General features: G+C 41.7%; 2 long non-coding RNA genes across 2 annotated transcripts; both read right to left on the reverse strand.

Annotated features, from left to right (window-relative positions):
- Positions 1 to 1,393: 1,393 nt before the first annotated feature.
- LOC115149666 (uncharacterized) lies at positions 1,394 to 27,368 on the reverse strand. Its single transcript, XR_003866921.1, has 4 exons — positions 27,330 to 27,368; positions 26,508 to 26,624; positions 5,255 to 5,365; positions 1,394 to 1,441 (listed from the first exon to the last, which is right to left on the reverse strand). It is a non-coding gene; the product is annotated as an uncharacterized LOC115149666 (long non-coding RNA).
- A 178-nt stretch (positions 27,369 to 27,546) lies between these two features.
- Positions 27,547 to 38,314, reverse strand: LOC115149662 (uncharacterized). The gene is made up of 3 exons (XR_003866917.1): positions 38,175 to 38,314; positions 30,008 to 30,112; positions 27,547 to 27,563 (listed from the first exon to the last, which is right to left on the reverse strand). It is a non-coding gene; the product is annotated as an uncharacterized LOC115149662 (long non-coding RNA).
- Between the last annotated feature and the right edge of the window lie 33,775 nt (positions 38,315 to 72,089).

Raw genomic sequence — 72,089 nt, forward strand, 5'->3', positions numbered from 1 at the left:
CGAAGACCGACGAAACATCCATTCTATAACGACATTAATGAATGTCGCTTTGAAAGATCCATTCTAACCGAGTGAGAGAGAGAACGGGACAAAAACTCTCCAACAGGACAAGAACTCTCCAACAAGGATCCCGACGACACACTGAGTGTAAATATATATTGATTGCGATTGTTCCCGAATTAGTGAGCGTTCATGTACAAAGGATTAGCATATCAATTGTTAATATTAATGAACTCTGTGTGCCTCCTCAGCTGCCCTTTATGACCCTTTGTTTAACAAGACACCAGCCATGCCTGTTTAGCCCACTAGGGCACCTTACTCTACCAATTCTTTGTGACGATAATTACTGTTTGTATGCTTTCTGTGAATTACTTAGTTTAGTAAATAAATGATTTTAAGACAATTGATGTATGGATGACTTAGTAAAGGCTGGATTCGTGCAGATACAACAATTTACGACGTTTGGAATGAGACTTCGCGCGAGGTAAAATACATCATTTAAACCAGAAGATAATCGGCCTATGCTATAATATAATATATAATGTTATAATATAGGAAAGTTATATTAGGAAAATTATAGCTTTGTAATCTGAATATTTTCCTTGGTGCCCCGACCTCCTAGTTAATTACAATTAAACGATTAATCAGTTTAATCGCGTGATAATAATTACAGGGAGTTAATTGATAAACATGTCTTCAAGTTAATGGTGCCCAAAGACACGACAGTGTAAATGTGTAAATGTTTTCATAATGCATTACAGAATGGTGTGACTGATTATATTATTATTGGTATTATTGATGGTATAATTAATGTTGTCTCTCTCTCTCTCTCTAAATTAATCAACACAACACATCCCTGCTGCTACTTGATGAGGCCACTAGGTGTTGTGTTAAGGCTGCTACAATATCATTGAGTTACACAGCTACTTTAGCTGTACTTTAGCTACAGCTTTTAAATGTTATAAAACAGCATTCAACATGAGGCAGACAGATCTTACTTTTCTCCAGTGTGTCAGCGAGCTCCTTCTGGTTCATTTTCCTCAGGACGTGCAGTGTGATCTTCAGAGCCCCCTCTCTGGCACTGCTCTCCTGCTTCTCATCTTCAGCATCCACCACTTCCTCATCCTGCTTCTGACTCTCAAAGCCTTCTGGTAGTTCTGGACTAAGAATCCTCTTGAACATCTTCAGCTCGTTCTTCACAAATGTCATCATTTTCTCTTCAAGCAACTGAAATAAATCAAGTAAATAAGTTAAGCAAGAGAAGAAATGCTTTCTCATTGACACAATAATGAATGATTGACAGATCAACTTTACTTGAGGTAAACAAAAACAAATGTACACAACAGGACCACATACACTGAATATAGAGTCCAGGTCTGTTTGATGACTCTGGGAAGACTGACCACTGAGAATCTCTGACTCTGATCTCTCCTGTTGGTTTCTGTGGACAAAACATGACATTACATCTCCTCATCCAGGGAGTGAGTGAGTGAGTACGGACAGACAGAGACAGACAGACAGAGACAGAGACAGACAGAGAGACAGACAGAGATACAAGAAATGCAGATGATGATGTAGTGGTATCTAGGATAACTAGGATGCTGCTGGTAGAGTAGCTAGCTAGCTTACCGAGCTGTACCGACTAGCTAGGATAACTAGGATGCTGCTGGTAGAGTAGCTAGCTAGCTTACCTAGATGTACCGACTAGCTAGGATAACTAGGATGCTGCTGGTAGAGTAGCTAGCTAGCTTACCGAGCTATACTGACTAGCTAGGATAACTAGGATGCTGCTGGTAGAGTCGCTAGCTAGCTTACCTAGCTGTACCGACTAGCTAGGATAACTAGGATGCTGCTGGTAGAGTAGCTAGCTAGCTTACCGAGCTGTACCGACTAGCTTGGCTAGCTAGCAGGTCGTTTGTCTGTCCCTCGTCTCGAGGATGATGACGAATCTGGTGAACCACAAATTGAAACGAGGATAGAGAGTGAAAAGGATCTGACTACACTTGTACTGTCCCTGACCGTAAAGCAAAAAGCAAATTGAACAACAAACTTTGGTGTTACAACACTGTAGTGAACTCTATCGTTGTTCCGCAAGATCACCTCAGCCAACTCTGCGCGTAACCGGACAATATGCTTGGCGCCACACCGTACGTGGATGCGGACAGTTCCAGAAGGCGGACATGAGCAGTGCAACACAACACTAAACCCAGTCTATACAGTGGGTTACATTAGTAATATTCATTTTTTATTATTATGTAAACAAAAATTCTACTTTTTTTATAACAATATTTTGAGATCTGGGCCCATATTCACAAAGCGTCTCAGAGTAGAAAATTGGTCGTATAAGTGCTGAGAATAAAGACATTTTACAGTTATGGGCATAAATTAAAACAATGCATGAAGTCTCTAGTCCCACCTAGTCGGCAGATATTTAGGACACCTGGTGAGCTGTCCTAAGTAGTTAAGAGTTAACAGCAGGTGTCTTGATAATACTATAGAATAATGCAGCGAGTCAGTGGTTCCTGCTCCACATGTAAATGCTTTGGAGTAGTTAAAAATAATGTTTTATATTTCTATATAATCAATCCATAAATAATATAGACCTACATGCAACAGTATGTCTTGTGCATTTGACAATGATTTATGTATAATATTTATGTATAATAATTATGTATAACATGTAATACCATGTATGTCTGTGGTGGCAGGTAACCTCGTGGTTAAAGCGCTGGGCCAGTAACCAAATGATTGCTAGATGGGATCCCTGAGTTGACAAGGTAAAAATCTGCCCCTGAACAAGGCAGTTAACCCACTGTTCCTAGGCTGTCATTGTAAATAACATCTGCTAACCATGTGTATGTGACCAATACAATTTTATTTGATTTATATCTGGGACTAAGTTTGTTTATGTGTTGGTCTTATGTTCTGTGTTCGTAAACTCTAGCTCAGATGATTGAGCTAAAAACCTTCAAAGTAACTGTTCAGTGTTTCCATATTTATATGAAATCTGTATTAAAATATGAGTGAAATAGTTTTCCTTCTGGTATTAAGTTTTAATTTTTAATTTTATTTCACCTTTCTTTAACCAGGTTGGCCAGTTGAGAACAAGTTCTCATTTACAACTGCGACCTGGCCAAGATAAAGCAAAGCAGTGCGACAAAAACAACAACACAGACTTACACATGGGATTAGCAAACGTATAGTCAATAACACAATAGAAAAATCTACGTACAGTGTGTGCAAATGTAGTAAGATTAGGGAGGTAGGCAATAAATAGGCCATAGTGGAGAAATAATTACAATTTAGCATTAACACTGGAGTGATAGATGTGCAGATGATGATGTGGAAGTAGAGATACTGGGGTGCAAAAAAAAACAATATGGGGATGAGGTAGTTGGGTGGGCTATTTACAGATGGGCTGTGTACAGGTTCAGTGATCGGTAAGCTGCTCTGACAGCTGATGCTTAAAGTTAGTGAGGGAGATATATGTCTCCAGCTTTAGTGATTTTTTTAATTCGTTCCGGTCATTGGCTGGCAGCAGGGAACTGGAAGGAAAGGTGGCCAAAGGAAGTGTTGACTTTGGGGATGACCAGTGAAATATACCTGCTGGAGCGCATTGTTCGGGTGAGTGTTGCTATGGTGACCAGTGCGCTGAGATAAGGCGTGGCTTTACCTAGCAAAGACTTACAGATGACCTGGAGCCAATGGGTTTGTCGGCAAATATGTAGTGAGGGCCAGCCTACAACAGCATACAGGTCGCAGTGGTGGGTAGTATATGGGGCTTTGGTGACAAAAATGGATGGCACTGTGATAAACTGCATCCAATTTGTTGAGTAGAGTGTTGGAGGCTATTTTATAGATGACATCGCCAAAGTCGAAGATTGGTAGGATGGTCAGTTTTACGAGGGTATGTTTGGCAGCATGAGTGAAGGATGCTTTGTTGTGAAATTGGATTGGAGATGCTTAATGTGAGTCTGGAAGGAGAGTTTACAGTCTAACCAGACACCTAGGTATTTGTTGTTGTCCACATATTCTAAGTCAGAACTGTCCAGAGTAGTGATGCTTGTCATCTGGAGGTTAGTTAACACAGTGTCCAAGGAAGGGCCAGATGTATACAGAATGGTGTCATCTGCGTAGAGGTGGATCAGAGAATCACCAGCAGCAAGAGCGACATCATTGATGTACACAGAGAAAAGAGTCGGCCAGAGAATTGAACCCTGTGGCACCCCCATAGAGACTGCCAGAGGTCCGGACAGTATGCTGAATGGGAATGGTGTGGGCGTACCCCAACAACAGAATGCTGTGGGCGTATAACGATCATTACAAATATTCTCATAAATAGACCGCTGATTGGTCAGCTCTGCCAAAGAGCCAACACGACATCATGTTCTACGAGGAAATAGCAACGTTTTTTAAACGGTCAGATTGAGGTTCAAGTTTGAGGTGGGGTTTTTGAAGTATTTTTCTCCAATCTATGCAATGGCCATAAATATGAGTAAAGGACGTGTCAACAACATTATGTGGGTATGAGTTAACAGAATATAAACTTTTAAAAGTTAGATTTTTAAAACCTTGTCTGTTTTGTGGCCTGGGATTTGTAGAACATGTGTTTAACATTTTGAACACAAACACGCTATTTGTATCAATACCATGAGTATTTACTCTGTGTTAGATACCTGGTATATACCAGGAGTATTTACTCTGTGATAGGGTACCTGGTATATACCAGGAGTATTTACTCTGTGATTAGGTACCTGGTATATACCATGAGTATTTACTCTGTGTTTAGATACCTGGTATATACCATGAGTATTTACTCTGTGTTTAGATACCTGGTATATACCATGAGTATTTACTCTGTGTTTAGATACCTGGTATATACCAGGAGTATTTACTCTGTGATTAGGTACCTGGTATATACCATGAGTATTTACTCTGTGTTTAGATACCTGGTATATACCATGAGTATTTACTCTGTGTTTAGATACCTGGTATATACCATGAGTATTTACTCTGTGTTTAGATACCTGGTATATACCATGAGTATTTACTCTGTGTTTAGATACCTGGTATATACCAGGAGTATTTACTCTGTGATTAGGTACCTGGTATATACCATGAGTATTTACTCTGTGATTGAAGATATGTCTCCCTTGGTGCATGTAATTGGCAGTATCATAGAGTGGAGTCATAATGGCCAGACTGCTGTCGCTCTGTGAATAGATACCTGGTATGTACCATGAGTACTACTTACCCTGTAAATGCAGAAAAGTCTCCATCTTCGCAATCATAAAACATGTCCATAGACCCATCACTATTCATGGACAGAGAGCTGGGTGAGTCTGGTCTCTCCTGATGGATTGGGCTTCAACACAACAGAAACAGACCTTCAGTCTCTGGTTTAATCTAGACTATAGATGATGATGTCATGTCACTGATATTAGGTCAGAGATAGTTAATAAAACATGGCAAAAGATTTATGTCTGTCCCCACAGTGTCCCCACAGTGCATTGCTGAAAATCCTAAAGGCTTTAGATCAGTGTTTTCCAGCCTATGCTCTGCATTTTGCAGGTGTTCCGCATTTTATGACCTATTTTTTAAATTAAAATACAACATTGCAACTGTTGGAGTACTAATGGTATTATAAGCAAAACGCTATATATCCATTTTCAGAAATGTTGGTAAATTAGCTTTTATTGTTTAAAGAAATTATGAAAAAGATTGGTGTTTATTTCCACTATCTAATCACGGCATGGGATTCAGAGAGACAAATAATCATGTTTTTTTCTTAAATGCTACATATCTTTATTTTATTTTATTTCACCTTTATTTAACCAGGTAGGCAAGTTGAGAACAAGTTCTCATTTACAATTGCGACCTGGCCAAGATAAAGCAAAGCAGTTCGACAACATACAAAAACACAGAGTTACACATGGAGTAAAACAACATACAATCAATGATGCAGTAGAAAAAAATAAGACTATATACAATGTGAGCAAATGATGTGAGATAATGGAGGTAAAGTCAAAAAATGCCATGGTGGCAAAGTAAATAAAGTATGGCAAGAAAAACACTGGAATGGTAGATTTGTAGTTTGAAGAAAGTTCAAAGTTAAAATATAAATAATATGGTGCAAAGGAGCAAAATAAATAAAATAAATAAATACAGTAGGGGAAGAGGTAATAGTTTGGGCTAAATTAAAGATGGGCTATGTACAGGTGCAGAGATCTGTGAGCTGCTCTGACAGCTGGTGCTTAAAGCTAGTGAGGGAGATAAGTGTTTCCAGTTTCAGAGATTTTTGTAGTTCGTTCCAGTCATTGGCAGCTGAGAACTGGAAGGAGAGACGACCAAAGGAGGAGTTGGCTTTAGGGGTGACCAGAGAGATATACCTGCTGGAGTGCGTGCTACAGGTGGGTGCTGCTATGGTGAAGAGTGAGCGGAGATAAGGGGGGACTTTACCTAGCAGGGTCTTGTAGATGACCTGGAACCAGTGGGTTTGGCGATGATTATGAAGCGAAGGCCAGCCAACGAGAGCGTACAGGTTGCAGTGGTGGGTAGTATATGGGGCTTTGGTGACAAAACGGATGGCACTGCAATAGGCTGCATCCAGTTTGTTGAGTAGGGCATTGGAGGCTATTTTGTAAATGACATCGCCGAAGTCGAGGATTGGTAGGATGGTCAGTTTTACGAGGGTATGTTTGGCAGCATGAGTGAAGGATGCTTTGTTGCGAAATAGGAAGCCAATTCTAGATTTCACTTTGGATTGGAGATGATTGATGTGAGCCTGGAAGGAGAGTTTACAGTCTAACCAGACACCTAGGTATTTGTAGTTGTCCACAAATTCTAAGTTAGAACCGTCCAGAGAAGTGATGCTGGACAGGTGGGCAGGTGCAGGCAGCGATCGGTTGAAGAGCATGCATTTAGTTTTACTTGTATTTAAGAGCAGTTGGAGGCCACGGAAGGAGAGCTGTATGGCATTGAAGCTCGTCTGGAGGGTTGTTAACACAGTGTCCAAAGAAGGGCCAGAAGTATACAGAATGGTGTTGTCTGCGTAGAGGTGGATCAGAGATTCACCAGCAGCAAGAGCGACATCATTTATGTATACAGAGAAAAGAGTTGGCCCAAGAATTGAACTCTGTGGTACCCCCATAGAGACTGCCAGAGGTCCAGACAGTAGGCCCTCCTATTTGACACACTGAACTCTGTCAGAGAAGTAGTTGGTGAACCAGGCGATCGTTTGAGAAACCAAGGCTACTGAGTCTGCCTCACTCTCAGAGAAATCAGTAGTACTGCTAGGTATAATACAGTAATAATATATATCTGCCTCTCAGAGAAATCAGTAGTACTGCTAGGTTTAACACAGTAATAATATATATCTGCCTCACTCTCAGAGAAATCAGTAGTACTGTTAGGTTTTACACAGTAATAATATATATCTGCCTCACTCTCAGAGAAATCAGTAGTACTGCTAGGTTTAACACAGTAATAATATATATCTGCCTCTCAGAGAAATCAGTGGTACTGCTAGGTTTAACACAGTAATAATATATATCTGCCTCTCAGAGAAATCAGTAGTACTGCTAGGTTTAATACAGTAATAATATATATCTGCCTCACTCTCAGAGAAATCAGCAGTACTGCTAGGTTTTACACAGTAATAATAAGTATCTGCCTTTGTCACATCCTGACCAGTAAAGGGGTTATTTATTATTGTAGTTTGGTCAGGATGTGGCAGGGGGGTGTTTGTTTTATGTGGTTTGGGGTTTATTAGGATATGTGTTTATGTAGAGGGGTGTTTGTTTAGAGTATTCCGGGGTTTTGGTTATGTTCTATGTTGTGTATTTCTATGATCTATCTATGTTGTGTATTTCTTTGTGTTGGCTTGGTATGGCTCTCAATCAGGAACAGCTGTACATCATTGTTGCTGATTGAGAGTCATACTTAGGTTGCCCTGTTTTCACATCCCTTGTGGGAAGTTTTTGTTGCACTGCTGTGTTAGCCTGCAATACTGTTCGTTCGTACGTTTTCTTGTTTTGTTTATTAAGTGTTCTAAATAAAATATAAAAATGAGCACTCAACCCCCTGCGCCTTGGTCTACTACATACGATGACCGTTACAGAACTTCCCACCACAAATGGACCAAGCAGCGGGGTAAGGAGCAACAGAGGAATTATGTGGACTATCTGGAAACTTGGACATAGGAGGAGATCCTGGACGGGGCTGGACCATGGCACCAGGCTGGTGAATATCGTCGCCCACCGGAGGAGATAGAGGCAGCCAAGGCAGCGCCGGTATGAGGCTCGATACGTGCCGATTGGGGAAGCACGAGAGGTACCCCCAATAATTTTTTTTGGGGGGGGCACACGGGTAGTTTGGCTGGGCCAAGGGTGAGCCCTAAGCCAACTCCCCGTGCTTATTATGGGGAGCAGAGGATCAGAAGTGTGCACGATCTCGCCCATGCGCACGAACAGTCCGGTGAGAGTGATTCCAGCCCCTCACAAGTGCCTTGCTCGATTGAGTACGCAGTCAGTAGGGGTTGTGTGCTCCAGACCTCCAGTACGGATTCAGGGCCCAGTATATCCAGTTCCTGCTCCTCGCACTAGCCTTGGGGTGCATGTCTCCAGTCTGATACCTCCAGTACCAGCCCCACGCACCAGGCTTCCAGTGAGTCAGCCCAGTACGTCCTGTTCCTGCTCCTTGTTTATTAAGTGTTCTAAATAAAATATAAAAATGAGCACTCAACCCGCTGCGCCTTGGTCTACTACATACGATGACCGTTACAGCCTTTCTCAGAGAAATCAGTAATACTGCTAGGTTTTATACAGTAATAATATATATCTGCCTTTCTCAGAGAAATCAATATATTGAGTTCTATTTTGCTACTTGTAGGCTACTGTCTGTAGTTTGTCTCAATATGTTTTATAACATGTGCCCAATGATGTGCTAAATCTGTGATTTTGTGAATTTTTTATGTGTAAACATTAGAATAAGCCACCTCAATATTTGCAGCCATAGGTGTTTATAGAAGCTGATCTGTGGTCAGTATTGTGAACTAATTAATGTTAACAACTTATGTTATTCCTCAATAACATAAGGTGAATGCACCAATTTGTAAGTCGCTCTGGATAAGAGCGTCTGCTAAATGACTTAAATGTAAATGTAAATGTAAATAACAAAAACTCCAAAGCAAATCAGGGGAGAAAAATAGGTTTATTCAGAGAGGACGAATCAAGATGTTAAGCTGGGAGGTAGATGTTCAGTCTCCCCAGCAGCGATCCCCTTCTTTAGATCCTATCAGTATCGATATATGTTCCAACAGAAGTCTAAATTTCTCTCTCTCTCTCTCTCTCTCTCTCTCTCTCTCTCTCTCTCTCTCCTCTCTCTCTCTCTGCCAACTGACATTTACTCCTGAGGTGCTGACCTGTTGCACCCTCTACAACCACTGTAAATATTATTAGACCCTGCTGGTCATCTATGAATGTTTGAACATCTTGGCCATGTTCTGTTATAATCTCAACCAGCACAGCCAGAAGAGGACTGGCCACCCCTCAGAGCCTGGTTCCTCTCTTGGTTTCTTCCTAGGCTCCTGCCTTTCTAGGGAGTTTTTCCTAGCCACCGGGCTTCAACATCCGAACATGCACGAGACGTGTTTCTGCCAAGGAGCATCAAATTGTATTTCTCACATGCGCCGAATACAACAGGTGTAAACTTTACCATGAAATGCTTACTCATAGAGCACTTTCCCAACAATGCAGTTAAAAAGTACAAGAAATTTGCTCAAAAAAGAGGTAATAGTAACACAAGAAAATAATAATAATGAGACTATAAGGAGTACCAGTAGTGAGTCAATGTGCAGGGGTACCAGGTAGTTGAGGTAATAATGAGACTATAAGGAGAACCAGTACTGAGTCAATGTGCAGGGGTACCAGGTAGTTGAGGTAATAATGAGACTATAAGGAGAACCAGTACTGAGTCAATGTGCAGGGGTACCAGGTAGTTGAGGTAATAATGAGACTATAAGGAGTACCAGTACTGAGTCAATGTGCAGGGGTACCAGGTAGTTGAGGTAATAATGAGACTATAAGGAGTACCAGTACTGAGTCAATGTGCAGGGGTACCAGGTAGTTGAGGTAATAATGAGGCTATAAGGAGTACCAGTACTGAGTCAATGTGCAGGGGTACCAGGTAGTTGAGGTAATAATGAGACTATAAGGAGTACCAGTACTGAGTCAATGTGCAGGGGTACCAGGTAGTTGAGGTAATAGTGAGACTATAAGGAGTACCAGTACTGAGTCAATGTGCAGGGGTACCAGGTAGTTGAGGTAATCATGAGACTATAAGGAGTACCAGTACTGAGTCAATGTGCAGGGGTACCAGGTAGTTGAGGTAATCATGAGACTATAAGGAGTACCAGTACTGAGTCAATATGCAGGGGTACCAGGTAGTTGAGGTAATAATGAGGCTATAAGGAGAACCAGTACTGAGTCAATGTGCAGGGGTACCAGGTAGTTGAGGTAATAATGAGACTATAAGGAGTACCAGTACTGAGTCAATGTGCAGGGGTACCAGTTAGTTGAGGTAATAATGCGACTATAAGGTGAACCAGTACTGAGTCAATGTGCAGGGGTACCAGGTAGTTGAGGTAATAATGAGACTATAAGGAGTACCAGTACTGAGTCAATGTGCAGGGGTACCAGGTAGTTGAGGTAATAATGAGACTATAAGGAGTACCAGTACTGAGTCAATGTGCAGGGGTACCAGGTAGTTGAGGTAATCATGAGACTATAAGGAGAACCAGTACTGAGTCAATGTGCAGGGGTACCAGGTAGTTGAGGTAATAATGAGACTATAAGGAGTACCAGTACTGAGTCAATGTGCAGGGGTACCAGGTAGTTGAGGTAATAATGAGACTATAAGGAGTACCAGTACTGAGTCAATGTGCAGGGGTACCAGGTAGTTGAGGTAATAATGAGACTATAAGGAGTACCAGTACTGAGTCAATGTGCAGGGGTACCAGGTAGTTGAGGTAATAATGAGACTATAAGGAGTACCAGTACTGAGTCAATGTGCAGGGGTACCAGGTAGTTGAGGTAATAATGAGACTATAAGGAGAACCAGTACTGAGTCAATGTGCAGGGGTACCAGGTAGTTGAGGTAATAATGAGACTATAAGGAGTACCAGTACTGAGTCAATGTGCAGGGATACCAGGTAGTTGAGGTAATAATGAGACTATAAGGAGAACCAGTACTGAGTCAATGTGCAGGGGTACCAGGTAGTTGAGGTAATAATGAGACTATAAGGAGTACCAGTACTGAGTCAATGTGCAGGGGTACCAGGTAGTTGAGGTAATAATGAGACTATAAGGAGAACCAGTACTGAGTCAATGTGCAGGGGTACCAGGTAGTTGAGGTAATAATGAGACTATAAGGAGTACCAGTACTGAGTCAATGTGCAGGGGTACCAGGTAGTTGAGGTAATAATGAGACTATTAGGAGTACCAGTACTGAGTCAATGTGCAGGGGTACCAGGTAGTTGAGGTAATAATGAGACTATGGAGAACCAGTACTGAGTCAATGTGCAGGGGTACCAGGTAGTTGAGGTAATAATGAGACTATAAGGAGTACCAGTACTGAGTCAATGTGCAGGGATACGAGGTAGTTGAGGTAATAATGAGACTATAAGGAGAACCAGTACTGAGTCAATGTGCAGGGGTACCAGGTAGTTGAGGTAATAATGAGACTATAAGGAGTACCAGTACTGAGTCAATGTGCAGGGGTACCAGGTAGTGGAGGTAATAATGAGACTATAAGGAGTACCAGTACTGAGTCAATGTGCAGGGGTACCAGGTAGTTGAGGTAATAATGAGACTATAAGGAGTACCAGTACTGAGTCAATGTGCAGGGGTACCAGGTAGTTGAGGTAATAATGAGACTATAAGGAGTACCAGTACTGAGTCAATGTGCAGGGGTACCAGGTAGTTGAGGTAATAATGAGACTATAAGGAGAACCAGTACTGAGTCAATGTGCAGGGGGTACCAGGTAGTTGAGGTAATAATGAGACTATAAGGAGTACCAGTACTGAGTCAATGTGCAGGGGTACCAGGTAGTTGAGGTATAATGAGACTATAAGGAGTACCAGTACTGAGTCAATGTGCAGGGGTACCAGGTAGTTGAGGTAATAATGAGACTATAAGGAGTACCAGTACTGAGTCAATAGCAGGGGTACCAGGTAGTTGAGGTAATAATGAGGCTATAAGGAGTACCAGTACTGAGTCAATGTGCAGGGGTACCAGGTAGTTGAGGTAATAATGAGACTATAAGGAGTACCAGTACTGAGTCAATGTGCAGGGGTACCAGGTAGTTGAGGTAATAGTGAGACTATAAGGAGTACCAGTACTGAGTCAATGTGCAGGGGTACCAGGTAGTTGAGGTAATCATGAGACTATAAGGAGTACCAGTACTGAGTCAATGTGCAGGGGTACCAGGTAGTTGAGGTAATCATGAGACTATAAGGAGTACCAGTACTGAGTCAATATGCAGGGGTACCAGGTAGTTGAGGTAATAATGAGGCTATAAGGAGAACCAGTACTGAGTCAATGTGCAGGGGTACCAGGTAGTTGAGGTAATAATGAGACTATAAGGAGTACCAGTACTGAGTCAATGTGCAGGGGTACCAGTTAGTTGAGGTAATAATGCGACTATAAGGTGAACCAGTACTGAGTCAATGTGCAGGGGTACCAGGTAGTTGAGGTAATAATGAGACTATAAGGAGTACCAGTACTGAGTCAATGTGCAGGGGTACCAGGTAGTTGAGGTAATAATGAGACTATAAGGAGTACCAGTACTGAGTCAATGTGCAGGGGTACCAGGTAGTTGAGGTAATCATGAGACTATAAGGAGAACCAGTACTGAGTCAATGTGCAGGGGTACCAGGTAGTTGAGGTAATAATGAGACTATAAGGAGTACCAGTACTGAGTCAATGTGCAGGGGTACCAGGTAGTTGAGGTAATAATGAGACTATAAGGAGTACCAGTACTGAGTCAATGTGCAGGGGTACCAGGTAGTTGAGGTAATAATGAGACTATAAGGAGTACCAGTACTGAGTCAATGTGCAGGGGTACCAGGTAGTTGAGGTAATAATGAGACTATAAGGAGTACCAGTACTGAGTCAATGTGCAGGGGTACCAGGTAGTTGAGGTAATAATGAGACTATAAGGAGAACCAGTACTGAGTCAATGTGCAGGGGTACCAGGTAGTTGAGGTAATAATGAGACTATAAGGAGTACCAGTACTGAGTCAATGTGCAGGGGTACCAGGTAGTTGAGGTAATAATGAGACTATAAGGAGTACCAGTACTGAGTCAATGTGCAGGGGTACCAGGTAGTTGAGGTAATAATGAGGCTATAAGGAGTACCAGTACTGAGTCAATGTGCAGGGGTACCAGGTAGTTGAGGTAATAATGAGACTATAAGGAGTACCAGTACTGAGTCAATGTGCAGGGGTACCAGGTAGTTGAGGTAATAGTGAGACTATAAGGAGTACCAGTACTGAGTCAATGTGCAGGGGTACCAGGTAGTTGAGGTAATCATGAGACTATAAGGAGTACCAGTACTGAGTCAATGTGCAGGGGTACCAGGTAGTTGAGGTAATCATGAGACTATAAGGAGTACCAGTACTGAGTCAATATGCAGGGGTACCAGGTAGTTGAGGTAATAATGAGGCTATAAGGAGAACCAGTACTGAGTCAATGTGCAGGGGTACCAGGTAGTTGAGGTAATAATGAGACTATAAGGAGTACCAGTACTGAGTCAATGTGCAGGGGTACCAGTTAGTTGAGGTAATAATGCGACTATAAGGTGAACCAGTACTGAGTCAATGTGCAGGGGTACCAGGTAGTTGAGGTAATAATGAGACTATAAGGAGTACCAGTACTGAGTCAATGTGCAGGGGTACCAGGTAGTTGAGGTAATAATGAGACTATAAGGAGTACCAGTACTGAGTCAATGTGCAGGGGTACCAGGTAGTTGAGGTAATCATGAGACTATAAGGAGAACCAGTACTGAGTCAATGTGCAGGGGTACCAGGTAGTTGAGGTAATAATGAGACTATAAGGAGTACCAGTACTGAGTCAATGTGCAGGGGTACCAGGTAGTTGAGGTAATAATGAGACTATAAGGAGTACCAGTACTGAGTCAATGTGCAGGGGTACCAGGTAGTTGAGGTAATAATGAGACTATAAGGAGTACCAGTACTGAGTCAATGTGCAGGGGTACCAGGTAGTTGAGGTAATAATGAGACTATAAGGAGTACCAGTACTGAGTCAATGTACAGGGGTACCAGGTAGTTGAGGTAATAATGAGACTATAAGGAGAACCAGTACTGAGTCAATGTGCAGGGGTACCAGGTAGTTGAGGTAATAATGAGACTATAAGGAGTACCAGTACTGAGTCAATGTGCAGGGATACCAGGTAGTTGAGGTAATAATGAGACTATAAGGAGAACCAGTACTGAGTCAATGTGCAGGGGTACCAGGTAGTTGAGGTAATAATGAGACTATAAGGAGTACCAGTACTGAGTCAATGTGCAGGGGTACCAGGTAGTTGAGGTAATAATGAGACTATAAGGAGAACCAGTACTGAGTCAATGTGCAGGGGTACCAGGTAGTTGAGGTAATAATGAGACTATAAGGAGTACCAGTACTGAGTCAATGTGCAGGGGTACCAGGTAGTTGAGGTAATAATGAGACTATTAGGAGTACCAGTACTGAGTCAATGTGCAGGGGTACCAGGTAGTTGAGGTAATAATGAGACTATGGAGAACCAGTACTGAGTCAATGTGCAGGGGTACCAGGTAGTTGAGGTAATAATGAGACTATAAGGAGTACCAGTACTGAGTCAATGTGCAGGGATACGAGGTAGTTGAGGTAATAATGAGACTATAAGGAGAACCAGTACTGAGTCAATGTGCAGGGGTACCAGGTAGTTGAGGTAATAATGAGACTATAAGGAGTACCAGTACTGAGTCAATGTGCAGGGGTACCAGGTAGTTGAGGTAATAATGAGACTATAAGGAGTACCAGTACTGAGTCAATGTGCAGGGGTACCAGGTAGTTGAGGTAATAATGAGACTATAAGGAGTACCAGTACTGAGTCAATGTGCAGGGGTACCAGGTAGTTGAGGTAATAATGAGACTATAAGGAGTACCAGTACTGAGTCAATGTGCAGGGGTACCAGGTAGTTGAGGTAATAATGAGACTATAAGGAGTACCAGTACTGAGTCAATGTGCAGGGATACCAGGTAGTTGAGGTAATAATGAGACTATAAGGAGAACCAGTACTGAGTCAATGTGCAGGGGTACCAGGTAGTTGAGGTAATAATGAGACTATAAGGAGTACCAGTACTGAGTCAATGTGCAGGGGTACCAGGTAGTTGAGGTAATAATGAGACTATAAGGAGAACCAGTGCTGAGTCAATGTGCAGGGGTACCAGGTAGTTGAGGTAATAATGAGACTATAAGGAGTACCAGTACTGAGTCAATGTGCAGGGGTACCAGGTAGTTGAGGTAATAATGAGACTATAAGGAGTACCAGTACTGAGTCAATGTGCAGGGGTACCAGGTAGTTGAGGTAATAATGAGACTATAAGGAGTACCAGTACTGAGTCAATGTGCAAGGGTACCAGGTAGTTGAGGTAATAATGAGACTATAAGGAGTACCAGTACTGAGTCAATGTGCAGGGTACCAGGTAGTTGAGGTAATAATGAGACTATGGAGAACCAGTACTGAGTCAATGTGCAGGGGTACCAGGTAGTTGAGGTAATAATGAGACTATAAGGAGTACCAGTACTGAGTCAATGTGCAGGGATACGAGGTAGTTGAGGTAATAATGAGACTATAAGGAGAACCAGTACTGAGTCAATGTGCAGGGGTACCAGGTAGTTGAGGTAATAATGAGACTATAAGGAGTACCAGTACTGAGTCAATGTGCAGGGGTACCAGGTAGTTGAGGTAATAATGAGACTATAAGGAGTACCAGTACTGAGTCAATGTGCAGGGGTACCAGGTAGTTGAGGTAATAATGAGACTATAAGGAGTACCAGTACTGAGTCAATGTGCAGGGGTACCAGGTAGTTGAGGTAATCATGAGACTATAAGGAGTACCAGTACTGAGTCAATGTGCAGGGGTACCAGGTAGTTGAGGTAATAATGAGACTATAAGGAGTACCAGTACTGAGTCAATGTGCAGGGGTACCAGGTAGTTGAGGTAATAATGAGACTATAAGGAGAACCAGTACTGAGTCAATGTGCAAGGGTACCAGGTAGTTGAGGTAATAATGAGACTATAAGGAGTACCAGTACTGAGTCAATGTGCAGGGATACCAGGTAGTTGAGGTAATAATGAGACTGTAAGGAGTACCAGTACTGAGTCAATGTGCAGGGATACCAGGTAGTTGAGGTAATAATGAGACTATAAGGAGAACCAGTACTGAGTCAATGTGCAGGGGTACCAGGTAGTTGAGGTAACAATGAGACTATAAGGAGTACCAGTACTGAGTCAATGTGCAGGGGTACCAGGTAGTTGAGGTAATAATGAGACTATAAGGAGAACCAGTACTGAGTCAATGTGCAGGGGTACCAGGTAGTTGAGGTAATAATGAGACTATAAGGAGTACCAGTACTGAGTCAATGTGCAGGGGTACCAGGTAGTTGAGGTAATAATGAGACTATAAGGAGTACCAGTACTGAGTCAATGTGCAGGGGTACCAGGTAGTTGAGGTAATAATGAGACTATGGAGAACCAGTACTGAGTCAATGTGCAGGGGTACCAGGTAGTTGAGGTAATAATGAGACTATAAGGAGTACCAGTACTGAGTCAATGTGCAGGGATACGAGGTAGTTGAGGTAATAATGAGACTATAAGGAGAACCAGTACTGAGTCAATGTGCAGGGGTACCAGGTAGTTGAGGTAATAATGAGACTATAAGGAGTACCAGTACTGAGTCAATGTGCAGGGGTACCAGGTAGTTGAGGTAATAATGAGACTATAAGGAGTACCAGTACTGAGTCAATGTGCAGGGGTACCAGGTAGTTGAGGTAATAATGAGACTATAAGGAGTACCAGCACTGAGTCAATGTGCAGGGGTACCAGGTAGTTGAGGTAATAATGAGACTATAAGGAGTACCAGTACTGAGTCAATGTGCAGGGGTACCAGGTAGTTGAGGTAATAATGAGACTATAAGGAGTACCAGTACTGAGTCAATGTGCAGGGGTACCAGGTAGTTGAGGTAATAATGAGACTGTAAGGAGTACCAGTACTGAGTCAATGTGCAGGGGTACCAGGTAGTTGAGGTAATAATGAGGCTATAAGGAGTACCAGTACTGAGTCAATGTGCAGGGGTACCAGGTAGTTGAGGTAATAATGAGACTATAAGGAGTACCAGTACTGAGTCAATGTGCAGGGGTACCAGGTAGTTGAGGTAATAATGAGACTATAAGGAGTACCAGTACTGAGTCAATGTGCAGGGATACGAGGTAGTTGAGGTAATAATGAGACTATAAGGAGAACCAGTACTGAGTCAATGTGCAGGGGTACCAGGTAGTTGAGGTAATAATGAGACTATAAGGAGTACCAGTACTGAGTCAATGTGCAGGGGTACCAGGTAGTTGAGGTAATAATGAGACTATAAGGAGTACCAGTACTGAGTCAATGTGCAGGGGTACCAGGTAGTTGAGGTAATAATGAGACTATAAGGAGTACCAGTACTGAGTCAATGTGCAGGGGTACCAGGTAGTTGAGGTAATAATGAGACTATAAGGAGAACCAGTACTGAGTCAATGTGCAGGGGTACCAGGTAGTTGAGGTAATAATGAGACTATAAGGAGTACCAGTACTGAGTCAATGTGCAGGGATACCAGGTAGTTGAGGTAATAATGAGACTATAAGGAGAACCAGTACTGAGTCAATGTGCAGGGGTACCAGGTAGTTGAGGTAATAATGAGACTATAAGGAGTACCAGTACTGAGTCAATGTGCAGGGGTACCAGGTAGTTGAGGTAATAATGAGACTATAAGGAGTACCAGTACTGAGTCAATGTGCAGGGGTACCAGGTAGTTGAGGTAATAATGAGACTATAAGGAGAACCAGTACTGAGTCAATGTGCAGGGGTACCAGGTAGTTGAGGTAATAATGAGACTATAAGGAGTACCAGTACTGAGTCAATGTGCAGGGATACCAGGTAGTTGAGGTAATAATGAGACTATAAGGAGAACCAGTACTGAGTCAATGTGCAGGGGTACCAGGTAGTTGAGGTAATAATGAGACTATAAGGAGTACCAGTACTGAGTCAATGTGCAGGGGTACCAGGTAGTTGAGGTAATAATGAGACTATAAGGAGAACCAGTACTGAGTCAATGTGCAGGGGTACCAGGTAGTTGAGGTAATAATGAGACTATAAGGAGTACCAGTACTGAGTCAATGTGCAGGGGTACCAGGTAGTTGAGGTAATAATGAGACTATGGAGAACCAGTACTGAGTCAATGTGCAGGGGTACCAGGTAGTTGAGGTAATAATGAGACTATAAGGAGTACCAGTACTGAGTCAATGTGCAGGGATACGAGGTAGTTGAGGTAATAATGAGACTATAAGGAGAACCAGTACTGAGTCAATGTGCAGGGGTACCAGGTAGTTGAGGTAATAATGAGACTATAAGGAGTACCAGTACTGAGTAAATGTGCAGGGGTACCAGGTAGTTGAGGTAATAATGAGACTATAAGGAGTACCAGTACTGAGTCAATGTGCAGGGGTGCCAGGTAGTTGAGGTAATAATGAGACTATAAGGAGTACCAGTACTGAGTCAATGTGCAGGGGTACCAGGTAGTTGAGGTAATAATGAGACTATAAGGAGTACCAGTACTGAGTCAATGTGCAGGAGTACCAGGTAGTTGAGGTAATAATGAGACTATAAGGAGTACCAGTACTGAGTCAATGTGCAGGGGTACCAGGTAGTTGAGGTAATAATGAGACTATAAGGAGTACCAGTACTGAGTCAATGTGCAGGGGTACCAGGTAGTTGAGGTAATCATGAGACTATAAGGAGTACCAGTACTGAGTCAATGTGCAGGGGTACCAGGTAGTTGAGGTAATAATGAGACTATAAGGAGTACCAGTACTGAGTCAATGTGCAGGGGTACCAGGTAGTTGAGGTAATAATGAGACTATAAGGAGAACCAGTACTGAGTCAATGTGCAGGGGTACCAGGTAGTTGAGGTAATAATGAGACTATAAGGAGTACCAGTACTGAGTCAATGTGCAGGGGTACCAGGTAGTTGAGGTAATAATGAGACTGTAAGGAGTACCAGTACTGAGTCAATGTGCAAGGGTACCAGGTAGTTGAGGTAATAATGAGGCTATAAGGAGTACCAGTACTGAGTCAATGTGCAGGGGTACCAGGTAGTTGAGCTAATAATGAGACTATAAGGAGTACCAGTACTGAGTCAATGTGCAGGGGTACCAGGTAGTTGAGGTAATAATGAGACTGTAAGGAGTACCAGTACTGAGTCAATGTGCAGGGGTACCAGGTAGTTGAGGTAATAATGAGACTATAAGGAGTACCAGTACTGAGTCAATGTGCAGGGGTACGAGGTAGTTGAGGTAATAATGAGACTATAAGGAGTACCAGTACTGAGTCAATGTGCAGAGGTACCAGGTAGTTGAGGTAATAATGAGACTGTAAGGAGTACCAGTACTGAGTCAATGTGCAGGGGTACCAGGTAGTTGAGGTAATAATGAGACTATAAGGAGAACCAGTACTGAGTCAATGTGCAGGGGTACCAGGTAGTTGAGGTAATAATAATGAGGCTATAAGGAGTACCAGTACTGAGTCAATGGGCAGGGGTACCAGGTAGTTGAGGTAATAATGAGACTATAAGGAGTACCGGTACTGAGTCAATGTGCAGGGGTACCAGGTAGTTGAGGTAATAATGAGACTATAAGGAGTACCGGTACTGAGTCAATGTGCAGGGGTACCAGGTAGTTGAGGTAATAATGAGACTATAAGGAGAACCAGTACTGAGTCAATGTCCAGGGGTACCAGGTAGTTGAGGTAATAATGAGACTATAAGGAGTACCAGTACTGAGTCAATGTGCAGGGGTACCAGGTAGTTGAGGTAATAATGACTCTATAAGGAGTACCAGTACTGAGTCAATGTGCAGGGGTACCAGGTAGTTGAGGTAATAATGAGACTATAAGGAGTACCAGTACTGAGTCAATGTGCAGGGGTACCAGGTAGTTGAGGTAATAATGAGACTATAAGGAGTACCAGTACTGAGTCAATGTGCAGGGGTACCAGGTAGTTGAGGTAATAATGAGACTATAAGGAGTACCAGTACTGAGTCAATGTGCAGGGGTACCAGGTAGTTGAGGTAATAATGAGACTATAAGGAGTACCAGTACTGAGTCAATGTGCAGGGGTACCAGGTAGTTGAGGTAATAATGAGACTATAAGGAGTACCAGTACTGAGTCAATGTGCAGGGGTACCAGGTAGTTGAGGTAATAATGAGACTATAAGGAGTACCAGTACTGAGTCAATGTGCAGGGGTACCAGGTAGTTGAGGTAATCATGAGACTATAAGGAGTACCAGTACTGAGTCAATGTGCAGGGGTACCAGGTAGTTGAGGTAATAATGAGACTATAAGGAGTACCAGTACTGAGTCAATGTGCAGGGGTACCAGGTAGTTGAGGTAATAATGAGACTATAAGGAGTACCAGTACTGAGTCATTGTGCAGGGATACCAGGTAGTTGAGGTAATAATGAGACTATGGAGAACCAGTACTGAGTCAATGTGCAGGGGTACCAGGTAGTTGAGGTAATAATGAGACTATAAGGAGTACCAGTACTGAGTCAATGTGCAGGGATACGAGGTAGTTGAGGTAATAATGAGACTATAAGGAGAACCAGTACTGAGTCAATGTGCAGGGGTACCAGGTAGTTGAGGTAATAATGAGACTATAAGGAGTACCAGTACTGAGTCAATGTGCAGGGGTACCAGGTAGTTGAGGTAATAATGAGACTATAAGGAGTACCAGTACTGAGTCAATGTGCAGGGGTACCAGGTAGTTGAGGTAATAATGAGACTATAAGGAGTACCAGCACTGAGTCAATGTGCAGGGGTACCAGGTAGTTGAGGTAATAATGAGACTATAAGGAGTACCAGTACTGAGTCAATGTGCAGGGGTACCAGGTAGTTGAGGTAATAATGAGACTATAAGGAGTACCAGTACTGAGTCAATGTGCAGGGGTACCAGGTAGTTGAGGTAATAATGAGACTGTAAGGAGTACCAGTACTGAGTCAATGTGCAGGGGTACCAGGTAGTTGAGGTAATAATGAGGCTATAAGGAGTACCAGTACTGAGTCAATGTGCAGGGGTACCAGGTAGTTGAGGTAATAATGAGACTATAAGGAGTACCAGTACTGAGTCAATGTGCAGGGGTACCAGGTAGTTGAGGTAATAATGAGACTATAAGGAGTACCAGTACTGAGTCAATGTGCAGGGATACGAGGTAGTTGAGGTAATAATGAGACTATAAGGAGAACCAGTACTGAGTCAATGTGCAGGGGTACCAGGTAGTTGAGGTAATAATGAGACTATAAGGAGTACCAGTACTGAGTCAATGTGCAGGGGTACCAGGTAGTTGAGGTAATAATGAGACTATAAGGAGCACCAGTACTGAGTCAATGTGCAGGGGTACCAGGTAGTTGAGGTAATAATGAGACTATAAGGAGTACCAGTACTGAGTCAATGTGCAGGGGTACCAGGTAGTTGAGGTAATAATGAGACTATAAGGAGAACCAGTACTGAGTCAATGTGCAGGGGTACCAGGTAGTTGAGGTAATAATGAGACTATAAGGAGTACCAGTACTGAGTCAATGTGCAGGGATACCAGGTAGTTGAGGTAATAATGAGACTATAAGGAGAACCAGTACTGAGTCAATGTGCAGGGGTACCAGGTAGTTGAGGTAATAATGAGACTATAAGGAGTACCAGTACTGAGTCAATGTGCAGGGGTACCAGGTAGTTGAGGTAATAATGAGACTATAAGGAGTACCAGTACTGAGTCAATGTGCAGGGGTACCAGGTAGTTGAGGTAATAATGAGACTATAAGGAGAACCAGTACTGAGTCAATGTGCAGGGGTACCAGGTAGTTGAGGTAATAATGAGACTATAAGGAGTACCAGTACTGAGTCAATGTGCAGGGGTACCAGGTAGTTGAGGTAATAATGAGACTATAAGGAGTACCAGTACTGAGTCAATGTGCAGGGGTGCCAGGTAGTTGAGGTAATAATGAGACTATAAGGAGTACCAGTACTGAGTCAATGTGCAGGGGTACCAGGTAGTTGAGGTAATAATGAGACTATAAGGAGTACCAGTACTGAGTCAATGTGCAGGAGTACCAGGTAGTTGAGGTAATAATGAGACTATAAGGAGTACCAGTACTGAGTCAATGTGCAGGGGTACCAGGTAGTTGAGGTAATAATGAGACTATAAGGAGTACCAGTACTGAGTCAATGTGCAGGGGTACCAGGTAGTTGAGGTAATCATGAGACTATAAGGAGTACCAGTACTGAGTCAATGTGCAGGGGTACCAGGTAGTTGAGGTAATAATGAGACTATAAGGAGTACCAGTACTGAGTCAATGTGCAGGGGTACCAGGTAGTTGAGGTAATAATGAGACTATAAGGAGAACCAGTACTGAGTCAATGTGCAGGGGTACCAGGTAGTTGAGGTAATAATGAGACTATAAGGAGTACCAGTACTGAGTCAATGTGCAGGGGTACCAGGTAGTTGAGGTAATAATGAGACTGTAAGGAGTACCAGTACTGAGTCAATGTGCAAGGGTACCAGGTAGTTGAGGTAATAATGAGGCTATAAGGAGTACCAGTACTGAGTCAATGTGCAGGGGTACCAGGTAGTTGAGCTAATAATGAGACTATAAGGAGTACCAGTACTGAGTCAATGTGCAGGGGTACCAGGTAGTTGAGGTAATAATGAGACTGTAAGGAGTACCAGTACTGAGTCAATGTGCAGGGGTACCAGGTAGTTGAGGTAATAATGAGACTATAAGGAGTACCAGTACTGAGTCAATGTGCAGGGGTACGAGGTAGTTGAGGTAATAATGAGACTATAAGGAGTACCAGTACTGAGTCAATGTGCAGAGGTACCAGGTAGTTGAGGTAATAATGAGACTGTAAGGAGTACCAGTACTGAGTCAATGTGCAGGGGTACCAGGTAGTTGAGGTAATAATGAGACTATAAGGAGAACCAGTACTGAGTCAATGTGCAGGGGTACCAGGTAGTTGAGGTAATAATAATGAGGCTATAAGGAGTACCAGTACTGAGTCAATGGGCAGGGGTACCAGGTAGTTGAGGTAATAATGAGACTATAAGGAGTACCGGTACTGAGTCAATGTGCAGGGGTACCAGGTAGTTGAGGTAATAATGAGACTATAAGGAGTACCGGTACTGAGTCAATGTGCAGGGGTACCAGGTAGTTGAGGTAATAATGAGACTATAAGGAGAACCAGTACTGAGTCAATGTCCAGGGGTACCAGGTAGTTGAGGTAATAATGAGACTATAAGGAGTACCAGTACTGAGTCAATGTGCAGGGGTACCAGGTAGTTGAGGTAATAATGACTCTATAAGGAGTACCAGTACTGAGTCAATGTGCAGGGGTACCAGGTAGTTGAGGTAATAATGAGACTATAAGGAGTACCAGTACTGAGTCAATGTGCAGGGGTACCAGGTAGTTGAGGTAATAATGAGACTATAAGGAGTACCAGTACTGAGTCAATGTGCAGGGGTACCAGGTAGTTGAGGTAATAATGAGACTATAAGGAGTACCAGTACTGAGTCAATGTGCAGGGGTACCAGGTAGTTGAGGTAATAATGAGACTATAAGGAGTACCAGTACTGAGTCAATGTGCAGGGGTACCAGGTAGTTGAGGTAATAATGAGACTATAAGGAGTACCAGTACTGAGTCAATGTGCAGGGGTACCAGGTAGTTGAGGTAATAATGAGACTATAAGGAGTACCAGTACTGAGTCAATGTGCAGGGGTACCAGGTAGTTGAGGTAATCATGAGACTATAAGGAGTACCAGTACTGAGTCAATGTGCAGGGGTACCAGGTAGTTGAGGTAATAATGAGACTATAAGGAGTACCAGTACTGAGTCAATGTGCAGGGGTACCAGGTAGTTGAGGTAATAATGAGACTATAAGGAGAACCAGTACTGAGTCAATGTGCAGGGGTACCAGGTAGTTGAGGTAATAATGAGACTATAAGGAGTACCAGTACTGAGTCAATGTGCAGGGGTACCAGGTAGTTGAGGTAATAATGAGACTGTAAGGAGTACCAGTACTGAGTCAATGTGCAAGGGTACCAGGTTGTTGAGGTAATAATGAGGCTATAAGGAGTACCAGTACTGAGTCAATGTGCAGGGGTACCAGGTAGTTGAGCTAATAATGAGACTATAAGGAGTACCAGTACTGAGTCAATGTGCAGGGGTACCAGGTAGTTGAGGTAATAATGAGACTGTAAGGAGTACCAGTACTGAGTCAATGTGCAGGGGTACCAGGTAGTTGAGGTAAAAATGAGACTATAAGGAGTACCAGTACTGAGTCAATGTGCAGGGGTACGAGGTAGTTGAGGTAATAATGAGACTATAAGGAGTACCAGTACTGAGTCAATGTGCAGAGGTACCAGGTAGTTGAGGTAATAATGAGACTGTAAGGAGTACCAGTACTGAGTCAATGTGCAGGGGTACCAGGTAGTTGAGGTAATAATGAGACTATAAGGAGTACCAGTACTGAGTCAATGTGCAGGGGTACCAGGTAGTTGAGGTAATCATGAGACTATAAGGAGTACCAGTACTGAGTCAATGTGCAGGGGTACCAGGTAGTTGAGGTAATAATGAGACTATAAGGAGTACCAGTACTGAGTCAATGTGCAGGGGTACCAGGTAGTTGAGGTAATAATGAGACTATAAGGAGAACCAGTACTGAGTCAATGTGCAGGGGTACCAGGTAGTTGAGGTAATAATGAGACTATAAGGAGTACCAGTACTGAGTCAATGTGCAGGGGTACCAGGTAGTTGAGGTAATAATGAGACTGTAAGGAGTACCAGTACTGAGTCAATGTGCAAGGGTACCAGGTTGTTGAGGTAATAATGAGGCTATAAGGAGTACCAGTACTGAGTCAATGTGCAGGGGTACCAGGTAGTTGAGCTAATAATGAGACTATAAGGAGTACCAGTACTGAGTCAATGTGCAGGGGTACCAGGTAGTTGAGGTAATAATGAGACTGTAAGGAGTACCAGTACTGAGTCAATGTGCAGGGGTACCAGGTAGTTGAGGTAATAATGAGACTATAAGGAGTACCAGTACTGAGTCAATGTGCAGGGGTACGAGGTAGTTGAGGTAATAATGAGACTATAAGGAGTACCAGTACTGAGTCAATGTGCAGAGGTACCAGGTAGTTGAGGTAATAATGAGACTGTAAGGAGTACCAGTACTGAGTCAATGTGCAGGGGTACCAGGTAGTTGAGGTAATAATGAGACTATAAGGAGAACCAGTACTGAGTCAATGTGCAGGGGTACCAGGTAGTTGAGGTAATAATAATGAGGCTATAAGGAGTACCAGTACTGAGTCAATGGGCAGGGGTACCAGGTAGTTGAGGTAATAATGAGACTATAAGGAGTACCGGTACTGAGTCAATGTGCAGGGGTACCAGGTAGTTGAGGTAATAATGAGACTATAAGGAGTACCGGTACTGAGTCAATGTGCAGGGGTACCAGGTAGTTGAGGTAATAATGAGACTATAAGGAGAACCAGTACTGAGTCAATGTCCAGGGGTACCAGGTAGTTGAGGTAATAATGAGACTATAAGGAGTACCAGTACTGAGTCAATGTGCAGGGGTACCAGGTAGTTGAGGTAATAATGACTCTATAAGGAGTACCAGTACTGAGTCAATGTGCAGGGGTACCAGGTAGTTGAGGTAATAATGAGACTATAAGGAGTACCAGTACTGAGTCAATGTGCAGGGGTACCAGGTAGTTGAGGTAATAATGAGACTATAAGGAGTACCAGTACTGAGTCAATGTGCAGGGGTACCAGGTAGTTTAGGTAATTGAGGTAATATGTACATGTAGGTAGGGGTAAAAGTGACTAGGCAATCAGGATAGAGATTATATCTCTTCATCCAGGGAGTGCACACACACACACACACACACACACACACACACACACACATACACACACACACACACACACACGGAGGGAACGTTGTGTTTGTTTAATATTGTTTTAGGACTATATAAATGGACTAAAGGATTAGCCTATGGATTATGAAAACAACCAAAATAAATGGGAAAATGGGAGAGGAGAAATGACTAGAGACAGTGTTGTTTAACTCACTGACCATGACCCATGAGTTCTTCTTACCTTTGTTCAGTAGAAAAGTCTCCCTCTCTAAAGTATATAGGTGTAACCATAGACCAGTCACTCTTCATGGACACACAGCTGGGTACAGGGGAGGCTGGTCTCTCCTGCTTTATTGGTCTTCAACACAACAGAGACAAACATTACATCTCTCATCTACTCTGATCTCAGATGGGGAAACATAAGAAGAGTTCCAAAACGCAACATATCACTTTACAGAAATGAGCTTTTATTGTTTATAGAAATTATGTATTAATTATTACATCTCTCACAGACAAGGATTTGTTTAAAATCTATCACTTGATGGTTTCATTTCAGAGAGACAAAAATCATGTTTTTTTATGCAAAATGTTATATATCTCCCTCACTCTCAAATGTGACCGACCGGCTCAATTTGAGTAATTAACTAAATAACTACATATATAGTGATTTTGGTTTATGTCAGTTTAATTGTTTGTTATGGTATAAGTTGTTATTTTATGATTGTAAGTGATAAAAAATAACTAGTAATTCTCAGTAATTACTACTTTAGTAAGAAATACATTTTTTCAGCACTACTGCAGTTGCTAAATAATTCCAATAGATGGGAACATAAGACCACAATGACATTTCAGAATATTATTTTAGTTTTCTCCCTGGATACACCACCACTCCCCGAGCTTCCTGCAGAACCCCTGCAGTACCTCCGCAGACCCCGGATTGAGAACCCCTGATTTAGCAGATGCTCTTATCCAGAGAGATTTACAGTAAGTGCATTCACCTTAAAATATAGCTATTTATTTAGGAAATAAACAAAATCAATTCTTCATAAAATTGTCATCTTACCTCTTAGCTTTGGTGTCATGTCCCCCAGAAAGATGCATTTTAGAGGCAGGGCCCCCCTCCTCTCTCTCCCCAGAGAGATGCATTTTAGAGGCAGGGCCCCCCTCCTCTCTCTCCCCAGAGAGACTCATTTTAGAGGCAGGGCCCCCCTCCTCTCTCTCCCCAGAGAGACTCATTTTAGAGGCAGGGCCCCCCTCCTTCCTCTCCCCAGAGAGACTCATTTTAGAGCACTGACCCCTGTAAACAGAGATCCAGCAAGTTGGTTGTGGTTAACACAGTGACAACTAAACAGAGATCCAGCATGTTGGTTGTGGTCAACACAGTGACAACTAAACAGAGATCCAGCATGTTGGTTGTGGTTAACACAGTGACAACTAAACAGAGATCCAGCCTGTTGGTTGTGGTTAACACAGTGACAACTAAACAGAGATCCAGCATGTTGGCTGTGGTTAACACAGTAACAACTAAACAGAGTTCCAGCATGTTGGTTGTGGTTAACACAGTGACAACTAAACAGAGATCCAGCATGTTGGTTGTGGTTAACACAGTGACAACTAAACAGAGATCCAGCATGTTGGTTGTGGTTAACACAGTAACAACTAAACAGAGATCCAGCATGTTGGTTGCAGTTAACACAGTGACAACTTGTTCTTGACTGTCAATTGTTCTCATTTATTCATTATCTCTTTGAGAAATAACACATTTACTAACGGACATATCTAAACAGTCAGGTGATTTAAAGCATCACATGAACATGTTGTTGTGACATTTCATCTCCATGGTAACTGTTAATAATAATAATAAGTCACTGTTTGTTAAGGTAGTTATAGACAGAACAACAACAATAACAATAATAATAATAATAATAATAATAATAAGTCACTGTTTGTTAAGGTAGTTATAGACAGAACAACAACAATAATAATAACAATAATAATAATAATAATAATAATAATAATAAGTCACTGTTTGTTAAGGTAGTTATAGACAGAACAACAACAACAATAATAATAATAATAATAATAATAATAATAATAATAAGTCACTGTTTGTTAAGGTAGTTATAGACAGTACAGCAACAATAATAATAATAATAATAATAAAAATAATAAAAATAATAATAATAATAATAAGTCACTGTTTGTTAAGGTAGTTATAGACAGTACAGCAACAATAATAATAATAATAATAATAATAATAAGCTACTGTTTGTTAAGGTAGTTATAGACAGAACAACAACAATAACAATAACAATATTAATAATAATAATAATAATAATAAGCTACTGTTTGTTAAGGTAGTTATAGACAGTACAGCAACAACAATAATAATAATAATAATAATAATAATAGTTCACTGTTTGTTAAGGTAGTTATAGACAGAACAACAACAATAACAATAACAATAACAATAATATTAATAATAATAATAATAATAGTTCACTGTTTGTTAAGGTAGTTATAGACAGAACAATAATAATAATAATAATAATAATAATAAAAATAATAATAACAATAATAATAATAATAATAATAATAAAAATAATAAAAATAATAATAATAATAATAATAATAAGTCACTGTTTATTAAGGTAGTTATAGACAGTACAGCAATAATAATAATAATAATAATAATAATAAGTCTCTGTTTGTTAAGGTAGTTATAGACAGTACAGCAACAATAATAATAATAATAATAATAATAATAAGTCACTGTTTGTTAAGGTAGTTATAGACAGAACAACAACAATAATAATAATAATAATAATAATAATAATAATAAGTCACTGTTTGTTAAGGTAGTTATAGACAGTACAGCAACAACAATAATAATAATAATAATAATAATAATAATAAGCCACTGTTTGTTAAGGTATTTATAGACAGTACAGCAACAATAATAATAATAATAATAATAATAATAATATTAATAATAAAAATAATAATAATAATAATTAGTCTCTGTTTGTTAAGGTAGTTATAGACAGTACAGCAACACAAGGCCATGTCTCACACTTATTTGTATTCACTAACAGTAGGCTATTTATTGTCTTTCAATCTGTTCTTTTCTAAACGTATCTGAGAATGTAGACAGAAGGGCTAAAACGGACATGATTGATCCGAGGAGGAAATTGTTGATCCATTCAGGAAGTTTTTTTGCATCAAGTGAGAGATGTTATATTATGTAAAGTAGACTAGGTTATAATGTATAATAGCAGTTTGTTTGTGATATGCAGATCAAGGTCTATACCTCGGCTATGGCCTACATATCATAGATGACCAGTCTAAACCTGTTCAGATCAACATAATGTTATAGTCCTACCAGTAGCAGGACAGAGAATGTACTGTATATAACCTACATATCATAGATGACCAGTCTAAACCTGTTCAGATCAACATAATTTTATAGTCCTACCAGTAGCAGGACAGAGAATGTACTGTATATAACCTACATATCATAGATGACCAGTCTAAACCTGTTCAGATCAGTTCACAGAGACCATCAGGTTTGTTGGCATGATAAGTGATCATAGCCTTATAATAGTTTGTAGGTAGTCTAGACCAACAGTACGAGAGTCTGCCTGGCTTTCCTACATACCAACACATTTATTCAATGTTACCGAGAAATATGTGCCACAGTTTCATCAGCCATTTTTGTAACTGCGTAGACAACACACTTACTTTCACGTTCATATGAGGAAATCACAAAACTTCTGACAGTCACTGGTGCAGCCGCCTGTTTTCTTGCAGATGAAGTAGCTTTCACAGGCAACTCATTCAACCAGCCTAAACAATAGTAAATACAAGATGTCAAATGGTCAAAGGTGAATCTCAATAGAGCCATATACATTAGAGAGGGGTATATTGCTGCAGATGTTGGATCTTAATTCGAGGCAGTTTGCTACACCAGGAAAATAATCCTACAGAAACAGGACATTTGAATTATTGTGTGGATTATAATTAATGAACAGTTTTAAAATGGAAAAGTGGAATTTATCATCTTCAGAAACCTTTTCTAAAGTTTAATTACACTCAAATACACTACAAGTTTAGTTTTTCTGCAACAGGGTGATCAAATTAAGATCTTACATCTGTCAAGAGTTTATATCTTTATCGGAAAAGGGCAGTTTGAGTTATTAGCAATAACATTGCAACTGTCAGCTGATGTAAACCTCTGTGATTGGATGTTATAGACCCCCATACATATCCCCATGTACAATTATGTGTACAGATGTAGGATCTTAATTTGATCACACCCCACTACAGAAGAACTTTCCAGCAATGTAGGAAATGTAAAACTTGTCGTGTATTTGAGGTTTAAAAAGGCTTCTGAAGTTTGTAATTTCCACTTAGAAATTTCAGACTTGAGTTTTCCTTACGAAAAATGTAATAACCCCTACAAAAATGTCCATTAATAATACTTCACATAATAATTCACATTTTCTGTTGTCTCAGGAATATTTTCCTGCTGTAGTAAACTGGCTCAAATTAAGATCCTACATATGTACGTGCAAATGTACTTGGTGAATAAAGGTGATTGTGATTCTACAAAAGGTTGAGTCTCTAGATTCCCTTGCTGCTCTGGAGAAATAATGAAATGGTTGTCATGGTGATTTAAACAGGGACCTGGTTATCTCCCAACTCTGATGTCATTTGTTACATTTCACCCTGTTGATAAAGGCAGCTACAAGGATGAACCCAGAAGACAACTCTAAATCAACACTCACTGATATTATCCTAAAAGCCTTTCACTCATATTGTGGTGTCTCTTCGTTTAACAGATAGTCTATGATATTAATATTGTAGCAAACAGTGGTGCAGGGCAGTGAACCCAGGTCGCTGGTGAACAAGGAAAACACCCTATGCATCGCACAAATAGGGTTAACCCAGTATTTATTTATTTATTTTACTAGGCAAGTCAGTTAAGAACAAATTCTTATTTTCAATGATGGCTTAGGAACAGTGGGTTAACTGCCTTGTTCAGGGGTAAACAACCGATTTTTACCTTGTCAGCTCAGGGATTTGATCTTGCAGCCTTTCGGTTACCAATCCAACGCTCTAACTAACCACTAGAGCGTTGGAGCGCAGCTACCTGCCGCCCCAAGTAGGGTTAACCCAGTATCAGTATCAATAGGGTTAACCCAGTATCAGTATCAATAGGGTTAACCCAGTATCAGTATCAATAGGGTTAACCCAGTATCAGTATCAATAGGGTTAACCCAGTATCAGTATCAATAGGGTTAACCCAGTATCAGTGTTAATAGTGTTAACCCAGTATCAGTATCAATAGGGTTAACCCAGTATCAGTATCAATAGGGTTAACCCAGTATCAGTATCAATAGGGTTAACCCAGTATCAGTATCAATAGTGTTAACCCAGTATCAGTATAAATAGTGTTAACCCAGTATCAGTATCAATAGGGTTAACCCAGTATCAGTATAAATAGGGTTAACCCAGTATCAGTATCAATAGTGTTAACCCAGTATCAGTATAAATAGGGTTAACCCAGTATCAGTATAAATAGGGTTAACCCAGTATCAGTATCAATAGTGTAATCCCAGTATCAGTATAAATAGGGTTAACCCAGTATCAGTATAAATAGGGTTAACCCAGTATCAGTATCAATAGTGTTAACCCAGTATCAATAGTGTTAACCCAGTATCAGTATCAATAGTGTTAACCCAGTATCAGTATCAATAGTGTTAACCCAGTATCAGTATAAATAGTGTTAACCCAGTATCAGTATCAATAGGGTTAACCCAGTATCAGTATTAATAGTGTTAACCCAGTATCAGTATCAATAGTGTTAACCCAGTATCAGTATCAATAGTGTTAACCCAGTATCAATAGTGTTAACCCAGTATCAATAGTGTTAACCCAGTATCAGTATAAATAGTGTTAACCCAGTATCAGTATTAATAGTGTTAACCCAGTATCAGTATCAATAGGGTTAACCCAGTATCAGTATCAATAGTGTTAACCCAGTATCAGTATCAATAGTGTTAACCCAGTATCAGTATTAATAGTGTTAACCCAGTATCAGTATTAATAGTGTTAACCCAGTATCAGTATCAATAGGGTTAACCCAGTATCAGTATCAATAGTGTTAACCCAGTATCAGTATCAATAGTGTTAACCCAGTATCAGTATAAATAGTGTTAACCCAGTATCAGTATCAATAGGGTTAACCCAGTATCAGTATTAATAGTGTTAACCCAGTATCAGTATCAATAGTGTTAACCCAGTATCAGTATCAATAGTGTTAACCCAGTATCAATAGTGTTAACCCAGTATCAATAGTGTTAACCCAGTATCAGTATAAATAGTGTTAACCCAGTATCAGTATTAATAGTGTTAACCCAGTATCAGTATCAATAGGGTTAACCCAGTATCAGTATCAATAGTGTTAACCCAGTATCAGTATCAATAGTGTTAACCCAGTATCAGTATCAATAGTGTTAACCCAGTATCAGTATCAATAGTGTTAACCCAGTATCAGTATTAATAGGGTTAACCCAGTATCAGTATCAATAGGGTTAACCCAGTATCAGTATTAATAGGGTTAACCCAGTATCAGTGTTAATAGGGTTAACCCAGTATCAGTATTAATAGGGTTAACCCAGTATCAGTATCAATAGTGTTAACCCAGTATCAGTATTAATAGGGTTAACCCAGTATCAGTATTAATAGGGTTAACCCAGTATCAGTATCAATAGTGTTAACCCAGTATCAGTATCAATAGGGTTAACCCAGTATCAGTATTAATAGTGTTAACCCAGTATCAGTATTAATAGTGTTAACCCAGTATCAGTATCAATAGGGTTAACCCAGTATCAGTATCAATAGGGTTAACCCAGTATCAGTATCAATAGTGTTAACCCAGTATCAGTATCAATAGTGTTAACCCAGTATCAGTATCAATAGGGTTAACCCAGTATCAGTATAAATAGGGTTAACCCAGTATCAGTATCAGTAGGGTTAACCCAGTATCAGTATCAATAGGGTTAACCCAGTATCAGTATCAATAGGGTTAACCCAGTATCAGTATACATAGTGTTAACCCAGTATCAGTATTAATAGTGTTAACCCAGTATCAGTATCAATAGTGTTAACCCAGTATCAGTGTTAATAGTGTTAACCCAGTATCAGTATTAATAGTGTTAACCCAGTATCAGTATTAATAGTGTTAACCCAGTATCAGTATTAATAGTGTTAACCTAGTATCAGTGTTAATTAGTCCTGTGCTTCGACTACTCAGACCCCTCACACATCCGGTCCATTCTGATGGCCTCACAGACACCATACCACTTCTGACACCAATGTAGCAAACAGCGGGGCAGGGAAGTGAACCCAGGTCGCACATGTAAAAGGCCAACAACCTCCGCATCGCGCCATTGGCACCAATTGGGTCACTTGGTTGGAATTATGAAGTGGCTCATATAGCGAGGATCACTGCACTTTAGAGGAACTATGATACCATTACATTATCATATGAAATGTAGAGGATCACTACATTATAGTGGAACTATGATACAATTACATTATCATATGAAATGTAGAGGATCACTACACTATAGAGGAACTATGATACAATTACATTATCATATGAAATGTAGAGGATCACTACACTATAGAGGAACTATGATACAATTACATTATCATATGAAATGTAGAGGATCACTACACTATACTGGAACTATGATATAATTACATTATCATATGAAATGTAGAGGATCACTACATTATAGTGGAACTATGATACAATTACATTATCATATGAAATGTAGAGGATCACTGCACTATAGAGGAACTATGATACAATTACATTATCATATGAAATGTAGAGGATCACTACATTATAGTGGAACTATGATACAATTACATTATCATATGAAATGTAGAGGTTCACTACACTATAGAGGAACTATGATATAATTACATTATCATATGAAATGTAGAGGATCACTACATTATAGTGGAACTATGATACAATTACATTATCATATGAAATGTAGAGGATCACTACACTATAGAGGAACTATGATACAATTACATTATCATATGAAATGTAGAGGATCACTACATTATAGTGGAACTATGATACAATTACATTATCATATGAAATGTAGAGGATCACTACACTATAGAGGAACTATGATACAATTACATTATCATATGAAATGTAGAGGATCACTACACTATAGAGGAACTATGATACAATTACATTATCATATGAAATGTAGAGGATCACTACACTATACTGGAACTATGATATAATTACATTATCATATGAAATGTAGAGGATCACTACATTATAGTGGAACTATGATACAATTACATTATCATATGAAATGTAGAGGATCACTACATTATAGTGGAACTATGATACAATTACATTATCATATGAAATGTAGAGGATCACTACACTATAGAGGAACTATGATACAATTACATTATCATATGAAATGTAGAGGATCACTGCACTATAGAGGAACTATGATACAATTACATTATCATATGAAATGTAGAGGATCACTACACTATAGTGGAACTATGATACAATTACATTATCATATGAAATGTAGAGGATCACTACATTATAGTTGAACTATGATACAATTACATTATCAAATGAAATGTAGAGGATCACTGCACTATAGTAGAACTATGATATAATTACATTATCATATGAAATGTAGAGGATCACTACACTATAGTGGAACTATGATACAATTACATTATCATATGAAATGTAGAGGATCACTACACTATAGAGGAACTATGATACAATTACATTATCATATGAAATGTAGAGGATCACTACACTATAGAGGAACTATGATAGAATTACATTATCATATGAAATGTAGAGGATCACTACACTATAGTAGAACTATAATACAATTACATTATCATATGAAATGTAGACGATCACTACACTATAGAGGAACTATGATACAATTACATTATCATATGAAATGTAGAGGATCACTACACTATAGTGGAACTATGATACAATTACATTATCATATGAAATGTAGAGGATCACTACACTATAGAGGAACTATGATACAATTACATTATCATATGAAATGTAGAGGATCACTACACTATAGTAGAACTATAATACAATTACATTATCATATGAAATGTAGACGATCACTACACTATAGAGGAACTATGATACAATTACATTATCATATGAAATGTAGAGGATCACTACATTATAGTAGAACTATAATACAATTACATTATCATATGAAATGTAGAGGATCACTACACTATAGTGGAACTATGATACAATTACATTATCATATGAAATATAGAGGATCACTACACTATAGAGGAACTATGATACAATTACATTATCATATGAAATGTAGAGGATCACTACACTATAGTGGAACTATGATACAATTACATTATCATATGAAATGTAGAGGATCACTACACTATAGAGGAACTATGATACAATTACATTATCATATGAAATGTAGAGGATCACTACACTATAGTGGAACTATGATACAATTACATTATCATATGAAATGTAGAGGATCACTACACTATAGTGGAACTATGATATAATTACATTATCATATGAAATGTAGAGGATCACTACACTATAGAGGAACTATGATACAACTACATTATCATATGAAATGTAGAGGATCACTACACTATAGTGGAACTATGATACAATTACATTATCATATGAAATGTAGAGGATCACTACACTATAGTGGAACTATGATATAATTACATTATCATATGAAATGTAGAGGATCACTACACTATAGAGGACCTATGATATAATTACATTTTCATATGAAATGTTAAATGTAGAAGTATAATATGTGAATATTGATATATTGAATTTGACTTGACCATGTCCAGTCTGCTCCATTTATATGATTAAACTGACACCAACCTGTCTCAGTAGTAGTAGACTGTTAGGAGTGTTTTACTGTCATTCACTATACTAACATTACACCAACCTGTCTCAGTAGTAGTAGACTGTTAGGAGTGTTTTACTGTCATTCACTATACTAACATTACACCAACCTGTCTCAGTAGTAGTAGACTGTTAGGAGTGTTTTACTGTCATTCACTATACTAACATTACACCAACCTGTCTCAGTAGTAGTAGACTGTTAGGAGGGTTTTACTGTCCTTCACTATACTAACATTACACCAACCTGTCTCAGTAGTAGTAGACTGTTAGGAGTGTTTTACTGTCATTCACTATACTAACATTACACCAACCTGTCTCAGTAGTAGTAGACTGTTAGGAGTGTTTTACTGTCATTCACTATACTAACATTACACCAACCTGTCTCAGTAGTAGTAGACTGTTAGGAGTGTTTTACTGTCATTCACTATACTAACATTACACCAACCTGTCTCAGTAGTAGTAGACTGTTAGGAGGGTTTTACTGTCCTTCACTATACTAACATTACACCAACCTGTCTCAGTAGTAGTAGACTGTTAGGAGTGTTTTACTGTCATTCACTATACTAACATTACATTTAATTTCTCTACACACTTTACATTAATCCCTGGCAGGATTCTCACCTTGAAACTTCATTGTGATTTTTTTCTGTTCTGTTGTGTATATTCTGATGGGTGAGGCCTGAGCTGGAATGTGAAGCTAACTGAAGCTGGCTAGCTTTAGAAAACCAGTATATCAAGCCTGTATCATAGTATACCCCTCAGGCTACGTTCAGGTTTCAGCAAGAGGCAGGTATCAACATGCCGAGTCGTAGGCAACAACCTGGGTTGTATTCATTAGTTTACTCCACAGCCAACAGTTTTAAGATGTTAAATAAAACATAAACCGTTTACTCTAAACGCTGTACAATGTGACCTAAACGGTTTCTGTTGCCAAACGTTTTGTTACGGTGGGCACTAATGAATACACACAACCTGTTTTGAGGAAGTGTAAGTTGTTGTTAGTCTCTCCACAATATTTTTGTCTCTCTTTCACACAACATACCTTCCTGAGTGAAAAGAGTTAACTGTAGATTATAAAGAGAACATGTTTGTTTGTTGCTTGTTGTGTTTTAAGCCTGTTTTGAGAAGACAAGTGTATAGACCTATGATACAGTACACTCTTAGAATAAAGGGTTCCAAACGGGTCCTCCGGCCGTCCCCATAGGAGAACGCTTTTGGGTTCCAGGTAGAACCCTTCTGGCTTCCATGTAGAACCCTCTGTGGAAAGGGTTCTTCACGGAACCCAGAAGTGTTCTACCTAGTACCAAAAAAAGGGTTCTACAAAGGGTTCTCCTATGGGGACAGCCAAAGAACCCTTTTAGATTGTAGATAGTGTAGGAGCGATCACCCTGGGGCACACAGATGGGCACAGAACGAATTCACCCCACGCACCTAATTTATATCAAAACATTTTAAGGAGAGTAGGACTATTATAACACTGTCCACCAAAAATATCATCAACTATATGAATACACATAACAATATCACCAACTATATGAATACACACAACAATACCATCAACTATATTAATACACACAACAATATCATAAACTATATGAATACACATAACAATATCATTCACTATATTAATACACACAACAATATCATCAACTATATGAATACACATAACAATATCACCAACTATATGAAAACACATGACAATATCATCAACTATATGAATACACATAACAATATCATCAACTATATGAATACACACAACAATATCATCAACTATATGAATACACATAACAATATCATCAACTATATCAATACACACAACAATATCATCAACTATATTAATACACACAACAATATCACCAACTATATTAATACACATGACAATCGTCGTCTTACCTTTTATCTCTCAATAGAAACAGAGTCTGAATGATCATTCGGTCGTCGAAAGTTGCTTTCGTTTGCTCTGCTCATTTACATATCAGGTTCTGCCTGTTCTCTCTCCACTCCCTCTCTCTTTACAGCTCTTACAATGTGCCTTGGCAAACATTCTACAACTGTCTGGAAGTCTATTGGAGGGATGTGACACCATTCTTCCATAAGAAATTACATCATTTGGTGTTTTTTTGATGGTAAGTTTTCAATTGTGTTGAGACTCTGACCTGTCCAATGAGCCAGACTGATTAAAGAATCCTACAGTACTTAAACACCCTCTCTCTCTCTCACACACACACACACACACACACACACACACACACACACACACACATGCGCAGTGCAGTAATTAGAATCCCAGTCTACTGTACACTCCCCTCCTCTGCCTCTCTCCATCACTTTCTCTGTGTCGTCTGTTGCTGTCTCTGTTGGTGGGGGTTAGGCCTACTATAATTACAACATTCACAACATAACAACACAACTACAAAACACCATTAAATACAGTTGGTTACTACAATACAACATCCACAACATGACAACACAACTACACAACACCATTAAATACAGTTGGAATGTAGTTAGAATACTCAAACTGTTTCCATCAAACAGAAGAACAACCAGAAAGCTGGATCAACACCTTTAGATTTCTACATAGGTGGCTGTGTGTGTAGATGCTGTTTGTCTTTGTAGGACAGTAGTTCAGGTGGCTGTTTGTGTAGACTGCTGTTTGTCTTTGTAGGGCAGTAGTTCAGGTGGCTGTGTGTGTAGATGCTGTTTGTCTTTGTAGTACAGTAGTTCAGGTGGCTGTTTGTGTAGATGCTGTTTGTCTTTGTAGGACAGTAGTTCAGGTGGCTGTGTGTGTAGATGCTGTTTGTCTTTGTAGGACAGTAGATCAGGTGGCTGTTTGTGTAGATGCTGTTTGTCTTTCTAGGACAGTAGTTCAGGTGGCTGTGTGTGTAGATGCTGTTTGTCTTTGTAGTACAGTAGTTCAGGTGGCTGTTTGTGTAGACTGCTCCTTGTCTTTGTAGGGCAGTAGTTCAGGTGGCTGTTTGTGTAGATGCTGTTTGTCTTTGTAGGGCAGTAGTTCAGGTGGCTGTTTGTGTAGATGCTGTTTGTCTTTGTAGGACAGTAGTTCAGGTGGCTGTTTGTGTAGATGCTGTTTGTCTTTGTAGGACAGTAGTTCAGGTGGCTGTTTGTGTAGATGCTCCTTGTCTTTGTAGGACAGTAGTTCAGGTGGCTGTTTGTGTAGATGCTGTTTGTCTTTGTAGGACAGTAGTTCAGGTGGCTGTTTGTGTAGATGCTGTTTGTATTTGTGGGACAGTAGTTCAGGTGGCTGTTTGTGTAGATGCTGTTTGTCTTTGTAGGACAGTAGTTCGGGTAGCTGTGTGTGTAGACTGCTCCTTGTCTTTGTAGGACAGTAGTTCAGGTGGCTGTTTGTATAGATGCTGTTTGTCTTTCTAGGGCAGTAGTTCAGGTGGCTGTGTGTGTAGATGCTGTTTGTCTTTCTAGGGCAGTAGTTCAGGTGGCTGTGTGTGTAGACTGCTCCTTGTATTTGTAGGGCAGTAGTTCAGGTGGCTGTTTGTGTAGATGCTGTTTGTCTTTGTGGGACAGTAGTTCAGGTGGCTGTTTGTGTAGATGCTGTTTGTCTTTGTAGGGCAGTAGTTCAGGTGATTACCCTTTGGGAATGTAGTGAAGTAAAATTATCAACAATATAAATTCAAAAGTAAAGTACAGATACCCCCAAAAAAACTACTTAAGTAGTACTTTATAGTATTTTTACTGAAGTACTTTACACCACTGGCCATGGGTACACCTTCCTGAAAACAATGACTCCATACTTTGCTGAAACCTGTTCTGCCAGTTCATGTCCTTAAAGACTAGAATGTTCCAATGTGGTTACCCAAAGAGATGACAAGATAGTTCACACATTCATCATCCAGGGTAACTATCAAACATATATGTTACATTTCTGGTCGGTCCATAACTTGTTTCCTGCTTGTAGCAGGCCGTGTTAACAGGAATCCTTTTCTCTAACTAGAAGTCATGTGATTTCATGAGAATATTTTTCTGCAGTGAGAGTGTAATGCAAGTCAAGGTGTCCCTGGATGAATGTCATTTTCTTTATGTTGGTTAGATTTTAAAACGTTTGATTGTCACAGACACCAGATAGATGCAAAGAAATGTGTTGTTTTACAGGGTCAGCCATAGTAGTACGGCGCCCCTGGAGCAAATTAGGTGTAAGTGCCTTGCTTAAGGGCACCAACAGATTTTTACCTTGACGGCTCAGGTATTCAAACCAGCAACATTTCAGTTACTGACCCACCACTCGAACCACTAGTCTATCTGACCATACCAGTTACTGACCCACCACTCTAACCACTAGTCTACCTGACCATACCAGTTACTGACCCACCACTCTAACCACTAGTCTATCTGACCATACCAGTTACTGACCCACCACTCTAACCACTAGTCTATCTGACCATACCAGTTACTGACCCACCACTCTAACCACTAGTCTATCTGACCATACCAGTTACTGACCCACCACTCTAACCACTAGTCTATCTGACCATACCAGTTACTGACCCACCACTCTAACCACTAGTCTATCTGACCATACCAGTTACTTACTCACCACTCTAACCACTAGTCTATCTGACCATACCAGTTACTGACCCACCACTCTAACCACTAGTCTATCTGACCAATTCATACCAGTTACTGACCCACCACTCTAACCACTAGTCTATCTGACCATACCAGTTACTGACCCACCACTCTAACCACTAGTCTATCTGACCATACCAGTTACTGACCCACCACTCTAACCACTAGTCTACCTGACCATACCAGTTACTGACCCACCACTCTAACCACTAGTCTATCTGACCATACCAGTTACTGACCCACCACTCTAACCACTAGTCTATCTGACCATACCAGTTACTGACCCACCACTCTAACCACTAGTCTATCTGACCATACCAGTTACTGACCCACCACTCTAACCACTAGTCTATCTGACCATACCAGTTACTGACCCACCACTCTAACCACTAGTCTATCTGACCATACCAGTTACTGACCCACCACTCTAACCACTAGTCTATCTGACCATACCAGTTACTGACCCACCACTCTAACCACTAGTCTATCTGACCATACCAGTTACTTACTCACCACTCTAACCACTAGTCTATCTAACCATACCAGTTACTGACCCACCACTCTAACCACTAGTCTATCTGACCAATTCATACCAGTTACTGACCCACCACTCTAACCACTAGTCTACCTGACCATGCCAGTTACTGACCCACCACTCTAACCACTAGTCTATCTGACCATACCAGTTACTTACTCACCACTCTAACCACTAGTCTATCTGACCATACCAGTTACTGACCCACCACTCTAACCACTAGTCTATCTGACCAATTCATACCAGTTACTGACCCACCACTCTAACCACTAGTCTACCTGACCATGCCAGTTACTGACCCACCACTCTAACCACTAGTCTATCTGACCATGCCAGTTACTGACCCACCACTCTAACCACTAGTCTATCTGACCATACCAGTTACTTACTCACCACTCTAACCACTAGTCTATCTGACCATACCAGTTACTGACCCACCACTCTAACCACTAGTCTATCTGACCAATTCATACCAGTTACTGACCCACCACTCTAACCACTAGTCTACCTGACCATGCCAGTTACTGACCCACCACTCTAACCACTAGTCTATCTGACCATACCAGTTACTGACCCACCACTCTAACCACTAGTCTATCTGACCATACCAGTTACTGACCCACCACTCTAAACACTAGTCTATCTGACCATACCAGTTACTGACCCACCACTCTAACCACTAGTCTATCTGACTATACCAGTTACTGACCCACCACTCGAACCACTAGTCTATCTGACCAATCCATACCAGTTACTGACCCACCACTCTAACCACTAGTCTACCTGACCATACCAGTTACTGACCCACCACTCTAACCACTAGTCTATCTGACCATACCAGTTACTGACCCACCACTCTAACCACTAGTCTACCTGACCATACCAGTTACAGCCTTCCCTGTAGCTCAGTTGGTAGAGCATGGTGTTTGCAACACCAGGGTTGTGGGTTCGATTCCCACGGGGGGCCAGCACAGGAACAAAAAAAAAAAAAAAAAAATAATGTATGAAATGTATGCATTCACTACTGTAAGTCGCTCTGGATAAGAGCGTCTGCTAAATGACTAAAATGTAAATGTACTGACCCACCACTCTAAGCACTAGTCTATCTGACCATACCAGTTACTGACCCACCACTCTAACCACTAGTCTACCTGACCATACCAGTTACTGACCCACCACTCTAAGCACTAGTCTATCTGACCATACCAGTTACTGACCCACCACTCTAACCACTAGTCTATCTGACCATACCAGTTACTGACCCACCACTCTAACCACTAGTCTATCTGACCATACCAGTTACTGACCCACCACTCTAACCACTAGTCTATCTGACCATACCAGTTACTGACCCACCACTCTAACCACTAATCTACCTGACCATACCAGTTACTGACCCACCACTCTAACCACTAGTCTATCTGACCATACCAGTTACTGACCCACCACTCTAACCACTAGTCTATCTGACCATACCAGTTACTGACCCACCACTCTAACCACTAGTCTACCTGACCATACCAGTTACTGACCCACCACTCTAAGCACTAGTCTATCTGACCATACCAGTTACTGACCCACCACTCTAACCACTAGTCTATCTGACCATACCAGTTACTGACCCACCACTCTAACCACTAGTCTATCTGACCATACCAGTTACTGACCCACCACTCTAACCACTAGTCTATCTGACCATACCAGGTACTGACCCAACGCTCTAACAACTAGTCTACTTTGAGCACTTGCACTGGGCCTCCATTGAGTATCCATGTGTCAAGCAGTACAGAGAAACCCCCTCTAGATGACAGCAGAGGCTCTTGGATCTACCCTGTCTATCCACCAGTTTGGTGACCTTGTTCCATCAATATGTCCATACTACTTCACAACCCATTTGAGGTCTTGACCAGCAATGTCCCATTGGGCTCAACCAAGCCAAGAGTGAGGTTCTAGAAAGAGGACTGACTTTCATACCAACTCCTAAACAGGTGGACTGACTTTCATACCAACTCCTAAACAGGTGGACTGACTTTCATACCAACTCCTAAACAGGTGGACTGACTTTCATACCAACTCCTAAACAGGTGGGCTGACTTTCATACCAACTCCTAAACAGGTGGACTGACTTTCATACCAACTCCTAAACAGGTGGACTGGCTTTCATACCAACTCCTAAACAGGTGGACTGGGAGGAGCTCCGGAGGGGATCTACACGTCTATCATAGTAGATTGAAGTTATCAGATCATTGTGAATATGAAACAGATTTTCCTCAGATACTATTTCCAAACCCCTCATATTGGGAACCTCAGTTGGAGTCAGAAACTATACAGACTCTGATACGTAGGGATGTGACTTCCTTTTCACAATTCAGAACCAGACTTTTTTATCAGTTTAACCATACAAATGGTTAAAAATCAAGCTCTAGAAATATAGTGATTAAACCAGCAGATAAGGGGCTCAGAATGTTGTAATGGATAAAGTGAATATCTTCTTGAAGCCAATAGACAATAGGATCATGTTAAACACTATGTTCCATTGTCCCACTCAACACAACTGGAAAACACAAAGATTAATCCAGGAGATAAACTGTATGAGGATAAGTACATTACAGATAAACAGATGGTCTGTCTTTTTGGGACAGATTCTCCAAGGCCTAGGCAGTTTTACTTACTGCCTAAAATACATATCTCCTGAGACGTGGGCGGTTCCCTGCGGCTGACCAATTGGAAGTGATTGTGTCTCAGAGACGTGGGCGGTTCCCTGCGGCTGACCAATAGGAAGTGATTGTGTCTCAGAATCTTACTGTATTGATGAATAAATAGACTTTTATATCAACCCTCTACCCCAGAAACACCCAGCTATGTTCAGGGTACTGATGAATGAAGGGTTTATTACTATTGTAGTACTGACTTTAATATCAACCCTCTATCCCAGAAACACCCAGCTATGTTCAGGATACTGATGAATGAAGGGTTTATTACTATTGTAGTACTGACTTTAATATCAACCCTCTATCCCAGAAACACCCAGCTATGTTCAGGATACTGATGAATGAAGGGTTTATTACTATTGTAGTTCTGACTTTAATATCAACCCTCTATCCCAGAAACACCCAGCTATGTTCAGGATACTGATGAATGAAGGGTTTATTACTATTGTAGTACTGACTTTAATATCAACCCTCTATCCCAGAAACACCCAGCTATGTTCAGGATACTGATGAAGGGTTTATTACTATTGTAGTACTGACTTTAATATCAACCCTCTATCCCAGAAACACCCAGCTATGTTCAGGATACTGATGAATGAAGGGTTTATTACTATTGTAGTACTGACTTTAATATCAACCCTCTATCCCAGAAACACCCAGCTATGTTCAGGGTACTGATGAATGAAGGGTTTATTACTATTGTAGTTCTGACTTTAATATCAACCCTCTATCCCAGAAACACCCAGCTATGTTCAGGATACTGATGAATGAAGGGTTTATTACTATTGTAGTACTGACTTTAATATCAACCCTCTATCCCAGAAACACCCAGCTATGTTCAGGATACTGATGAAGGGTTTATTACTATTGTAGTACTGACTTTAATATCAACCCTCTATCCCAGAAACACCCAGCTATGTTCAGGATACTGATGAATGAAGGGTTTATTACTATTGTAGTACTGACTTTAATATCAACCCTCTATCCCAGAAACACCCAGCTATGTTCAGGATACTGATGAATGAAGGGTTTATTACTATTGTAGTACTGACTTTAATATCAACCCTCTATCCCAGAAACACCCAGCTATGTTCAGGATACTGATGAATGAAGGGTTTATTACTATTGTAGTACTGACTTTAATATCAACCCTCTATCCCAGAAACACCCAGCTATGTTCAGGATACTGATAAATGAAGGGTTTATTACTATTGTAGTACTGACTTTAATATCAACCCACTATCCCAGAAACACCCAGCTATGTTCAGGATACTGATGAATGAAGGGTTTATTACTATTGTAGTACTGACTTTAATATCAACCCTCTATCCCAGAAACACCCAGCTATGTTCAGGATACTGATGAATGAAGGGTTTATTACTATTGTAGTACTGACTTTAATATCAACCCTCTATCCCAGAAACACCCAGCTATGTTCAGGATACTGATGAATGAAGGGTTTATTACTATTGTAGTACTGACTTTAATATCAACCCTCTATCCCAGAAACACCCAGCTATGTTCAGGGTACTGATGAATGAAGGGTTTATTACTATTGTAGTACTGACTTTAATATCAACCCTCTATCCCAGAAACACCCAGCTATGTTCAGGATACTGATGAACGAAGGGTTTATTACTATTGTAGTACTCTTTTTATTAACTTAACTACTGACTTGTTCTATTGTTGTTGCATTGTCAAGAGGTTAACCTGCAAGGAAGCATTTCAGTACATAATACTTGTATTGTACTTTATATTATTATAGATATTTTAGGGTTGCCATGGATTTCAAGCAGGCAACGCCATCAGGTCCAAACCCAAAACAAGGAAATTGTAGGAGACAGGCGTGTTGGGGTTTCCTGCCAGCATGACCACCCGCTTCACTTCCTGAACATGAAAAAGGGTGAAAGGTGGGATGCAGTAATAAGGAGGTTTTTTCAGTTTCTTTTTCAGTATTTTATTTCAGTGTTGATTAATTTAGTTAATTTAGTAAATTGTATTTAGTTATTTAGTGCAGATAATGAGATACTTCTTCTGTAGTTTGTCAGATGCAGTGAACCTGCTGAGAGATGAAGGAGGGGATGAGAGGCCAGAACATCATCTTCATGGAGGACATTGATGCCAGATGCAGTGAACCTGCTGAGAGATGAAGGAGGGGATGAGAGGCCAGAACATCAGTCTCATCTTCATGGAGAACATTGATGCCAGATGCAGTGAACCTGCTGAGAGATGAAGGAGGGGAAGAGAGGCCAGAACATCAACCTCATCTTCATGGAGGACATTGATGCCAGATGCAGTGAACCTGCTGAGAGATGAAGGAGGGGATGAGAGGCCAGAACATCATCTTCATGGAGAACATTGATGCCAGATGCAGTGAACCTGCTGAGAGATGAAGGAGGGGATGAGAGGCCAGATCATCAACCTCATCTTCATGGAGAACATTGATGCCAGATGCAGTGAACCTGCTGAGAGATGAAGGAGGGGATGAGAACCCAGAACATCAACCTCATCTTCATGGAGAACACTGATTCCAGATGCAGCTACAAGTGCAAGTAATTAACCTTTTTTATTCAAGATCTCATTGACTTTAACATTTGAAAAGCAGTTTCTCCAACAATAGTTTTAACATGAACATTTTGTCTATATCCTTTTAGAGAAACTTTCTTGAATTGAAGCATGGGACCAAATTGGTTGTTCCAGTTTTCCATGCTGATGGACATGACTTGCCATGTCAGGTACTTGAACAGGATCATTAATATTATCCGTAGGTATTTATTCATATTTTATAAGGTTTTAACCAAATAACCCTTTTACCATGGTATGACATGATTTTATATTTGTAGATGAAATTCAACACCCGATATGTGGAAGGTGCTGGACTGGCAGATGGGGAGCAGATGGAGAGGCTGTGGTCGTTTCTGAGGCGCTTTGGGAAGGTCACCAAAGAAATGAGGCCGTCCCATCTTATTGACCTCTTGACTGATGCACTTCTCCACCATGGGAAAACGCCAGAGGCTACGTTAGTACACTTGGAATTGTTATTAATTTACTTGATGCTGGTTGACTCTAGTGATGTTCCTAACATTTCCTGTTGTTTTGATGCAGTGGACTCTCTGCCATAGAGGGTTTCCCCAGCAACAGAAGTTGCAACAGAGGCAAAAAGGGAAATGGAAGAAATTGCACAGTCTCTTCCAGGTAAACCATTGTATCAATAATCTAAGCAGAGAATTTCAGTATTGATTTGAAATGTTGTCACATCTGTCACTGTTGTTATGTTGTAGGAACAACACTGGACACCATTAGGAATTGGGGCAGGAATGTCAGTGTTGTTATGTTGTAGGAACAACACTGGACACCATTAGGGATTGGGGCAGGAATGTCAGTGTTGTTATGTTGTAGGAACAACACTGGACACCATTAGGGATTGGGGCAGGAATGTCAGTGTTGTTATGTTGTAGGAACAACACTGGACACCATTAGGGATTGGGGCAGGAATGTCAGTGTTGTTATGTTGTAGGAACAACACTGGACACCATTAGGGATTGGGGCAGGAATGTCAGTGTTGTTATGTTGTAGGAACAACACTGGACACCATTAGGGATTGGGGCAGGAATGTCAGTGTTGTTATGTTGTAGGAACAACACTGGACACCATTAGGGATTGGGGCAGGAATGTCAGTGTTGTTATGTTGTAGGAACAACACTGGACACCATTAGGGATTGGGGCAGGAATGTCAGTGTTGTTATGTTGTAGGAACAACACTGGACACCATTAGGGATTGGGGCAGGAATGTCACTGTTGTTATGTTTTAGGAACAACACTGGACACCATTAGGGATTGGGGCAGGAATGTCAGTGTTGTTATGTTGTAGGAACAACACTGGACACCATTAGGGATTGGGGCAGGAATGTCAGTGTTGTTATGTTGTAGGAACAACACTGGACACCATTAGGGATTGGGGCAGGAATGTCAGTGTTGTTATGTTGTAGGAACAACACTGGACACCATTAGGGATTGGGGCAGGAATGTCAGTGTTGTTATGTTGTAGGAACAACACTGGACACCATTAGGGATTGGGGCAGGAATGTCAGTGTCACCCTTGAGAGGCAAAAACCTGCTCTGTGCTGCGAGGAGCAATATGTTGCAATGCTCCAGCAACATACAATTGCAATGTATGTAATTCATTTCAAATGACTAAACAAAGTTGTTATTTTTCTACATGCATTATTGTATGCCCTCTGTAATCCATGTTTTATTTTCAGGGTACAGCAGGAAAGTGGAGATGGAACAGCTGTTTTTCAGCTTGTGCAGTTCGATAGGTACTTCCTCAGTTTTTAACAGTGTAATTGTTAGATCAATGAATATAATTGATCTCCCTGGTCAAAGTATTTAGACATTTTCTGATGACAGAAAATTGAAGATGATGGAGAGGAAGAACAGCATCCTCCATCGATGGTCCCCCACCAGCAGTCTCTTCCAGACTGCACTCCACAGACTGCAGAGGAACAGATTGATGGTCCCCCACCAGCAGTCTCTTCCAGACTACACTCCACAGACTGCAGAGTAACAGATTGATGGTCCCCCACCAGCAGTCTCTTCCAGACTGCACTCCACAGACTGCAGAGTAACAGATTGATGGTCCCCCACCAGCAGTCTCTTCCAGACTGCACTCCACAGACTGCAGAGTAACAGATTGATGGTCCCCCACCAGAAGTCTCTTCCAGACTGCACTCCACAGACTGCAGAGTAACAGATTGATGGTCCCCCACCAGCAGTCTCTTCCAGACTGCACTCCACAGACTGCAGAGGAACAGATTGATGGTCCCCCACCAGCAGTCTCTTCCAGACTGCACTCCACAGACTGCAGAGTAACAGATTGATGGTCCCCCACCAGCAGTCTCTTCCAGACTGCACTCCACAGACTGCAGAGTAACAGATTGATGGTCCCCCACCAGAAGTCTCTTCCAGACTGCACTCCACAGACTGCAGAGGAACAGATTGATGGTCCCCCACCAGCAGTCTCTTCCAGACTGCACTCCACAGACTGCAGAGGAACAGATCGATGGTCCCCCACCAGCAGTCTCTTCCAGACTGCACTCCACAGACTGCAGAGGAACAGATTGAGGACCAATCTGGAGGGAAACTTCAGTCTGCTGCTAGAACGGAGGTTCCTCTGTGGCCTGAAAGTATGCAGGTTAAAGATATATATTCAACAATAGGAACAAGTCAACTCATATCAGTTCTATGATAATTCTGGGTGGTCAAACACAATAATAATGTTTATTTGTATCTGTTTCTGAACTTGGTTTCTGTTGCTAATGATCTATTGTTGGATGGTAATCAGAGTAATTTTATAGCAGCTTTAGGTCATTTTTGATTTATTTTTTGTTTAGATTGGATTACCTTTAACATATTTTCTGTCTGTATTATCTGTTATCAATAGATGGTCAAGGTATTGATTATGTCACACTCTGACCTAGGAGAGCTGTGTTTTCTCTGTTTAGCTAGACCAGGGTGTGATAGGTGGGTGGGCAATCTATGTTTTATTTTCTATGTTTTGGCCGGGTATGTTTTCCAATCAGAGGCAGGTGTCTTTCGTTGTCTCTGATTGGAAGCCATACTTAGGCAGCCTGTTTTTCCTTTGTCCTTGTGGGTAGTTATTTTCTGTTTAGTTGGTGAAACCTGACAGAACTGTTTTGCTGTCGTTTTGTTTGATTGTCAGAGTGTTCTGAGTAAAATAAATACAAGATGAACATCTTCCACGCTGCACCTTGGTCTACTCCTTTCCACAGCTGTGACAGATTATCTGTTATCAATCGATGGTAAAGGTATTGATTATCTGTTATCAATAGATGGTCAAGGTATTGATTATCTGTTATCAATAGATGGTCAAGGTATTGATTATCTGTTATCAATAGATGGTCAAGGTATTGATTATCTGTTATCAATAGATGGTCAAGGTATTGATTATCTGTAATCAATAGATGGTCAAGGTATTGATTATCTGTTATCAATAGATGGTCAAGGTATTGATTATCTGTTATCAATAGATGGTCAAGGTATTGATTATCTGTTATCAATAGATGGTCAAGGTATTGATTATCTGTTATCAATAGATGGTCAAGGTATTGATTATCTGTTATCAATAGATGGTCAAGGTATTGATTATCTGTTATCAATAGATGGTCAAGGTATTGATTATATGTTATCAATAGATGGTCAAGGTATTGATTATCTGTTATCAATAGATGGTCAAGGTATTGATTATCTGTAATCAATAGATGGTCAAGGTATTGATTATCTGTTATCAATAGATGGTCAAGGAATTGATTTTCTGTTATCAATAGATGGTCAAGGTATTGATTATCTGTTATCAATAGATGGTCAAGGTATTGATTATCTGTTATCAATAGATGGTCAAGGTATTGATTATCTGTTATCAATAGATGGTCAAGGTATTGATTATCTGTTATCAATAGATGGTCAAGGTATTGCCAACTGCCTGTCCAAAAGGCCACGGTCGGTAGTAGCATAAAAACACATGTGAAGGACTACAACCTGAGGAGACGAGGTTTGTCCTCACAGCTCCTACAGGCCCTGGTGTATGAGGATGCAGTGCAGGTGGACAGCACTGATTGGTCCTGGAGAGCAGGAGGAGCAGAGGATGATGGGGAGGTGCACCTCAAGCTAAGGCTCTTGGTGCTCTTTGTGAAGAGAAGCGGTAGATTGAGGATGATGTCTTCACTGCCAAGATGTTCTACTCACATGGGCAGGAACTGATCGTGGAGGCCTTACAACATTACACAGAGCAGGAACTGATCTTGGAGGCCTTATAACATTACACAGAGCAGGAACTGATCGTGGAGGCCTTACAACATTACACAGAGCAGGAACTGATCGTGGAGGCCTTACAACATTACACAGAGCAGGAACTGATCGTGGAGGCCTTACAACATTACACAGAGCAGGAACTCATCGTGGAGGCCTTACAACATTACACAGAGCAGGAACTGATCGTGGAGGCCTTACAACATTACACAGAGCAGGAACTGATCGTGGAGGCCTTACAACATTACACAGAGCAAGATGGATGTTGTCTCGGGGAAAGAGCTGTCCTTGCTGGAAAGCTTGATGAGCTCCAGCATGCAGAAGGACAATGTGAATCGTTCAGAAGGGCTTTTATTGAGGGCAGAAACTATGAAGAGGATGAGGATGACTATTATGATGTCGATGATGACGATGACTACGACCGTGATATTGATGGAGGAACAGATTAAAGAAAAAAAATAAGCAAACACGTTTCGTGTTCGCCAAAAAGCATGTGGGAGACTCCTCAAACATATGGAAGAAGGTACTCTGCTCAGATTAGACTAAAATTGAGCTTTTTGGCCATCAAGGAAAATGCTATGTCTGGCGCAAACCCAACACCTCTCATCACCCCGAGACTACCATCCCCACAGTGAAGCATGGTGGTGGCACCATCATGCTGTGGGGATGTTTTTCATAGGTAGGCACTGGGAAACTGGTCAGAAATGTTTGCACATGGAAGAAGTGGTCAGAAAGTGACATTTCGGATCTGAATGCCAAAACATTCAAGAGATGAAGATGCTCAAAGTTGACCCACTTCGCATACCCCACCATATCATTAGACATTCATGTCTTCATAACTATAAAAGAGAAATGGTTGAATTTGATCTCATTTCACTTTTACTGCAGTGGGCTAAATCAGGGTCCCACAGAGTGTTTCTTGATAGTCTTTAAACAAATCTACTTTGAAACAAAAGTGTACACCACAAACACATGGCTATGGTTTAACCTCTTTGGTATAGGGGGCAGTATTGAGAATTTTGGAAAAAATATGTTCCCATTTTTAACTGCCTCCTACACCAACTCAGAAGCTAGAATATGCATATTATTGTTCAGGTTTGGATAGAAAACACTCTGAATTTTCTAAAACTGTTTGAATGGTGTCTGTGAGTATAACAGAACTCCTATGGCAGGCAAAAACCTGACAAGGCTTCAAGCAGGAAGTACCCTGTCTGACAAGGAGTCGTGCGTCTTACCTCTTTTTATTGAAAAGTAAGGATCTTAGCTGTAACGTGACAATTCCCAGGGCTCCAATAGGCTCTCAGAGCCCGCGAAATAACTGAAGGTTTACGAGGGAACCTCAGGTTGAAATATATTATCGCCTTTTGTAAGTGGATGCTCGGAGGACCTTTCAATGATGCGCGTGCATGAGTCGCTTCTGAGGAGAAATTTTATTCGGCTGTTTAGGCTCAATGCATACTCCCGGTCGGAATATTAACACTTCTCTATGACATAAATGGCATAAAAATTGGTTTTAAACAGCGGTTGACATGCTTCGAAGTACGGTAATGGAATATTTAGACATTTTTGACACGCCAATGCGCCATGCGCGACACCGCGAAAAAGCATTCTACAACTCACGAACAAAACGTCGCTGTTGGAACATAACGATGGATTATTTGGGACCAAACCAACATTTGTTATTGAAGTAGAAGTCCTGGCAGTGTATTCTGATGAAGAACAAGCAAGGTAAGAACATCTTTCTTATAGGAAATGTGATTTTGGTGGATGCTGACCTGGGTGGGTATCTAAATAGCTAGCCCTGTAATGCCGGGCTATGTACTTAGATTATTGCAAAATGTGCTTCATCCGAAAAGCTATTTTAAAATCGGACATATCGAGTGCATAGAGGGGTAATGTATCTATAATTCTTAAAATAATTGTTATGCTTTTTGTGAACGTTTATCGTGAGTAATTTAGCAAACTGTTAGTAAATTCACCGGAAGTTTGCGGTGGTTATGCTTTTTCTGAACGTCACATGCTAATGTAAAAAGCTGGTTTTTGATATAAATATGAACTTGATTGAACAGACATGCATGTATTGTATAACACAATGTCCTAGGTGTGTCATCTGATGAAGATTATAAAAGGTTAGTGCTGCATTTAGCTGTGGTTTGGGTTTATGTGACATGATATGCTAGCTTGAAAAATGGGTGTCTGATTTTTTCTGGCTGGGTACTCTGCTGACATAATCTAATGTTTTGCTTTCGTTGTAAAGCCTTTTTGAAATCGGACAGTGGGGTTAGATTAACGAGATTCTTGTCTTTAAATAGCTGTGAAATAGTCATATGTTTGAGAAATTGAAGTTATAGCATTTCTAACGATTCAAAAATCGCGCCACTGGATTTCAGTGGCTGTTACGTAGGTGGGACGAGTTCGTCCCACATGTACTAGAGAGGTTAAATGTTTAAATGTATTACATTTGAGTTTGCATCCCAATATTACACTTTAAATACAGTAACAGTCAAAACTTTGTACACGCCTATTCATTCCAGGGTTTTTCATTATTTCTACTATTTTCTAGACTGTAGAATAATAGTGAAGACATCACAACTATGAAATAACACGTATGGAGTTATGTAGTAAACAAAAAAGTGTTAAACAAACCATAAATATATTTTTGATTTGAGGTTTTTCAAATTAGCCACCCTTTGCCTTGATGTCAGCTTTGCACACTCTTGGCATTCTCTCAACCAGCTTCACCTGAAATGCTATTCCAACAGTCTTGAAGGAGTTCCCACATATGCTGAGCACTTGTTGGCTGCTTTCCTTCACTTTGTGGTTCAACCCGACCTCAATTGGGTTGAGGTCAGGTGATTGTGGAGGCCAGGTCATCTGATGCAGCACTCCATCACTCTCCTTCTTGGTCAAATAGCCCTTACACAGCCTGGGTGTGTTGGGTCATTGTCCTGTTGATAAACAAATTATATTCCCGCTAAGTGCAAACCAGATGGGATGGCATATCACTGCAGAATGCTGTGTTAGCCATGCTGGTTAAGTGTGCCTTGAATTCTAAATAAATCACAAACTGTGTCACCAGCAAAGCACCATCACACCTCCTCCTCCATGCTTCACTGTGGGAACCACACATGCAGAGATTATCCGTTCACCTACTCTGCGTCTCACAAAGACATGGCGGATGGAACCAAAAATCTCAAATTTTGACTCATCAGACCAAAGGACAGATTTCCACCAGTCTAATGTCCATTGCTCATGTTTCTTGGCCCAAGCAAGTCTCTTCTTCCTATTGGTGTCCTTTAGTAGTGGTTTCTTTGCAGAAATTCGACCATGAAGGCCTGATTCACGCAGTCTCTTCTGAACAGTTGATGTTGAGATGTGTCTGTTACTTGAACTCTGTGAAGCATTTATTTGGGCTGCAATTTCTGAGGCTGGTAACTCTGGGTCCTCCTTTCCTATGGCGGTTCTCATGAGAGCCAGTTTCATCATTGTGCTTGACGGTTTTTGCGACTGCACTTGAATAAACTTTCAAAGTTCTAGACATTTTCCTGATTGACTGACCTTCATGTCTTAAAATAAGGATGGACTGTCATTTCTCCTTGCTTATTTGAGATGTTCTTGCCATAATATGGACTTGGTCTTTTACCAAATAGGGTTATCTTTTGTATTCCACCCCTACCTTGTTACAACACAACTGATTGGCTCAAACGCATTTTAAGAAGGAAAGAAATTCCACAAATGATCTTTTTTACAAGGCACACCTGTTAATTGTAATGCATTCTAGGTGACTACTTCATGAAGCTGGTTGAGAGAATGCCAAGAGTGTTCAAAGCTGTCATCAAGGCAAAGGGTGGCTACTTGGAAGAATCTAAAATAAAAAATAAAAATGAATTAGTTTAACACTTTTTTGGTTACTACATGATTCTATATGCGTTATTTCGTAGTTTTCATAGTGTTGATGTCTTCACTATTATTCTACAGTGTATAAAATAGTAATAATAAAGAAAACCCTGGAATGAGTAGTTGTGTCCAAACTTTGACCGGTACTGTACATCACAGAAGACTGAAAATTAACAAAACTGTTTGAGATAGAAACACTGGGATCAAACCCAGGTCTGTAGTGACGCCTCTAGCACTGAGATGCAGTGCCTTAGACCGCTGCGCCACTCGGTCACCAATGGTACACCATTGACATTTAAATTGAATTGAAATGTTAACGTCTAATTACAAAGATGACAGCAGAATGTCACCTTAAATGGTCATGTCTATTATCTATATTTCTATAATTTCAATATGTTTCCTATGGAGAATTGACAGCATAATTAAAAACAACAGATATTTCTATTCAAGTCAACGTTCTGATGTGTGGTCCTCCATCCATCTTTGTGGTACCATTCAAGTCAACATTCTGATGTGTGGTCCTCCATCCATCTTTGTGGTACCATTCAAGTCAACGTTCTGATGTGTGGTCCTCCATCCATCTTTGTGGTACCATTCAAGTCAACGTTCTGATGGGTGGTCCTCCATCCATCTTTGTGGTACCATTCAAGTCAACGTTCTGATGTGTGGTCCTCCATCCATCTTTGTGGTACCATTTAAGTCAACATTCTGATGGGTGGTCCTCCATCCATCTTTGTGGTACCATTCAAGTCAACATTCTGATGGGTGGTCCTCCATCCATCTTTGTGGTACCATTCAAGTCAACGTTCTGATGTGTGCTCCTCCATCCATCTTTGTGGTACCATTCAAGTCAACGTTCTGATGTGTGCTCCTCCATCCATCTTTGTGGTACCATTCAAGTCAACGTTCTGATGTGTGCTCCTCCATCCATCTTTGTGGTACCATTCAAGTCAACGTTCTGATGTGTGCTCCTCCATCCATCTTTGTGGTACCATTCAAGTCAACGTTCTGATGTGTGCTCCTCCATCCATCTTTGTGGTACCATTCAAGTCAACGTTCTGATGTGTGGTCCTCCATCCATCTTTGTGGTACCATTTGAAAGTTGACATTTAAATTTGAATCCCATTTTAGTACATTTATCAGCCACAACATTCAAGAGCATCTTGTGTCTCAACCGATGGGGGGCACAACACAAACCCCTTAGATGATGTCAAATGCAGTAGATAAAGATAAAACACATGCAAATATGAAACAAATCAGAGTTAACTTGTTCAGTTAATTGAGGTTTAAGGTCAAAACATGTACTAAAGTGCCTTCAGAAAGTATTCATACCCCTTGACTTATTCCAATTCAAAATTGATTAAATTTATCATTTTTCTCACCCATCAACACACAATACCCCATAATGACTAAGTGAAAACATGTTTTTAAAAATGTTTGCAAATTTATTGAAAATTAAATACACAAATATCTCATTTATATAAGTATTCACACCCCTGAGTCAATACATGCTAGAATCACCTTTGGGAGCTGTGAGTCTTTCTGGGTTCGTCTCTTAGAGCTTTGCACACCTGGATTTTACAATAATTGCAATTTATTTATTATTCTTCAACCTCTTTCAAGTTGATTGCTGATCATTGCAGATGTTTTGCCATAGATTTCAAAACGATTGAAGTCAAAACTGTAACTAGGCCACTTATGAACATTAAATGTCGTCATGGTAAGCAACTCCAGTGTATATTTGGCCTTTTGATTTAGGTTATTGTTGTGCTGAAAGGTACATTTTTCTCCCAATGACTGTAGAAAAGCAGACTGAACCAGGTTTTCCTCTAGGATTCTGCCTGTGCTTAGCTCTATTCCATTAATTTGTGTCCGAAAAAAATCCGTAGTCCTTGCCAATGACAAGCATAACCATAACATGATGCAGCCACCACCACTCATTCACAAACTAGGCGTCTCTGCTCTCAGGGTGCAAAAAGCTGATAATGATCTTGAACACGTAGTTTCTAGGCATTGGGCCAAAGTAACAATGTGTTCCCTTATTTCAGTTCTTCTTCTATCAGTCATCTCCCTGAGAGCAAAGTCACACAACATCCTAAAACAGTCATCAGGAAACAACACGCTACATGTAGCCACGTACAGTGCCTTGCAAAAGTATTCACCCACTTTGGCGTTTTTCCTATTTTGTTGCATTACAACTTGCAATTTAACCCTCCCGTTGTCCTGGTATTATGTATACACCCGCTGTCCTCGGGGTCAGCCCCAAGTAGCACATGTGTGACAGTATGCATGTGCACAGCCTTTGCAGATATATTTCTAACACCTGCAGCACACAGTTTTGTTTTACTGTCCTTCTTGGGTGGGCAGATCTGACACCTCTTCCTCTTACTGGGCCCGGACGGGGCAGTGGCCGGGTCAGTGGCTAGTCGCTCGTCAGGTAGATCGTGACACAATCTAGCCCTCTGAACAGCTTTCACAACTGCTGCAGATGTGTCTGTGCGGGGGAGCCGCTCCCTTCTTTCAATGAACGGAGTCACAAGTGCCTTTCCCAGCTGCTCCAGGAACACCCTCCTCTTGTTCTGCTTACGAGGCATCCAGCTAGGGTTGATCTCTCTCCATATGACAAAGGCATTGTAGGAGGAAACATCAATGATGTTGTGGAAGATGTCCAGGGGCCAGCGGGCAGTCATCCTTCTGAAGCTGTACGTTCCAATCACCTTATCTAGGTTGTCCACACCTCCTTTGTTGCAGGTGTAGTCTAGGATGATGGCTGGCTTGCTGTCCTGGCGATGGCTAATTTCAACCTCTGTGGGCAGTGTGCTCAGAAGTAACACGTTCTTGCTTTTCTTTGGGAGGTAGGAAACTAGAGTGGTGGTGGGCGTGAAGGCAAACTTTGACGAGAGGACCCCTCTGTCCCTTGACGCAAGCAGTGCAGGGGGGAGCTTAGGCTTATTCTTTCGAACCGTGCCAACCATGGTGATGTTCCTCTTGAAGAGCTGCTGTCCGAGTTCATAAGACGTAAAGAAATTGTCACATGTGACATTGTGACCCCTCAGTCCCTGTGTCAGATCCAGGACAACCCGCATCCCCTGGTTCTTCTCTGGGCCTCCGCTGGTCGCCTTCCCTGTGTACACTTACATCTTCCAAGCGTAGCTGGATTTGGCGTCGCAAGCCACCCATGACTTGATCCCGTATTTCGCTGGCTTGCTGGGCATGTACTGCCGGAAAGGACAGCGAACTTTGGAAATGGAAAAAAGAGATTAGCAGGATGATGACGATGATGATGGGTGTGGATTAGTATCGGTGTCACAGAAACAGCCACACAAGTCAGTAGTGGAAAATGACTTTTATTATATATACACACACACACTACCTCTGAATGGAACCAGTTGCTCGTCCACTGTCACGTCAGGCCCTCGGTTGTAGAGGACTGGCAACCGCTCCACCCACTTGTCCCAGACATCTCTTATGCCTGTCAGTTTGTTCGTGGCGCGTCTTGCGGGTCTCAACTCACGGTCATCGAATCGTAGCAGTCTCGAGTAGGTGTGAAAGAGCTTGAGCGGCACGGTGGCACGGAATATGGCCCTTTCGCTCTCGGCATCCCATAGACTGGCTGCGGCCTCACCTCGGGACCTGTATACACCGGCTAAGATTAGTAGCCCTATATAGGCATGCAGGTCGGTGCCGTCCATGGCTTGCCAGCCGTCTCCGTATTTTCGAACCCCCTCCAGATTTGTCATGTCCAAGATGATTATTTGTATTGCCGGTGTGATGAACAGGGAGAATGTCGACTCCATGTCACGGACATGGGACACGACGTAGGTTGTGGGTTCCCGGGTCATGCCCGGGCCCCTACGCTCTGCCAGCCTGGCCTGGTTGTGATAGGCCACAGAAGACCATTTGATGTTGTCGTCTTCGTCTTCCTCTGAAGAGGACGCGTCCCGCTCGGGGTCGTATTCCTCCCCGTCTTCGTCTTCTGACACATCTTCTTCTTTGGGATCCGAGTAGTCTTGCTGGACATTTGAAGAAAGCTGTTCTAGGACCGGCTCTGCAGTGAACCTCTCGGTAATGGCTTCAGCCCCCTTAGGGAAGACCACGGTTCTGGACATGTAGGGACTGGACTGGACTGGGCTCAGTGTAGGACAGGTTGCCCAATCACAGGTTCAATAACACCTTGGAGGATGACATTGGCTTCACTGAGCGACAGTAGGCAATTGTGTTCACTGAGCCACATGTCTTATGGGAATGGCTTTATGTGTACTCCGCCCTTGTACCACGGGGCTCAGTGTAGGACGGCTCAGCCTTTCACACGTTCAATAATATCACCCTGGTCATTGGCCCCACACGTCCCGACATGTACGCAAGCACTTATACCCATGACAATAGTAGCACAGTGGCTGTGGCGGAACCGGTTCAACCAGTGGGGAGATGTTTGCACCAGCTCTCGCTGTCTCCCTCGAAGATGCTACACAGCAAAATAAAGAAATATCATACACCTTTTGGTAGTGGGGCCCGGGTCACTTTGACCCCAGGACAACGGGGACCCTGTGATCAGGGCCGGGTCAACGGGACCCCAGGACAACGGGAGGGTTAAATATATTTTTATTTGGATTTCATGTAATGGACATACACAAAATAGTCCAAATTGGTGAAGTGAAATGAAAAAAATTACTTGTTTCAAATTTTTTTAACAAATTTAAAACTTAAAAGTGGTGGGTGCATATGTTTTCACCCCCTTTGCTATGAAGCCCCTAAATAAGATCTGGTGCAACCAATTACCTTCAGAAGTCACAACGTGGCTAGGGGAGGAGGACCGGAGAGGGACTGCTGGGAGACAACATGGCTGGGGGAGGAGGACCAGAGAGGGACTGCTGGGAGACAACATGGCTGGGGGAGGAGGACTGGAGAGGGACTGCTAGGAGACAATATGGCTGGGGGAGGAGGGCCAGAGAGGGACTGCTGGGAGAAAACATGGCTGGGGGAGGAGGACCAGAGAGGGACTGCTGGGAGACAACATGGCTGGAGGTGGAGGACCAGAGAGGGACTGCTGGGAGACAACATGGCTGGGGGAGGAGGACCGGAGAGGGACTGCTGGGAGACAACATGGCTGGGGGTGGAGGACCAGAGAGGGACTGCTGGGAGACAACATGGCTGGGGGAGGAGGACCGGAGAGGGACTGCTGGGAGACAACATGGCTGGGGGAGGAGGACCGGAGAGGGACTGCTGGGAGACAACGTGGCTAGGGGAGGAGGACCAGAGAGGGACTGCTGGGAGACAACATGGCTGGGGGAGGAGGACCAGAGAGGGACTGCTGTGAGACAACATGGCTGGGGGAGGAGGACCAGAGAGGGACTGCTGGGAGACAACATGGCTGGGGGAGGAGGACCAGAGAGGGACTGCTGGGAGACAACGTGGCTGGGGGAGGAGGGCCAGAGAGGGACTGCTGGAAGACAACATGGCTGGGGGAGGAGGGCCAGAGAGGGACTGCTGGGAGACAACATGGCTGGGGGTGGAGGACCAGAGAGGGACTGCTGGGAGACAACATGGCTGGGGGAGGAGGACCAGAGAGGGACTGCTTGGAGACAACGTGGCTGGGGGAGGAGGGCCAGAGAGGGACTGCTGGAAGACAACATGGCTGGGGGAGGAGGGCCAGAAAGGGACTGCTGGGAGACAACATGGCTGGGGGTGGAGGACCAGAGAGGGACTGCTGGGAGACAACATGGCTAGGGGAGGAGGACCAGAGAGGGACTGCTGGGAGACAACATGGCTGGGGGAGGAGGACCGGAGAGGGACTGCTGGGAGACAACATGGCTGGGGGTGGAGGACCGGAGAGGGACTGCTGGGAGACAACATGGCTGGAGGTGGAGGACCAGAGAGGGACTGCTTGGAGACAATATGGCTGGGGGAGGAGGGCCAGAGAGGGACTCTCATCACTAACAGACACGTAACTATCCCCATCACAAGCAATCCCCTTGTAGATCCTCCATTTCTCCAACACAACTATACTTCATACTTTTCAGCCACAGCCATACATCCAACCAGCAACAGCCAGTCTGAACTCAGTGAAGACTCTTCACGCACATTTGTAACCATTTTTTATTTATTTTACATAGGGTGACATTTTGCCTGAGCAATTGGCAGTGAGCAAAATAACCATAACATGTGTTTAATTAGATGGGCAGTCCTCAAAAATGAAATGAAATTGAATCATATGATTTGATCCATTCATTTCCAGCCCGTAGGGTGGGGTGCCTCTAATCTCATTATAATGTACCATTATGTAGGGCAGAGCAGGTGCTAGTCATCCACGGTGATGTTATAACCTGTTATATTGGTGACAGAGTAGACCACTGATAGGGTAGTATTATTAACAGGTCTAGTCATCCACGGTGATGTTATAACCTGTTATATTGGTGACAGAGTAGACCACTGATAGGGTAGTATTATTAACAGGTCTAGTCATCCACGGTGACGTTATAACCTGTTATATTGGTGACAGAGTAGACCACTGATAGGGTAGTATTATTAACAGGTCTAGTCATCCACGGTGATGTTATAACCTGTTATATTGGTGACAGAGTAGACCACTGATAGGGTAGTATTATTAACAGGTCTAGTCATCCACGGTGATGTTATAACCTGTTATATTGGTGACAGAGTAGACCACTGATAGGGTAGTATTATTAACAGGTCTAGTCATCCACGGTGATGTTATAACCTGTTATATTGGTGACAGAGTAGACCACTGATAGGGTGAGGTTGTATTAACAGGACATTAATACTCACCCAAGTAAACATATTATACATTTGAAAACAGCTGCATGAAAGGATCAACAAGTAATAGGTGTTACATACTGTATTCACCAGTCAAGCAACTTGCGGCCCACTGAAAACAGGTAAATACAGTTATATGATTGAATCAAGTGTCTTTTAATGTGCATTCGTTTGATTGGATGACAAATAACCAATGAGTTTAATGTATTAAATATAGATATAGGCATCATCTTTGATAAAGTTTATATGTAACTAAAATCAAATAAATGCGTTACTTCTGACAAAATATCTAAAATGTATTGTGAATTAGTGATTAATGACATTGTTGCTTCTTTGAGGGATTTTTATGCCATAATGTATCCAGACATTTAAAGCAGAAATCTGTGATTGGTACATGTATTTGTGGGCTTTAAATGAATGATATATATTGTAGCCATTGCTTCATGAAGAATATAACTTACCCCATCCCTCGGCTGTTTGCCCCCAAAGAATGGCAGGGTGACGGCTTTGTTAATTTTTGAATCCCAGATTGCCCATTTTAATGTAACAGATCATTAAAAACAGCTTAAGTATTGTCCTTTAATAAGTTGCAATTTAACTGTTACATGAATAACAAGACAATCAACCTATGTTGAGTACACAATTTACTACCAATACTAATGACAGTATTCACAACAACAAAACTATGTACAACACAACGATCTTAGATGAAGGAGAACAGGAAAAATCATATTTTCAAAACAGGTGTGAAGTTAGTGGTAGAAAAATTCAAGTCCAGTCAGTCAAGTGGGTTTAAATATAAAAATATTCTGTTAACTTGGCATATTGATCATTTAAAAAACATGTTTTGGACCTGCCAAAACATTCAGGAGATAAAGGTGCTCAAAGTTGACCCACTTTGCATACCCCACCAAACCATGAGACATCCATGTCTTCAAAACTTTAAAAGAGAAACGATTGAATTTGATCTCATTTAACGTATTACTGCAGTGGGCTAAATCAGGGTCCCACAGAATGTTTCTTGATATTCTTTAACCCTCCCGCTGTCCTCGGGTCAAAATGACCCACCACTGTGTTGAACCAAGTTTTATTACATTTCTATATTTTGTGGATGATTTGTAAGAAGGAGGCAGTGAGACTTTCTTTAATTAGCATCAAGGAAAACAATCCCTTCCATTATATTATTCAACTTGAATTTTCAATGACCTGTCCTAGACTGACCCCAGTAGTACAAAAGTGAACTGTTGCCTTTATTCATGTATCAATGTAAGTTGTAGGAAAGAAAATATACTAATATTGTCACTGGTACATGTCTGTACACGTCCGTACATGTCCAGACATGTGGAGCAGTGAAAACAATCCCCTCCATGATATTATTCAACTTGGAATGTGATGACCTGTCCTAGACTGACCCCAGCAGTACAAAAGTTGAACTACACGTCCGTACATGTCCAGACATGTGGAGCAGTGAAAACAATATCTATGATATTGTTCAACTTGAGTCGACACATTCTAGTTATCAGAATCACATGGAATTGTTGTGCAATTTAAATGTTTAAATATTAAACTATTTGTGAAAAGATTAAATGTCATTTTAGCTTCTTAAATGAGAGAACGGTTTGTTATAGAGAAAATCTGCTCACTCAGAGGCCCCGCCCAAGTGAACAGACATTGGTTATAAACTATGAAACACGCCCTTCTCTTCCCTACTATATAATCCCTGTTATGAAAATGTATCTTCCTGTTCCAAGGACAAGAGGACGGCGGTCCCCACGTTAAAAGGACAAGATCACCAACAGAACTAAGCCAACCTCAGCGTGAGCTCTGGTTGAATGACAAGAACCTAACGAAATTAGCATCAAATTTCAACGTGAAGATGACGATCAACACACTGAAATGGTTGAACATCGACTATACCAGCCAGAATATAGCATGAGCTTAAAGTATGGCAACTTGGTGTGAACTTTGAACTCTTATCCACTAAAGAAGTGATACCTCCTAGTCGTTGCGTTAGCAACCGCAGCTGTAAACGTGGGCTAGGAAAGGACGGACAAAGGATCCGTGCTACCACACGACAACAGTACTAGCGAGTATCCGTTCTACCACCAGACATTCTTCAAAGGACAACCCGGCCTTCCATCAACGACCAACCAATCGAAGCGCAGCTCAGAGTAAATATCTACTGCATTTTCCTTGTCCAAATGGGCGGTTATTTAGAATGCATAAGATACTGTATTTACGATAGCATAGCTGCCTAGTGCATTCGAATGGCAATGGTTTGATTGGATCACAAATAACCATTGAGTTTAATGTATTATATATAGATATAGTGGCATTATCTTTGATAAAGTTTATATGTAACTGAAATCAAATAAATATGTTATTTCTGACACCATTATCTAAAATGTATTGTGACTTAGTGATTAATGACATTGTTGCTTCTTTGAGGGATTTTTATGCCATAATGTATCCAGACATTTAAAGCAGAAATCTGTGATTGGTACATGCATTTGTGGGCTTTAAATGAATGATATATATTGTAGCCATTGCTTCTTGAAGAATATAACTTACCCCATCCCTCGGCTGTTTGCCCCCAAAGAATGGCAGGGTGACGGCTTTGTTAATTTTTTGAATCCCAGATTGCCCCTTTAATGTAACAGATCATTAAAAACAGCTTAAGTATTGTCCTTTAATAAGTTGCAATGTAACTGTTACATGAATAACACGACAATCAACCTATGTTGAGTACACAATTTACTACCAAAACTAATGACAGTATTCACAACAACAAAACTATGTACAACACAACAATCTTAGATGAAGGAGAACAGGAAAAATCATATTTTCAAAACAGGTGGGAAGTTAGTGGTAGAAAAATTCAGGTCCAGTCAGTCAAGTGGGTTTAAATATAAAAAATATTCCATTAACCTGGCATATTGAGCATTTAAAAAACATGTATATGCATTAAGGCTTGTCACAGCACAGACAACATGAGGGAGACAGACAACTGAATAGACGACAGTCAAGTCTGCTTAGATGCGGTCTGAAAAGGAGGTAAATCCATTTGAATTCAATCACTTTTTGACAGGATCCCTTTTCATTTAAACACACCTTTCGGCCGCTGCAAGAGGGCAGCGGCCGTTCACGTGGCCACTGTCGGCCGGCAGTAGAGAGGCTACTAATATTGTCAGGAAGAAGAAGAAGAAGAAGAAGAAGATGAGGACGACGATGAGTACGACGATGAGGACGACAATGAGGACGGTGAGGAATATGACCCCGCCGAGCGTGAGGCCGCCGACGCCGCCGACGCCTCGCAGTCCTGGTTTCAGCGCGGCTCAGGTCCTGGAACAGATAGCCTCCAGTGTCGACCGAGAAGACGAAGAAGACTACTGCGATTCAGAAGAGGAGGACATTTCGGAAGACGAAGACGGCGAGGAATACGACCCCGAACGTGACGCGGACGACTCGGCCTCGTGGTCGTGCTCCTCTTCTTCTTCGGAGGAGGAAGAGCGAGAGGGAGACACGGCCGCTGCCCGAGAGCGAGACAGAGAGCCAGAGCGAGAGGACACGGCGGCGGCCGGCCAAGCCCGAAGGGAGACGTTGCTGTCAAAAAACGGCAAAATCAAATGGTCCTTCATGGCCTATCGCGGCCCGGACCTGCCCCGCGCCGTCCGCCACCCCGGCCCCGCGGTGACGCCTGGCCCCACGGCCTACGCTGCGTCGTGCGCTCGACATCGAGTCCACCTTCCGGCTGTTTGTCATGCCGGCGATAGAAAGGATCATTGTGGACATGACAAATCTGCAGGGGGTGAGAAAATACGGCGACAGCTGGCGACCCATGGACTCCACCGACCTGCGTGCCTACCTACGGCTGCTAATCCTAGCAGGCGTCTACAGGTCCCGAGGCGAGGCCGCGGCCAGCCTGTGGGACGCGGAGAGCGGCAGGACCGTGTTCCGAGCCACCATGCCGCTCAAGGTCTTTCACAAGTACTCGAGGCTGCTGCGATTCAATGACCGCCGGTCGAGACCCGCGAGACTCGCCTCCGACAGACTGGCGGCCATAAGAGAGGTCTGGGACCTGTGGGAGGAGCGGCTGCCGGCCCTCTACAACCCGGGGTCCGACTTGATGGTGGACGAACAACTGGTCCCGTTCAGAGGTAGTCTGTGTATCTGTACGTATGTATGTGTACTATAGAGAGGTAGGGTCAGCATGTAACATAAACGCTGTGCGTCCCAATGATGAGCCAGCGGTAGTATAGAGAGGTAGCGTCAGCAGCAGCAGCAGCATCAGTAGTGGCGTCGTCAACGACGCCGCTAATCTCCTTCCTCTCCCTCTCCCAAAAGGGCACTGTCCTTTCCAACAGTACATTCCCAGCAAGCCGGCCAAATACGGCATCAAGTCGTGGGTGGCCTGCGACGCCAAGTCCAGCTACGCTTGGAAGATGCAAGTCTACACCGGTAAGGCGGCCGGCGGAACCCCCGAGAAGAACCAGGGTGCGCGCGTCGTCCTCGATCTCACGCAGGGGCTGCCGGGTGGTCACAACGTCACCTGTGACAATTTCTTCACCTCCTACGAACTCGGCCAGCGGCTCCTCGAGAGGAACCTCACCATGGTCGGCACGGTGCCCACTGGGCCTTTAGCCGAGACGGGACAGGATGACCCGCCGGTGACAAGGGGAGTAGGCAGAATGGGTGGACAATGGGAGGGTTAAACAGCTTGGAAAAGTCCAGAAAATGATTTCATGGCTTTAGAAGCTTCTGATAGGCTAATTGACATAATTTGAGGCAATTGGAGGTGTACCTGTGGATGTATTTCAAGGCTTACCTTCAAACTCCGTGCCTCTTTGCATGACATCATGGGCAATTCAAAAGAAATCAGACAAGATCTCCAGAAGTCTGGTTCATCCTTGGGAGAATTTTCCAAACGCCTGAAGGTACCACGTTTATCTGTACAAACAACAGCACGCAAGTATAAACACCATGGGACCACGCAGCCGTCATACCACTGAAGAAGGAGACTCGTTCTGTCTCCTAGAGATGAACGTACTTTGGTGGGAAACGTGCAAATCAATCCCTGAGCAACAGCAAAGGTCTTGTGAAGATGCTGGAGGAAACAGGTACACAAGTATCTATATCCATAGTAAAACGAGTCCTATATCAACATAACCTAAAAAGCCGCTCAGCAAGGAAGAAGCCACTGCTCCAAAACCGCCATAAAAAAGCCAGACTACGTTTTGCACATGGGGACAAAGATTATACTTTTTGGAGAAATGTTCTTTGGTCTGATGAAACAAAAATAGAACTGCTTGGCCATAATGACCATCGTTATGTTTGGAGGAAAAAGGGGGATGCTTGCAGGCCAAAGAACACCCTCCCAACCGTGAAGCACGGGGGTGGCAGCATCATGTTGTGGGGGTGCTTTGCGGCAGGAGGGACTGGTGCACTTCACCAAATAGATGGCATCATGAGGAGGGAAATTATGTGGATATATTGAAGCAACATCTCAAGACATCAGTCAGGAAGTTAAAGCTTGGACGCAAATGGGTCATCCAAATGGACAATGACCCCAAGCATACTTCCAAAGTTGTGGCAAAATGGCTTAACGACAACAAAGTCAAGGTATTGGAGTGGCCATCAGAAAGCCCTGACCTCAATTCCATAGAAAACTTGTGGGCAGAACAAAAACAGTGTGTGCTAGCAAGGAGGCTTACAGACCTGACTCAGTTACACCAGCTCTGTCAGGAGGAATGGGCCAAAATTCACCCAATTTATTGTGGGAAGCTTGTGGAAGGCTACCTGAAACGTTTGACCCAAGTTAAACAATTTAAAGGCAATGCTACCAAATACTAATTGAGTGTATGTAAACGTCTGACCCAATGGGAATGTGATGAAAGAAATAAAAGCTGAAATAAATCACTCTCTCTACTATTATTCTGACATTTCACATTCTTAAAATAAAGTGGTGATCCTAACTGACCTAAGAAAGGGAATTTTTACTAGGATTAAATGTCAGGAATTGTGAAAAACTGAGTTTAAATGTATTTGGCTAAGGTGTATGTAAACTTCTGATTTCAACTGTATTTTCCCATTCAAGTCAACATTCTGATGTGTGGTCCTCCAACCATCTTTGTGGTACCATTTGAAAGGTGAAATATACATTTGAATCCCATTTTAGTACATTAATCAGCCACAACATGACATCCACCCTGTATTCAAGAGCATCTTGTGTCTCAACCGATGGTGGACACAACACAAACTCCTTAGATGATGTAAAATGGGGTAGATAAAGATAAAACACATGCAAATATGAAACAAATCAGAGTTAACTTGTTCAGTTAATTGAGGTTTAAGGTAAAAACATGTACTAAAGTGCCTTCAGAAAGTATTCATACCCCTTGATTTATTCCAATTCAAAATTGATTCAATTGATACTTTTTCTCAACCATCAACACACAATACCCCATAATGACAAAGTGAAAACATGTTTTTAGAAATGTTTGCAAATGAGTCAAAACATGCTAGAATCACCTTTGGGAGCTGTGAGTGTTTCTGGGTACGTCTCTTAGAGCTTTGCACACCTGTATTTTACAATAATTGCAATGTATTTATTTATTTATTATTCTTCAAGTTCTTTCAAGTTGGTTGCTGATCATTGCAACATTTTCAAATCTTGCCATAGATTTTCAAAACGATTTAAGTCAAAACTAAATCCTCAGTTTTCTACTAGCACAGCCACTCTGTAACTGTTCTAAAGTCACCATTGGCCTCATGGTGAAATCCCTGAGTGGTTTCCTTCCTCTCCGGCAACTGAGTTAGAAAGGTTGCCTTTGCCTCCCAACTCCCAAGTGGCACAGTGGTCTAAGGCACTGCATTGCAGTGCTAGCTGTGCCACTAGAGATACTGGTTTGTGTCCAGGCTCTCTCGCAGCCGGCTGCGACCGGGACACCCATGGGGTGGCGAACAATTGGCCCAGCGTCGTCCGGGTTAGGGGAGGGATTGGCCGGCAGGGATGTTCTTGTCCCATCGCACACTAGTGACATGGGGCACAATGCATGCTGACACGGTTGCAGGTGTACGGTGTTTCCTCTGACACATTGGTGCGGCTGGCTTCCAGGTTAAGCAGGCATTGTGTCAAGAAGCAGCTTGGCTGGGTTGTGTTTCGGAGGAGGCACGGCTCTTGACCTTCGCCTCTCCCGGGTCCGTACGGGAGTTGCAGCGAGGAGACAAGACTGTAACTACCAATTTTATAAAATAATGAAAGGTTGCCTCTTTCTTTGTAGGGACTGTGTGTATTGATAGACCATCCAAAGTGGAATTAATAACTTCACCATGCCCAAAGGCATTTCAATGTCAGGTTAATTATTATTATTACATTTCTTTCAACAGGTGCCCTTCTTAGCGAGGCATTGGAAAACCTCCTAGTCTTTCTGTTTGAATCTGTGTTTGAAATTCACTGCTCGACCAATGAAACTGAGAATTAATTGTATGCGTGGGGTACAGAGATGAGGTATTCATAAAAAAATTATGTTAAACACTATTATTACACACATGCAAGTCCATGCAACTTATTATGTGACTTAAGCACATTTTTACTACTGAAATGATTTAGGCTTGCCATAAGAATGGGGTTAAATACTTATTCAATCAAGATATTTTAGCTTTTTCCACATTTTGTATTCAGATGTATTCAGACCCTTTACTCAGTACTTTGATGAAGCACCTTTGGCGGTGATTAAAGCCTCGAGTCTTCTTGGGTATGACACTACAAGCTTCGCACACCTGAATTTGGGGAGTTTCTCCCATTCTTCTCTGCAGATCCTCTCAAGCTCTGTCAGATTGGATGGGGAGGGACGCTACACAGCTATTTTCAGGTCTCTCCAGAGATGTTCGATCGGGTTCAAGTCCAGGCTTTGGCTGGGTCACTCAAGGACATTCAGAGACTTGTCCTGAAGCCACTCCATTGTCTTGGCTGTGTGCTTAGGGTCATTGTCCTGTTGGAAGGCGAACTTTCGCCCCAGTCTAAGGTCCTGAGCACTCTGGAGCAGGTTTTTTGTCAAGGAGCTCTCTGTACTTTGCTCCGTTCAGCTTTCCCTCAATCCTGACTAGTCTCCTGGTCCCTGCCGCTGAAAAACATCCCCACAGCATGATGCTGCCACCACCATGTTTCACCGTAGGGATGGTGCCAAGTTTCTAACAGATGTAACGCTTGACATTCAGGCCAAATAGTTCAATCTTGGTTTCATCAGACCAGCGAATCTTGTATCCCATGGTCTGAGAGTCCTTTAGGTGCCTCTTGGCAAACTCCAAGCGGCTTGTCATGTGCCTTTTACTGATGAGTGGCTTCAGTCTGGTCACTCTACCATAAGTGCATTATTGGTGGAGTGCTGCTGAGATGGTTGTCCTTCTGGAAGGTTCTCCCATCTCCACAGAGGAACTCTGGAGCTCTGTCAGAATGACCATCAAGTTCTTGGTCACCTTCCTGACCAAGGCCCTTCAGTTTGGCCGGGCGGCCAGCTCTAGGAAGAGTCTTGGTGGTTCCAAACTTCTTCCATTTAAGAATGATGGAGGCCATTGTGTTCTTGGGGAATTTCAATGCTGCAGACGTATTTTGGGACCCTTCCCCAGATATCTGCCTTAACACAGCAGGGCTTGCTTAAACAGCAGGGATTGCAAGTTGAGCATTTAACTGTGCTTGTGCTTGTGACAAATAACATTTACAATTTTAAACACACACACACACACACACACACACAAAGACACTCACATTCACCACTATTGATTCCGACCTGTGTAGAGACCCCTATTGATTCAGATCTGTGTAGAGACCCCTATTGATTCAGATTTGTGTAGAGACCCCTATTGATTCAGATCTGTGTAGAGACCCCTATTGATTCAGATCTGTGTAGAGACCCCTATTGATTCAGATCTGTATAGAGACCCCTATTGATTCAGATCTGTGTAGAGACTCCTATTGATTCATATCTGTATAGAGACCCCTATTGATTCAGAGCCCTATTGATTCAGACCTGTATAGAGAAACCTATTGATTCAGATCTGTGTAGAGACCCCTATTGATTCAGATCTGTGTAGAGACCCCTATTGATTCAGACCCCTATTGATTCAGACCTGTATAGAGAAACCTATTGATTCAGATCTGTATAGAGACTCCTATTGATTTATATCTGTATAGAGACCCCTATTGATTCAGACCCCTATTGATTCAGACCTGTATAGAGAAACCTATTGATTCAGATCTGTATAGAGACTCCTATTGATTCATATCTGTATAGAAACCCCTATTGATTCAGACCCCTATTGATTCAGACCTGTATAGAGAAACCTATTGATTCAGATCTGTATAGACACCCCCTTTGATTCAGACATAGAATAGGGCAAACTGGTCCAGTTATGATGAATACCCTCCCTTTGTGTTGTATGTTAATGTTTAATCAAGTCAAATAAAACATGTTAATCACCCATTGAGTGTTTTTGATTGTTGTTTTACAGACATTACCCTTTTTCCTGAAAGTTCAAATGTTTATTTATTATGTTCAAATGTTTATTAACATATGTGGTGGCTAATTTCTGCATTACCAAATGAGGAGAGTTACAAACTTCACACACCAGTCAGAGCTATACGTAGACTACATCTTTAATAATGAACTTGTTATGGATAGGGGGCAGTATTTTCACGGCCAGATAAAAAACGTACCCGATTTAATCTGATTATTACTCCTGCCCAGAAACTAGAATATGCATATAATTATTAGCTTTGGATAGAAAACACTCCAAAGTTTCTAAAACTGTTTGAATGGTGTCTGTGAGTATAACAGAACTCATTTGGCAGGCCAAAACCTGAGAAGATTCCAAACAGGAAGCGCTCTCTCTGACCATTTCTTGGCCTTCTTGATCATCTCTATCCAAAACAGGGGATCTCTGATGTAACGTGACATTTTCTAACGCTCCCATAGGCTCTCAGAAGGCGCCAGAACGTTGAATGATGACTTTGCAGGCCATAGCTGAAAAACAGTAGCGCATTTGGTAAGTGGTCGATCTGAGAACAATGAGACTGGCGCACGCGTGCACGAGACGACTCCATGTTTTCATTTTCAGTCTTTGAACAAAAACAACGACTCCCGGTCGGAATATTATCGCTTTTTTACGAGAAAAATCGCATAGAAATTGATTTTAAACAGCGTTTGACATGCTTCGAAGTACGGTAATGGAATATTTTGACGTTTTTTGTCACGAAACGCGCAGGGCGCATCACCCTTTGTTACCCTTCGGATAGTGTCTTGAACGCACAACAAAACGCCGCTATTTGGATATAACTATGGATTATTTGGAACCAAACCAACATTTGTTATTGAAGTAGAAGTCCTGGGAGTGCATTCTGACGAAGAACAGCAAAGGTAATCACATTTTTCTTATAGTAAATCTGAGTTTGGTGAGTACCAAACTTGG

The sequence above is a fragment of the Salmo trutta genome, chromosome 15 (genome assembly GCF_901001165.1).
Source record: "Salmo trutta chromosome 15, fSalTru1.1, whole genome shotgun sequence".
Classification (NCBI taxonomy): Eukaryota; Metazoa; Chordata; class Actinopteri; order Salmoniformes; family Salmonidae; genus Salmo; species Salmo trutta.